Source organism: Tachypleus tridentatus, chromosome 3, assembly GCF_004210375.1.
Source record: "Tachypleus tridentatus isolate NWPU-2018 chromosome 3, ASM421037v1, whole genome shotgun sequence".
Classification (NCBI taxonomy): domain Eukaryota; kingdom Metazoa; phylum Arthropoda; class Merostomata; order Xiphosura; family Limulidae; genus Tachypleus; species Tachypleus tridentatus.
Genome location: NC_134827.1, coordinates 97,544,704 through 97,616,792, shown reverse-complemented (window position 1 = coordinate 97,616,792; position 72,089 = coordinate 97,544,704). Strand labels below are relative to the sequence as shown.

Here is a 72,089-nt window from a genome sequence, read left to right as displayed (position 1 = left end):
GGCTTTAAAAAGTTTTACTGTTATCTTTGCCTTTGGGACAGCAGGGACACCGCAGCGCATTACAACAGAAAGCACTGGCCACAACGGACCAAGTTCTCTGTGAGGAGGCACAATGTCAAGTGTGAGCCACGAGTGTCCCTCCAGAAGGTGTTGTTTCCACCATTGCACATAAAATTGGGTCTCATGAAACAATTTGTCACAGCTCTTGATAAGGAGTCTGCAGCCTTCAAGAACCTTCGTGACTTTTTCCCTAAGCTGTCTGAGGCAAAGGTCAAAGCTGGTGTCTTCGTTGGACCACAAATAAAGATCCTGGAGTGCACAGAATTCCTCAAGAAGCTCAGTAGGAAGGAAAAAACTTGGGGCAGGTTTGTCGCAGTGGTTCGGAGCTTCTTGAGCAATCACAAGGCAGAAAATTATGTGGAACTGCTTGAGGCTCTGGTGAGAACTACGGCAGAATTGGCTGCAGAATATCCCTGAAAGCCTAAATACTCAGAGGAGCAAGGCAAGCGTTCAACCATGATATACTAGACTTTGGACGCCGCTACCAAGGATCGGATAACGAAAACATGATGGGAGGCTATATTTGGAGGCTGATACTTGAAAGTGATTTACATTACAATCGTAAATCTCGAGAAACTACTCACTTCTAAACATTTTTGTATAACTTTAGCATAAATACATGTATATCTTGATTCATATGTTGTTTTATTCAGACCTTAAGTAAATGAAAATGTGCAAATTTGCCTGTTTTTACATAGAAAATAGGTTAATATCAAAATTTCATTACCCAGGTCACAAAAGCAAAGTTTGAAGCGAATAATGGCCATTTTCTGTACTTTTACAACAAAAGCAATTAAGAAATAATACATACTATCTGGGAACAAAATTTGTGTTACATTCAGAAAATCAGTTGTCAACAACTCTAAAACTGCATGAATAACAAACGGATTCAATAAAATACTGGTATTGGACATTTACGTGTTTCTTTCTGATGACAAATGTAAAACTGGATCTATCAAAAATATATTCGATAACAAAATAATGTCTGATGTTTAATTAATTTCATTTAATTAATTGATAAATAAAAATGTATTCAATAAAATATTACTGTTTAAATATGTATTTTAATGGTGTTGTTTTGAATTAAGCACAAAGCTACGCAATGGGCTATCTGTGCTCTGCCCACTAAGAAACTCGGTTATTAGCGTTGTTAGTCCGAAGACATACCGCAGAGCCACTGGGGGGTTATTTTAATGACAAATGTAAGTTGCACTCGTAATGAAAAACGAACTATAGCACCTTGATACAATAATTAGGAAGTTATTGTTAGATATTTTCGAAACTTGGAATTATTCACTATGTCAAAATGAATATAACTAAGATGAACACATATTTTATGTTTCATAACTTAGTAATTCTCCTACAAATAACATTCGTATTTTACTGCAAAATCGTTTTATTGGTTAATCACCATGTTATGTATATATAAATGTTTTCTCTTTTTTTAGCTTCAAAGATCTGATCTTCTGCAGATGATGTTGGATGCTCGAATGGCTAAAGAAGACATTGAAAATGTCACTGCTAAACACTTGACAGCTGGTGTAGACGAGCCAACAAAAGATGTTTCTAATGATGAGAAAGGTGAACATAAAAATAACACATTTCAAAGATTAAAAACAAACTACATTCTTAAATTACCTACAATAATGACGAAGACACGAGTGTCTGTGAAACAGTTTTCACTCAAAAACTACATTTAATGTTATAGTCTAGTAACGTCAGTTTATCGGATTGTTACATCGATGTAAAATTACATGTGAATTTCAGGTTGTTGACTGAATATATATATATATATGAATTTAACGTATATTTAATTATATAAAAGTGCAATTAGGAACCTGGTAACAGTTTTGTAGGTCAGAGGTTTACTTCACCCTCGTTTTACGAGAAATTGGTCAAGCATAATATCTACTGTTTCATAAGATAATTATTATTCTACAGAACATCACTTGGAACTGTGACGTTGTAATTTGATTCTGATACCCTTCTGTTCTCTACCTTTTAACAAACTGTAGATATTTACAAAACATTTGAAACTTCGATTTATTTGTAAATATCATATGTTTACATCTTTACTTATTCCACTGATCGTGAACCAAAACTCTCTTGATTTTTTTTTTTTGTTTACTTTGTCTCGGAAGTGGTTATTCAGCAACTAAAAGTCCATCCAGACCAGGTCATGTTACTATATTTTACCTGTATTTCGTTGTATACACGTTTGTCCATTTATTTGATTAGACAAGAAGAAACAGATGAAGTTTAGTACAGATGTGGAAATTAAAGCAAATTGTATCACTTTCTTATTGGCTGGGTAAGTCTCTTGCTCACCTATTATGGTAAGTACAACATTTATGTAAATTTACTGTACTTACACTATATAGTATGTGTATGGTTAACTGTATTATAAAAGAAGCAAGTGACGTGTTTTTTTAGCACTGTATGTAAAAAATATCTTTCAAATATTCATATTTGTCTAATGATGACATATCCCAGTCAACAACACTGGTAAACTTGAGTAACAATGAAAGTCTTTATAACATTCTGTAAAATTGACGGAATGAAGTTCATACACCAACTGTGAAAGTAGTAGCAAGCAAAGGGAGCTTCATTGTGGAGTGTTTTCGTTTTGGTTTCTTTTGAATTTCGCGCAAAGCTACATGAGCGCCATCTGCGCTCGCCGTCCCTAATTTAGAAGTGTAAGACTCGAGGGATGGCAGCTAGTCATCATCACCCATCGCCAACGCTTGGGCTACTCTTTTACCAACGAATAGTGAGATTAACTGTCACTATATAACGCTCCTGCGGCTGAAAGGACTAGCATGTTTTGTGTTACGGGGATTCGAAGTCGCGACCTTGTGATTACGAGTCAAGTGCCATAACCACCAGTCCATGCCGGACCATGTTGTGGAGTGATGACTGTTACTATGATAACTACTTCCTTGTACTCTCATCGGATTGGCTGTTGAAACCAGTTTGTTCGTTTGTTTTTACTTTTGTTTTTCTATGTGCGGAAGGATGAGGAATTGTAGTGATATTTAAGTCTTAACAAAATTCTCCGTTTGTATCTGTTCAATAAGGTTATATGTGCTTCTGTGTTTTCTCATAGCAAAGCTACATCGAACTATCTGCTGAGCCCAACGAGAAGAATCGAACCTTTAATTTTAGCGTTGTAAATCCGTAGGCTTACCGCTGTACTGGCAGTGAGCATGAGGTTACGATTCTGTAAAATTATTATTATTTGAATATTCAAAATGTTTATGCCGCGTTTCTACTTATTACACATAAATAATAGATACAAAATATGTTTCTCAGTTTTCTTTAATTCAACAGCTATGAAACAACAAGTACAGCTCTCGCTTTCACAACCCATATACTGGTCAACCGACAAGATGTCCAGGAAAAGATTCGTGAAGAAATAAACGATGTCATAGGACAAGATGTAAGACCTGAATTTTATTTGTATCTAACATATAAAGTAGAATTCTGGACTAAAATCTTCAATAATTTCAGTTTTAAAACCTTTTCAATAGATTGTTATTCTCAAGTGTTTGAAAAAGTTTGTAGCCAATTTATTGTAAATACATTTTTAACGTGATTTCCAACCGATATATTATTTATTTCATTTCTTTCTTAATACTGTTTTTTTAGGGTGTCTTAGATTACAACACAGTGAACAAACTGCAATATTTAGACCAAGTTTTCTCAGAATCTCTGCGACTGTATCCGCCAATTATCACGTGAGTTTGTTCTTCATTTAGTTCAAAATGGCGCCCTTTACCAAAACCAACATCTTTGTAAAATACCACACAAAACACTCGCTTCCAAACATGTGAAGCTGTGTTTATAAATAATCTAAGTTATTTTGTACTGAAACTGGTGTACTCATTTTAATTCACGTAAATAACTTACTACAAAAATATGCTAGTTTTTTTTTTTATATTCATGTCAGTACTTTAGTACAAAGAAGGATATTTAAGATACAATGTTTAAACAATATTGTCTCATTTAATTTTCATGAAATTAACGTTTTCTCAAAGATGAGGCAAAAATTACGGACAAAATATTTTACCAATTTCCAAAATTTTCAGAAGTGAATTAAAGATGTCATAATTATTTATCGATACCTTTACCAGTGAAAACATGTGAGGATTTCCTCGATTCAATTTGAAAGAGATGCTATTCTATTGGATAGTGATAATTATCTTCCACTACCTCCTGACGATGCTAAACGAGCAATGAGACAACGAAAACATGTCTTTTTTATTTTTATAGGTTTATCAACAGAGTTTCTGACGAGGATTACCAGCTAGGTGATTTTAAAATCCCCAAAGACACTACCATACAGGTCCCTGTTTGGTATTTCCATCACGATCCAGAGATCTGGTCTGAGCCATACGAGTTTAAACCTGAGAGGTAAACACTAAATAGCTAATACATACCTATAACTTTGTGTTACTTTTACAGATTTATTAATATTTTTCTTCGAAAACATTTCTTTATTTTGGAGAAAGAATTATGAACATGTATAATTTGAAACTCAATTGTCATAATGTCATGATATACAGGTTTCTCCCTGAAAATAAGAAGGATATCCACCCTATGGCCTATCAAGCGTTTGGATCTGGACCGCGAAACTGTGTTGGTATGAGAATGGGGCAACTACATGCCAAACTAGCTTTGGCTAGAATCTTACGCGGCTACAAAGTAGTTCCTTCTGAGAAAACGGAAATTGTAAGTTTCTCATTTTAGAATATAGAGAGGTGAAAACAAAACAAGTTTATTCACAAACATAGTTATATGAAAATTATAATTTTGTTACAAATAATGCAATAAGTACATAAAGATAAATCACAAAGTAAATACTAAAATAAGTATAAAAATAAAATATTACTTCTGATCAAATTTAAACTGTGTAGCAGAGATTTTTTACTTATTTCTTGTGTTTCAGGGACAAATACAATATAAGATCAAGTTTCTAACCATTGGTCCAGTACATGGCATTCATGTGAAAGTCGTTCCTGTTTAGTGATGGCCTCTAGTGGAAAGAACTATTCATATAAAATAAGAGTTCTTTAATTACCTTCGTAAATATATCAGCTGAATCATTAATATTATTTACTCTATTTTTGTGGACTTTAGTTTTGAATCAAAATGTGTTACTCAGTTTCTGTATTGATGGGTGGAGGTGTATTTATATAATTAAAATAAAGTGATTGATGTTACGTACGGTTCTTGTTATAATTAATCTTTGTGGATTTGTAATACACTGGAAACATAAGTTTGTAAAAGTTTGTAATGCGATTATTTACTATTTCTTATTGATGCGTATGAAAGGTTGATTTTAAAAGTTTCAGAAAGGATTCAGTGAATAAGTTGGTTTTTTTTACACAATTTTTTTTCTGTGGATGTTGAAGGTTCATTAAGATTGTGAGGAATTATACATTTATGTAAATTCTTTACAAAACTAGCAGGAAATGTCGTTTATAAATAACAGTTAAAGTGTAGAAGTTTTCCTTTTTGTTTGTTAATGATTAATAATGATATCTGTTTAAACTCTAGGTGACATTCTCTTTAGTGAATATTTTTTTCTGTTTTACAAGAATCGTGAAAGGTTTGCTTACTCTGTTACTACAGTGAAATCTCTGTAAAAGATGTCAGTATACGGTCAGCACTGTGGTTAAAGAATTCTAAGCCTATATTTAGAGAATCTCTATATGCTAAATATTTACTTCTGAATTAAAATATATATCTACTACTTCAGTAAATTATAAATATGGAGATTAGAGTGTTGACTGCAGCTAGATGCTTCAGTCACAATTACTCCAAACAACCTGGACTACCGGCTGACACTCCAGATAGGAAGATACGACGGCCTAATGCCTCCAAACGAACCTGACTACCGGATGACCCCCATATAGAAAGATACGACAACCTGGAATCGACAGCGCTGTCCTTTTCCTCACCTTAAAGCTATGTTGATGAGATCTGTTTCTATTACATTTTAGCTGCTTTTGATTTTAAATTTTAAAAGTACCTAGCACTAGTCTATTTGAAGTTTGAACAAAGCGTTGATATCTTTCACAAGAGATTACATCAAAAGCAGACCATTTCTTACAAAACAGATGGTCCTCCACTGGTACAGCGGTAAGTCTACGAATTTACAACGCTAAAATCAGGGGTTCGATTCCACTCGGTGGACTCAGCAGATAGTCTAATGTAGCTTTGCTATAAGACAAAATACACAAAACAGATGTGTGAATGTTTCAAATAAACAAAATGCTCAAAACAGCTGAAACAGACCAGAATAACAACTCGTACATCTTTGTAATATCATACGTTACCTTCACATACACACAATCCTGACAGGGTTTTTTTTAGGAATAAGTTTAATATTACTAAGGAAATATTATCCCACAGGGGTGCTCGAAGACTAAACAATCCTACATTAACCTCGCACTTGGTAGAAATTAAGGATTTTGACTACATGATTATTATCAATTTGGGTTAAAAACATTGGTGAGTTTAACATGGAACCGGTCAGTACGAGTCTCGCAGGAGTGGCAGCTGCCAAAGCGAAGGCGCTATCTTCTCTGTTACTACCAAGGTATTTAATTTAAAAACTACTCCATGCATGTAGACAGTAACATGAACATGGAACAGTATGCAAACGATTTGGCAAAGACTATAGACCGTTGTTAATAACTAATTTTAGGCCTAAGACAGGTGGACTTGCAGATTTCGGTGTTTAGGATTATAATTATTTTGTATTATTCTAAAAGTTACGTATTTAAAGAAATACTGTGGCTATAAAGATGCTCATTTGACCACAAATGTTTTGTGGTTTCTGCTAGTAAATATTTAATAATCAAAACCAAATCTCAAACAAAGGTAAGCGATTAAAATAGTTAAGTGTTATTATAATTGTTTGTTTGTTTTTTTAATTTCGCGCAAAGCTACTCGAGGGCTATCTGCGCTTGCCGTCCCTAATCTAACAGTATAAGACTAGAGAGAAAGCAGCTAGTCATCACCACCCACCGCCAACTCTTGAGCTACTCTTTTACCAACAAATAGTGGGATTGACGGTGACTTTATACAGCCATACGATCATGTTTAGTATGACGGGGATTCGAACCAGTGATCCTCAGATAAGGAGTCCAGCGCCCTAGCCACCTGACTATACCATGCTCTAGATTGAATGTTTTCATTATTTAAAAAACAAATAATATTTTAAAAAACGTTACGTTTGTAACTGCAATTGATCTACTCAGTCATACAATTGGGAAATCCTTATTTACAAAAGGGCGGGATTTACGAGCTTATGACAGTTTAAAGAAAACGTAACATTTGAACAATTTTCAGGTAAAATGGGTTCTACTGAGTTTAAGAATTGGAGGACAAAATCACAAGATCGTAAAAAATGGGTGTAAAACTAATAACCAGAGTCAGAACCACCAAGAATAAGGCACATACATTCACACAGAGCTTCAAGTTCTTAGGTGCCTAAATTTGTAGATTTCTTACGATGGTGGAAGGACAGAGGAAGGTGAAAAACACAGGCAGCCTTTGAAAATACACGTTTAATTGTTGTTCACAAAAATAGTAAACTATTAATCGAATGAATATACTGGTTATTAATTATATATTTTAATATGAAAAATGTTCATTTTCAGTACTATAAAGGTTGCAAATTGAATTATGTATCACAGTTGTACATAAAATGTTCATATTACGTATTTTAACACTTTATTATGGGTTACATGGATATTGAAATTATGAAATAAATCAAAACGGTAATGCATGAATAATATAGTTTTGTACATTTATGTAATTGAAATGAAACATTTTTCGTTAACAGACTGGGACACGTAAGCATATAGGTCATACTATGAAGACATTCTGTAGATTTTGTGGTGATACTTTTGTGGGGACACTTGTAAGAATGAAAACTTTACGTTAAGACTTTGAGTGATATCTATAATGCCAAAGTTTGAAATTTTGAACAAAAATGAACTATTTATGAACGAAAATACAGTTAACGAGAACTTAAATTTAATTATCTAGTATTTGAATGTTGACAATGCTTAATTTAAATTTATACAGAGATTTACTGATAAATGGCCTTGATTTTTAGTGTGCTTACCTGAGCTTTACAATATCCTTTATCCAATTCGGAAACTGGTGGATGTCATATGGCATCAGATATTCTCAACTCCAGGAAGATCCTTAATCCAAGGAGTTACAAAAGTGATAGAGAGTAGACAAAGGAATCCTGCGGTAAAACATTTTCTGTTTCTCATCATATCTGTAATAACTATTACTTTTACTAAAGCCCTTCGCTAGTACAGCGCTATGTCTTCGGATTTACAATACTAAAATCAAGGGTTCAATTCCCCTCGGTGGTTCACCAGACAGCCCGATGTGGCTTTGCTCTGATAAAACACACACACACTTTTACTGACTTTTCGGAAAGAAACAATTTCAAATTATCACGTGAAATAGCCATAAAGGATTATAAATCAGAAGTGGTGTTTCAAGTAATTTCTTTCAAAGAACGGTATTTCTCATCAGAAATCATTCTGCTCTGCGTGTGTTGAAACTGGACTTTTATAAAGAAGATCTGTCAATTTATGTAATAATGTTTACTCGCCAAGCACAAGGTCATATGGCCAAGCGTGTTAAGGCATGCGATTCGTAATCTGAGGGTCGCGGGTTCTCATCCCGATCGCGCCACAAATGCTCGCATTTTCAGCCGTAGGGGCGTTATCATGTGTGGTCGATCCCACTATTCGTTGGTAGAGTAGCCCAAGAGTGGGTGGTGGGTGGTGATGACTAGCTGCCTTCCCTATAGCCTTACACTGCTAAATTAGGGACGGCTAGCACAGATAGCCCTCCAGTAGCTTTGTGCGAAATTCCAAAACAAACAAAAGAAGGTCATATTTGGTCAAAATATATTTGAATGCCTTTTAATCTAAAGTATTCTTGAGAATATCAGTTATCAAACAACGCTGAAAACTGGATGAATAACAAAATGATTCGATAAAATACTATTGGTGGACATTTACGTGTTTCTATTTAAAGATAAATGTAAAATAGGATGAAAACAAATATATTTGATGAAATACTACTTTTTGATACATAAGTATTTTTAGTTAGTTAACAGATAAATGTAAGTTATACTCTTATTGAAAACTAGAGTATATATTAATTAGGAAGGTATTTTTAGATATTTTCAAAACTTAGAATTATTCACTATGTTAACACGAATATAACTGAGATGAACACATATTTTATGTTTCATAACTTAGTTATTCTCCTACAAATAACATTCGTATTTTACTGCAAAATCGTTTTATTGGTTAATCACCATGTTATGTATATATAAATATTTTCTCTTTTTTTAGCTTCAAAGATCTGATCTTCTGCAGATGATGTTGGATGCTAGAATGGCTGAAGAAGACATTGAAAATGTCACTGTTAAACACCTGACATCTGGTGAAGACGAGCCAACAAATGATGTTTCTAATGATGAGAAAGGTGAACATAAAAATAACACATCTCAAAGATTAAAAACAAACTACATTCTTAGAGTATCTACAATAATGACCAAGACACGAGTGTCTGTGAAACAGTTTTCATTCATCAACTAAATTTAATATTATAGTCTAGTAACGTCAGTTTATCGAATTGTTACATCGATGTAAAGTTACATGTGAATTTCAAATTGTTGACTGAATAAATATATGAATTTAACGTATATTTAAATATCTATAATTGCAATTAGGAACCTGGTAACAGTTTTTAGATTTATTCGACCCTCGTTGTACGAGAAATTGGTCAAGCATAATATTTACTGTTTCATGTGATAATTATTATTCTATAGAACATCACTTGGAACTGTGACGTAGTAATTTGATTCTGATACCCTTCTGTTCTCTACCTTTTAACAAACTGTTGTACATATTTACTAAACATTTGAAACTTCGATTCATTTGTAAGGTAAACATGTTCACATCTTTACTTATTCCACTGATCGTGAACCAGTATTCTTTCAAATTTTGTTTTGTTTACTTTGTCTTAGCAACGGTTATCCAATAGCTACAAGTCTATCAAAACCAGGTCATGTTAAACTGTATTTTACTGTTCTTAACGAAGCATATACCTATATTTTAATCAAGGTAACTGATCTGATGTGCAAAAAAAGATACAGAACTGGTCAAATCTTTATTTGGTTACGTTGTATTCACGTTTGTGTATTTATTTGACCAGAAACTTCGAAGGAAGGGAAGAAACAGATGAAAATTATTACAGATGGGGAAATTAAAACAAATTGTATCACTTTCTTATTAGCTGGATAAATCTCTTGTCCACGTGCTGTAAGAAGTACAATATTTATGTAAAATTACTGTACTTACACTATATAGTATATGTGTGGTTAACTGTATTATAAAAGAAGCAGTTGAAGTGATGTATTTTGTCTCTGTATGTGAACAATTTCTTTCAACTATTCTTGTATTGAATATTTGTTTAATGATGGCAAACCACAGTTAACAATATTAACATTCTCACATATTGACGCGATGAAGTTCACAGATGAACTGTGAAAATAAGTATTAATTAAAGGGAACTTTATTATGGATTGATTTCTGTTACTCAAGTGTCTTAGTTATTTCATTGTGCTCTCATATGATTGGCTGTTGGAAAGTGAAAACCAGTTTGTTTGGTTTCCCTACTTTCTGTTTGTATGTGTGGAAGGATGAGGAAACATATTGATATTTAAGTTTTAACAAAATTATCTGTTTTTATGTCTTCTTTAAGGTTATGATGCTACAGTGACTACATGTCATATATTTATACGATACTTTTGTTTGATGATATAAGAATATAAGATGTATCACAAAGTAAACAGTAAAATAAGTAAAAAGTAATAATTATTTCCGATCAGATTTAAACTGTGTAGCACAGAAATTTTTTACTTATTTTTTCGTAATTACGATCAATCCAACTATTCGTTGGTACAAGAGTAGCCCAAGAGTTGGCAATTATACCTTTGTATGTGTTCTTTAAGGTTATGATTCTACAGTGACTACATGTCATATTTATACGATCCTTTTGTTTGATTAATAACTGTATGAAATTAAACTCATTCAATTTACATACTAGTGTTTACCAGTCTTCTGTTGGTATTTTTCATATTGTATAAAACGTACACAAACTGTACTTACTCGTTTCGAGAACATTTTTGTAGTAAATAAAATTATTACATTAAATGTTTTATTAAAACATAGAAAGATGTCATAAAGGTATTAGATATTATTATTGTTGGAATATTCAAAATGTTCATGCTGCTTTTCTACTTATTACATAATTATCATAGATACAGAAACAGTATGTCAGTCTTGTTTATTTGAACAGTTATGAAACAACAAGTTCAGCCCTCGGTTTCACAACCCATATACTGGTCAACCGACAAGATGTCCAGTATCTGTATCTAAAATATAAACTAGAATTCTAAACTAAAATCTTCAATCATTTCTGTTTTAAAACCTTTTCAATAGATTGTTACTCTCAGGTGTTTGAGACAGTTTATACTAAATTTATCGTGAATATATTTTAATAGATTTCTAATCAAAACATTAAATATTTATTTTCATTCTTAATATTGTATTTTAGGGTGTCTTAAATTACACCACAGTAAACAAACTTCGATATTTAAACCAAGTTTTCTCGGAATATCTGCGATTGTACCCTCCAGTTGTAGGGTACGTTTGTTCTTCTTTCAATTGAAAATGGCGCCCTTTACCAAAACCAATATCTTAGGTGTAAATTATAATCAATAATCAACACCAAAACGCTCAAGCTATATTCATAAATAATCTAATTTATTTTGTACAAAAACTGGTGTATTAATGTTAATTCAAATGAATCACTTACTACAAAAATATGCTAGTTTTGTATACTCAAGTCAGAACTGTCCTATAAATAAAGATACTTAAGACACGAATTTAAAAAAACGTCCCACTTTATTCTCATTAAATTAACAGACAAAACATTCCAACAATTTGTGAAACCTTTACAACTGAATTAATGATGTCAGGATTATTTATCGACACCTATATCAGTGAAAATATGTGAGGATTTTCTCAGATCCTTTTGGAAGAAATACTATTCTATTGAATAGTGGTAGTAATCTTCCACTACTCCTAACGATGCTAAACGAGTAATGAGACAAGAAATACATGTATGTTTATTTGTTTAGATTTGTTAACAGAGTTTCTGACGAGGACTACCAGCTAGGTGATTTAAAAAATCCCCAAATAAACTGTCATACAGGTCCCTATTTGGCACCTCCATCACGATCCAGGGATCTGGTCTGAGCCATACGAGTTTAAGCATGAGAGGTAAACACTAAATACGTAATACATACCTATAACTTTGTGTTATTTTTACAGGTTTATTGATATTTTTCTTCGAAAATATTTACTTTTAGTTGGAGAGAGAACTAGGAATTTCCTGATTTGAAACTTAGTTGTTATAATGTCATGATATACAGGTTTCTTCCTGAAAATAAGAAGGATATTCACCCCATGGCCTATCAAGCGTTTCGATCTGGACCAAGAAACTGTATTGGCATGAGAATGGGGCAGCTACAAGCAAAACTAGCCTTGTGCAGAATCTTACGCGCTTACATGCTAGTTCCTTCTGAGAAGACAGAAATTGTAAGTTTCAAGTTTTGAATATTATGGAGTAAGAAACACAAGTTTGTTTACACTCACAGTTATCTCAAAATTATAATTTTCTTTCAGATGATAAGATAAGAATATAAGATAGATCACAAAGTAAACAGTAAAATAAGTAAAAAGTAATAATTATTTCCGATCACATTTGAACTGTGTGAAATAGAATTGTTTTACTTATTTATTAGTAACTGAAGTCTTTTCTTCTCTTTCAGGGAGATATCCAGCATAATGTTAAGTTCGTTACAGTTGTGCCAGGACGTGGCATTCACCTGAAAGTAGTTCCTGTCTAGTAGTGTCCTCTAGTGGAATGAAATATTCGTATAATTAATAGTTCTTTAATTAATTCAGGAAATGTATCAGTATAAATTTAACACATTAACATTATTAAATCTATTTTTGTTGATTATAGTTTTGACTATAGGTGTGCTTGTTAGTTTCTGTGTTATTAAACAAAGGTGTAATTATAGAACTATAATAAACTGAAGGGTCTTGACAAACTGCTCTTGTTATCCCTTAATCCTCGTAGATCTATAGTACACTAGAAACATGGATTTGAAAAAGTCAACATTGTAATGTGATTATTTACTCTTTTGTAGTGCTGCTTATGAAAAAACGGGTAGATTTTAAATATTTCAGAAAGGTATTCAGTGAATAAGTTGGTTTGTTTACACAATTTTTCTAAGGATGTTGAAGGTTCATTAAGATCACAAGGTATTATACATTTATGTAAATACTCTGCAAAAATAGCAGAGAATTGTGTTTAGAAAGAACAATTAAAGTTGCTATTGCTTTGTTGATGTTTAACAATGACATCCGTTTAAACTCTAGGTAGCATTCTCTATAGCAAATATTTTTCTGTTTTACGAGAATCGTCACTCTGTTACAACAGTGAAATCTAAGCCTACATTCAGAGAACCTCTTTATTCTAAATATTTAATTATGGATTAAAACATACATCTATTATAGAATGTCCCATCTGATCAACTCCTAAGGAATGTTAGAAGTTCGGTTTGTTTTGAGGGCTGTCTATGCTAATCGATTCTAAACTTGCAGTGATATATTATAAAGAAGAGAACTGATCAATACCAGTCACCACCAACTGTTGGCCTATACTTTTCACCAACGAAAGGTGGGATTACTGGAATTCTCTCAAAGTGGAATAATTTTAAAACAAGTGGTATAAACAGATTTATTGGATTAACAGTTAGTATCTTAAACAACTTGTAGCTGGAGTATTACATAAGTTAGTTGTATCAATTATGCATAATAAAGTTCCTATACAAATATAGAATTACTGTGTGAGTAAATAACATATAAAAACAATACTGTTGTGACGATTGTTTAACACTAAGTCATCTCATTAAAATTACTTTTATATATTTATCATCTTTTGTCACATGAAAAAACATTTTACTGTTGAAAGTTTACCGGCTACAGTTTTCACATAGTACAGGAAAGAGTGAAAACCTGACGTCAGCACACAGCGAATTTTATAGGAAGATGAATCAAAACAAATATTTGGAAAAGGTCTATAGTCCAAAGGTTTGACTAAAAATGAAACGTATACCCACTATTGAAGGTCCCATCCACTCAATCCTTAAGGATTGTAAAATGTTCGTTTTGAACTTTGCACAAAACTATAAGATGCCTATCTCCAAGCTGTTCCTAGTGTAACAGTGATAAGTTAGACTGAAGATAACTTGTTCACATCGCGATACACCTTCGCATTATAACACTGCTATGGTTGAAAATACGAGCATGTTAAAAAGAAATATAACAGTTATTAAAGACGTATCTTAACACCGAGACAAGTGTATTGGTATTCTTTCCTGTAAAAACATTAAATCATGGACACCTTCAAAATCAAAATACTTTAGTGAATTAACTATATACCTATTTCTTGTTAAAATGGTTAATGACATCATACAATACTACAATAACTTTATACACGTGGACGGTAAAGATAAGTAAAGGCGTAAGAGCGAACTATGCTATTCATCTATAATTTAATATTGTTTTATAAAAAATAAACTACCTATTTTATCCTGGTTAAATACACAAAATATTCAATATTTTGATTATTAGAAATAACTTGAATGTTCGTACAACAGACATGTTAGGTGTTTATATCTGAAGATTTTCAAAAGTTGGACTAAACTAGATTTAAAAATCTTAGCTTTAAGAAATATTGTGTTTGATTCCTTTATAGATAGGCCTAGCAACTTTTGCGTCGTGAACTTGAATGATGTTGCTATTTTGTTAATTACATCGTTAAAATATAACAGTTGATAGGAGAAGCCCAAAAGCTGGCTGTGGTTGTGGTGACCAGCAGTTCTTCCCAGAAATCTATCTCTTCAAAAATAAAGATGGCTACAAAAATTAATTCTTGAAAAGCTGAACGCAAATTTCGAGAACAACAAAATAGTCCTCGAGAATCAACTCCAAAGTAGAATATTACATCTGATATTGAAAGTTCAAGTCATCCTGAAATTAATATCCCAGGAGGTATTTTGAACGTTTTTACTTTAAACAGAATCATACTTTTGTATATTGATAGATCGTATTATAAATACTATATACAATGAAAAATAACATTCTAACAATTATTTATTTGTTTATTAAGGAGTTTTATAGTATCAATTGTGCACTGTTTCACAAAAGCAAATATAGACTTCAATTTATAATGATTATTTAATATAAAGACAAGTGATATTTTTCTTTTTCCAATAATGCTCAGTTATGTATTTAACAGAAAAAGGATGAATCTTAAACGATAAAGAGAAGTTAATTTTTATTTTAATTTGGTTTTCCGATTGCAAATGATGGATATTCTGTATTTCAGACAATTCTCAAACAATATTTAAAGAAATTGATCCATTATGATGTAATTCTAATTAGTTCATGTTGTTTTAATCATCAGTAGGTTAAAATCATATTTTCCAAATCCTATTTACATTAACAATTTGAGACAGTATGTTATAATTAATATTTTTTGTTAGAATACATCAAGTAAATAAACATAAGTAACAATGAACTCCAATGTTATGTTCCTCCACTCATATATACTTAATATATTTTGCATACGTTCCTCTGGACTGATCAATACAGATGTTAAAGATTTAACTAAAACGGTTTTGCTAATAGAACATTTGGATTATATCATTTTTCAAACATTGTCTTTAAAAAAGGTCATAATTGAGAAATTACACATTTTCCTGAAACAAAATGTGATTAATTGATTCTTAGCAAAGTTATTGTTCGGATAATTTATCAGATATAATTTTGTTTAGTTGAAATATAAATAAATAACAAATATATAGTCACAAAATTGAATTAAACAGTTCAAATGATAACAATCGATAATTTCTTTTATTGAATGTAATTTTAATTTTACACACTAGATGGCAAAATATTTAAGATGATCAAATGAAAGTCTTTTATTTCACATGAATAACATATATGTAGTTAGACTTCAATGAACAAAAAAAAAACAATTCTACGAAATCATGAAATACCTTTGTTGGAAGGAGTGGTCTTCTAACCAATCATGCGAGCGATATATATAATATTGTTTGTTTGCTTTTCAATTTCGCGCAAAGCTACTCGATGGCTATCTGCGCTAGCCGTCACTAATTTAGCAGTGTAGAACTAGAGGAAAGGCAGCTGGTCATCATCACCAACCGCCAACTCTTGGGACACTCCTTTACCAACGAATAGTGGGATTCACCGTAACGTTATAGCGCCTCCATGGCTGAAATGGCGAGCATGTTAAGTGCGACCGAGATGCGAACCCGCGACCCTCAGATTACGAGTCGCATGCCTGGCCCCACCCCAAGAGAAAGAGATAAAGTTTTAACATTGGAACAAATTGAGAAACTTAGTTTGTGCAAAACGAAATAATAAATCTAAAAACTTTTAAGAGATTCGAAATGAGAATGCGACCAATACCACTGAAACATGACGAAGAAAAAGGGTAAATGTGATTCGTCGCGATAGAAAAACTACAAAGCTTTTAGTTAAAGATAAAAAAATACAGAAAGTGTCAGCCATCGGTTCTAAACAATCAACCTTTTTCAAACAGATCTGAATAAAGAAGTTTGCACAATTTATTCCAACAATAACAGTTAAAATCAAATAACCATCGCAATATACAATGGTTTACAATCTTCTGTTGAAACAACAGATTAAACGATCAACTCTATTACAAAATTAACGGCACTTTAAAGCAACCATGCCACCAACTATTAAAAACATCCTGTCATAACCAACCGTATTTTCATTTATTTCCAACTAGCCGGAATGACAATCAGATGGCGCTTTAATGTGCCGAACTCGTGAAGTTACTCAGGTCGTGTCCTCAAACACACAAATTAATAAACAAAACTGAGTTTCGTACTTTGAGGTCAGGAGTGCGTTAAAAGAGTAGCTTTAAGCAAAATCCAGTAAAATAAAAAAAATACATCTGTTGATGGGTACGTGAGCGACACCTAACGGTTGAAATAGTTGTATCACACTGATCTTTAATCATGTTTTTAATAACTGTTGGTCTCTATGCAGTATGTGTAACGTTGAAATCATATATTAATTAACTTGTAGATTACACTCTGTAAACGGGATGTTCACAGAAATCAGACGTTTCAATAACATTAACCATAAGAAGGCCAGCTTACAAGATTATCAGTTCTTGTGAATGATAATAAAGTTAATTGAAATAAAGTAACAATATAATATAAATAAACGGTTAAAATGAAATATCTTGTATCTTGTGTTATCAAATGTTACCAGTAAACCTTACTTACATAAGCGTTGGTAATTATTGCAATTCATATTCCTGATTGGATTTACATTCTCTAATTATTTTTTAATTAATTATATATATATATATATATATATCACGCCGAGACCACTGTTACGTCTATTGCATCCCAACTAGTCTGAAACATTCTAGAATTGAACGAAATACCTCGAATTTAGTGGGTGTAGCAGGTGTACTATGATTGAGAAATACGACGTTTTCTTGCTACCTTTCATTCATGACTTATTAAGATTAGCATACGTCGCTCTACGACAAACTTGTCCACAGTATCCTGTCAAAGGTAGAAAACTACCTTGTACGTTTAACTCCTTGAACAACGGTATTCTGTTATGACGTATGACATTAACGCTCTCTGTTTAGTTTTGTGAGCAGTACGTGTACCTTCTCAAACACCTAATGTTTTCTCTTCATGAGATTTAGATGCGATATCATTTAGCCAATAGGCATAAAGAAAACATATTACTCAAAGTTTAGATTCTATGAAAAAACAAATTTTAATAAACACTAGTTTGTTTGTTTGTTTGAATTTCGCGCAAAGCTACACGAGGGCTATGTGCGCTAGCCGTCCCTAATTTTGCAGTGTAAGATTAGAAAGAAGGCAGCTAGTGATCACCACCCAACTCTTGGGTTACTCTTTTACCAACGAATAGTGGGATTGACCGTCCCACTATAACGCTCCACGGCTGAAAGGGCGAGCATGTTTGGTGCGATTGGGATTCGAACACCTTATCCCACCTGGCCATGCCGGGCCTTTTAAAAAGTAGTCAAAATAAGAAACAGTCAGAGATATCCAGAACGGTTCGTCAGTTTATTTTCGTTGATTAATTACAATCCTGTTTAACAATACAAAAACTAATAAACACACTAAATACGATCTATAACCCACGAAAGCAGAGTTAATAACATCAATGCGTTTAACCTCATCTGACAAATGAACGTGATTAAATAAACATAATTTTCGTTTAAATATTCTGCTAGAGGCCACCACTAGACAGGAAATACTTTCACGTGAACTCCATTTATAGGACCAATAGTCAGGAACTTGACTTTATATTGGATATCTCCCTAAAAGACAAGAATATTTAAGAAACAAGTAACACATATGTCCTATGTTGTCTAAATATGACTTGAAAAGGAGTTTTTAATACTATTTTATTTTATATTTACCTTGCCATTTCTCTGTAAGTAACGTTTTACATTATTTTAGGAAAATTACAATATTAGAATGTATTATCTTTGTTCAATGCTTTTATTTCAGAATATTTCAAATTGAAACGTACGATTCCAGTCTTCTCAGAAGGAACTAGTTTGTAAGCGCGTAAGATTCTGGCCAAAGCTAGTTTAGCTTCCAATTGCGCCATTCTCATTCCAACACAGTTTCGTGGTCCAGATCCAAACGGTTGATAGGCCATGGAATGGATATCCTTCTTATTTTCGGGTAGAAACCTGGAAACCATAACATAACACTTAAGTTAGAAAAGTTCACTGTTTTCTTTCTATCAAAATGTAAATATTTCCCAAGACAATTGCTAATGAAACTGTAAAAATAGCAAAAGTTCTTGGCATGTATTACGTATTTATTGTTTACCTCTCAGGCTTAAACTCGTATGGTTCAGACCAGATCTCTGGATCGTGATGGAGGTGCCAAACAGGGACCTGTATGGCAGTATCTTTGGGGATTTTAAAATCACCTAGCTGGTAATCCTCATCAGTAACTCTATTGGTGAACCTGAAATAAAGATATGTATTATTTTAATATCATCACAGAAAATGATCACAGTCACAATAAAGAAATGACATCTGTTCCGATCTAACTCGGTTGTAATTTATTTACTCGACTGGTACAATATTTACTTTCTAATTTTGAGACAGAAGTTGCCAGAAAAACTATGGTATTGAGTTTTTTTGTTAGATCGTAAACTAGCAGGTTGTTTTGGGAAACAAGCTATTTTTTTCAGCTTAAAAAGAGAGTACACAAATTTCAATACAGAATAATTTAGATTAATTATAAAAACAGCTGCCGTTATGTGTCAGTAACTGATTTATGTGATAAAATTCTGCTTTTGGAAGATAGCGCCACTATAAATTAAATGAACAACAAACTCACGTGATTAGTGGAGGGTACATTCGCAGAGATTCTGAGAAAACTCGGTCTAAATATTGGAGTTTGTTTACTGTGTTGTAATCTAAGACACCCTGAAAACAATATTAAGATAAAAATCGAATAATTAACGCCTTGTTTGGAATTCATATTAAACATTTTAAACATAAAGAAACCTTCTGATGACAAAGGAATTGATTTTACAATAATGTTGCTAAATGTCTTGTGAATAACATTTTGCTGAAAGTACGTTAAATTGAAAATTTGAAGTGTGTTGTGTAGTTGAGTGTTCTAACTTATATTTCAGATACAAATAAAACACAAATCTTACATCTTGGCCTAAGATATCGTTTATTTCTTCACGAATTATTTCCTGGACATCTTGTCGGTTTACTAGTATATTAGTTGTGAAACCGAGGGCTGTACTTGTTGTTTCATAGCTATTCAAATAAGTTAAATTTAGTTTCGATTTTGTAGATATGATTATTGGAAAACATATATAAACACAGTATTGAAATACTGAGTATTACTGCAATGATAATAAATCTATAAAATCTTGGTAGGTTTTGCTTATATTCTTTATGAAAATGTTATGTTTATATCACAGCTTCAGTTCTTTTTTAAAATATTATCAAAACAAATAATAAGGTTTTTGTCTATAGTAACGATAATACCAATACATGACTTACCCGGCCAATAGAAATAAGAAGCAATTTGCTTTAATTTCCACATCTGTAATAAATTTCATCTGCTTCTTGCCATTTTTAGAGCTTTCTAATCAAATACAACCAGAAGGAAAAAAAAAACTACAAACATTTGACCAAACAAATAATTGAATTTGATATAAAATCCTTAAGAACAGTAAGATACATTAGTATGAAACGGTTTGAGTGGGCTTGTGGTAGCTCAAAGGTCACTGGTGAAATGAGCAAAACAAAAGGATGAAATAAGCTTTATATGACTAACAGTGAATAGACTCAAACTGTTAACACGTGCTCTTTAAATCTGAATCCACGTTTGAATTGTTCAACAAAAATTACTATAGTTGGTTATATGGTAGAGAAAAGAACGGTACAACAGTGATATTACGAAATCCACAATGAAGCATGGTTTAGGATCAGGACATGTTTATGTCTGCGTCTTAACGAATAATGAAGGTGATCTGCACAGAAGTGATGGCACCTTGACTGCATGCAGACTCTGTTACATCATACATTTCCTTGTGGTTTAGTATTCATTGCACGAGGATTCATTTTTTCACAAACCCATGCATACATAAGATGTTTTATAACAAGAAAACGAGGTATACTCATGACAATGTATGAGTGAAAGAAGCGAATAATGTATAACAGTATGCTAATAAACGTTCAGTATAATAATAGTTGAAACAGTATTTATATTAAGTAATAATTTGAATAGTAATTATTATTGTAAGAACTTATTTAAATTGAGGAATTGCAAGATTTGTGTATATCAAAATTTATTTTGTATTTTAAAGACAATTTCTATACTAAATAAATTGTAATGTTGAAGTTGTTTTTCATCAATGAAAGTATATTAGGCCTAAGGTCACCTTTTCACCATTGAAAGCACCTTTTATTGGCTCGTCTTCACCAGCCGTCAGGTGTTTAGCAGTGGCATTTTCAATGTCTTCTTCAGCCATTTGAGCATCCAACATCATCTGAAGAAGATCAGCTCTTCGAAGCTAAAAAATAAGAGAAAATACCAAACTTATATACAATGATTAACCAATAAAATAATTTACAGTAAAATTTCGATGTTGTTCAGAAGAGTACAACTGACTTTTGAAACAAAATCAAACCATACTGGTGTTTGGGAAGTTACAAAAATAGTCGAATTCATCTTTAGATATCCTGCTTTAATAAGATGTCATAAAGTGTGTAAATCCTTAAGGTCATTATTTTATCGAATTAAAAGGAAGAAGAAGCATTAACGGTTTAGAAAACCTGTTTTAGTTTTGAGTTGCCTGGTGATTAGCATCTTGTGCTGCGGATCGAAGGTTCCAACTGGTGCTGCTTAACACCAGACAATGTTCTTCTGATGACGGTTTGAGTGTTTGTTTTGAATTTCGCGCAAAGCTACACGAGGGCTATCTGACTTTAATTTCGTTATTTAAGACTAGAAGCAGCTAGACATCACCACCCACCGCCAACTCTTGGGCTACTCTTTTACCAATGAATAGTGAGATTAACCATCACATTATAACACCCCCACGGTTGAAAAGGCGACTCTCAGATTATAAGTCAAAAGCTATGACCGCATGATTATGCTGATTATTATGTGATAACGGATGCTGCTAATTATAGACAGCTATACCTGAATTTTAACCCATTTAAGCCATTTAATCTATGTGCACATAACCTGCCATCAGGTTAAAACTTCCAATTGCGATTCTCAGAGCTACTTTATAAAGCTCAATCTTATCACTTGCAACGAATGTGGCTTCAGATATTGATGTAAACAACACCTTTTTTAAAGACATTACTCCAGAGATAAAATTATTAGTGGCTATTTCACGGGATAATTTGGAACGGACTTTCTGAAAACTGAGTGACGACAAGAGTTATTACCGATATGATGAAACACTGAAGAAATATTACCTCTGGATTTCTTCGTCTTTCCTTTATCACTTTCGTAATTCCTTCGACTATAGATCTTCCTGGGGTTGAGAATATCTGATGCCATATGAAGTCCACCAGTTTTCGTATTGTACCAACGATGCTAAGAAACTCAGGAAAACATACTGAAAACCAAAGCCGTTTATCAATAAACCACCATAAGCGTTTAAATAAAATGATAATCCACATTAAACTTTTAACATCGAGTCAGGTGTAGTTTTCTAATTTCAAACTTTAGTTAGTTGTATTTTCAAAGAAAACGTCTGGTAGAGACTTACATTGCTCTACTTTGAAATAATATAACTCTATACACATTTACATATCAATACTTCGTTCCATCTTGAAATTCAACTCAAGAAAATGATCCATGCAACAAGAATTTTTATTATTTTCTAATATGTGTCTTTTTTAACATGCATCATTTTCTTTCATCTGGGACCGATGCACCAATGTGTGGCCTGAGTGACAGTAAAGTCAAGTAGCCCACGTTTTATTGTTGTAACGTCATTACGACAGTGAGTAACAACACCATTTCAGACGTGTATTTTTATGGGTTTACCCCGAACTTTGGACAGTGTCATTGACAATGGTGACACTGTCCAATTTACTTGTGTTTTTATATTAAAACGGCCCATTGACCTTTTCAATTATTTTTAGATCTTTTATCCAAATTTTGGACATTGTGTTGTTTTAACTTTATCAATTTATTTTTTAGGCTTTTTAACAGTTTAACTTTAACATTTATACCGATTGTTTGGCGCACATATGGCAAAATTCTTAGTATTTCTGGTTAAGATCAGAACTAGATGTTAGACGTTAACGTGTGAAATGGAACATTTAGTCAGAGTAACTATATTTTATCCACTTATTTGGAATACGTCTCTAGACTTGTTAGTAGAATCAGACCGAACGCAAGAATAAATTATGTTTACTTTTATTGAATGTACAAAGTCAAATACATTTATAATGTTCGAAATACAAAATAATATTACCCAGTAATCACTAAATACAAAGTAAGAAGTAAACTGTAAATTTATTAGCAAAAAAATGTGATACCTGACGCACCGAGGCCCGACATGGCCAAGTGATTAGGGTGCTCGACTCGTAATCTGATGGTCTCGGTTTCGAATCCCTATCACACCGAACATGCTCATCCTTTCAGCTGTGGGGGCGTTATAATGTGACGGTCAATCTCTCATTATTCGTTGTTAAAAAAGTTGCCCAACAGTTGGATGAGCGCGGTGATGACTACCGTTCTTCCCTCTAATCTTACATTGTTAAATTAGATCTGGCTAACGCAGATAGCAATAGGGTAACTTTGCGCGAAATTCAAAAACAAACAAACAGTCTTAAAACTCTTTAGTGAACGTACGTCATATAAATCAAATTTACTGGCCAGTACAACGTCATGATTGTATGTTACATAGTGAAGTCACACACAGAAGATGTTATGCAATGAAGCCACATTTAAAACATGTCTTTCCCTACGATCTGTACATAAATACTAGAGAATTTTGTTTTTTCAAAATTTCCAACACTTAAAAATAGACTAAAAATGGAAAGAAATCGAAATGTGTCTTTTAACATCAAACAGAATTCAATTCAAACATACTTGATAAAAAGATGAGAAACTGCGAGGTCTGGATGTTGAAAAAAGCTCTGGAATTGATCAGAAATGGATCTTTTGGATTACGCTGGACATTTGTCTGGGCTCCAAAAGCAGTTTGACCAATGACATCAGTTGTAAGTCCTTGGTACATCTCGTATATATCGAAATCCTCTTCTGTCTGGGCTTTTGGGGCTATTTTTTCCATTAGGATATCAACAGCTTTCTGCATGATTGGTGTCACCTCGAATGGAAATTAGTTTACTACAGGTTTGTATTATAATACAAAAAATCTGCAGATAGGTGCTTTGGATTATCATTAGTATACTAGTTATTGAAAAATGTCAGTGATAAAATTCATATATATATAAAATCAAAATTGGAGTACTTTGATTACGTGTTAACTTACAGCATGAATTTGATTTTTCTAGGACAAAGTAATAGTAAACTTAAATTATGTAACATAACATCAAAAAAGGCAGCAAAGGCCCATTTGATCCAATAAATTGAACTAAACATTGAAAAACTCAATAATATCACTTAGATTCAAATAGTCATCAAACTTTCCCTCAAAGTAACTTATTATAAAAGATCTGAAGGCAACCTGTTCTAAATTAAAGGTCTTAGATGACCCACACTCTACTAAAATCTATACTTGTGCCATCTAATCTTACCAGTTCCACCATTAAATACGATGAACAATGAGGTATTAGCACCATAAATTCCATTAACAATCTTGAACACTCCAGTTAGATCCCTTCTCTTTTATCTGGTTGTTTAAAAAAGAAACCAATTTTAGAAAGCTTAACCTCGTATGACAACTTTTCTGTCACAGATACTGTTCAAGTATCCTTTCTCTGTCCTCTGATCATATTCCGTCATTTCAATGTCCTTTCTATGGTAAGGAGCCCAAAACTAAACACAGCCAAATACGGTTTAATAAATCTCTATACAATGACACTATAACTTCTTTAAACTTTCTGTTTAATATTTCTCTAGATACAAATTATATTCCTATTTGTTCTGCCACTAGCAACAACACATAGCTTGAATGACTTTATAAAAAGCCACAACTCCAGTGTATTTTTCTTCCATAATACTTATTAGATTATTCCCATTAAAGTTTTACTTCGAGTGCAAATTGTGATTGTTGTTTAACTTCGCACAAAGCTACTTTAGGGCTACCTGCGCTAGCCGTCCATAATTTAAAAGTATAAGACTAGAGGGAAGGCAGCTAGTCATCACCACCTACCGCCAACTCTTGGGCTACTCTTTTACCGACGAATAGTAGGATTGACCGACATATTGTGATATCCCACATGTTTGTTTCTTTGTTTTTGAATTTCGCGCAAAGATACACGAGGGCTATCTGTGCTAGCCATTTTTAATTTAGCAGCGTAAGACTAGAGGGAAGGCAGCTAGTCATCACCACCCATCGCCATCTCTTGGGCTACTCTTTTACCAACGAATAATGGGATTGACCGTAACATTATAACGCCCCCACGGCTGAAAGAGCAAGTATGTTTGGTGCGACGGGGATTCCAACCCGGGACCCTCAGATTACGTGTCAAGCGCCTTAACTCACCTGGCCATGCCGGGTCTTATCCCATATGCTTACACGTGAAGTGGATCTGAGTTTGTGGCAAAACTTATAAATCATCCCTGTAGTCCTTTCTTATTATTACCTTTGAAAATTACACGTAATGTGGCATAGATTCTAATGTTAATAAAGGTTTGTTATAACATGTTTGATATTTTACGTATTATTAGACACTGGTACAAACATCATAAAACGTATGTGTATAAATCATTATAATTATAATGACTGTTTATAGTTATTATTTTAACAATATTTGTACTGGTATACAGATGAATTAATAATAATTACTGTAGTAGCTAAATTGTATGTGCGTATTTTTTTATGGCAAAGCCACATTGGGCTATCTGCTGGGTCCACCAAAAGGAATTGAACTCCTGATTTTAGTGTTGTAAATGCAAATATTTACCACTGTACCAGTGGAGGACTTAACCTGTATGTAAGTATTATTACTAATTTAAATGTGGTTTAACAATGTTGACCCTCAGAGGCTCAGTGGTATGTCTGCGGATTTAAAACCGGGTTTCGATACCTATGGTGGGCAGAGCAAAGATAGCCCGTTGTGTAGCTTTGTGCTTAATTCAAAACAACAACATTATTTAATCTTTATTACGTAATAATAACATTTAATTACTTTTAATTAACTGTCATTTAATTTAAAGTCAAGTTGAAGAGAGAAAATAATAAAATGATTTATAAAAGCTTCATGATTTTTAGTTTATTTTGAGATAAGTAATTAAAACAAAACGTTTGTAAAAATCTGAAACTTGAGAATTAAAACAGTAGAATTTTCTTCTTTCTTCAACTATCTATAGATGTAGTAGATTAATAGACAGTACAGACAAAACAGATGAATGTACTGAAAGACAGTAACATATTTATACACAGGAGAGAGAGAAGAAAATACAGAAATGGAAAAATAAGCGAATAGACAGATGAATTTACTGAAAGACAAAAACATATTTATACATAGGAGAGAGAGAAGAAAATACAGAAATGGAAAAAAATACAGAAATGGAAAAAAATAAACGAATAGACAGATGAATGTACTGAAAGACAGAAACATATTTAAACAGAGGAGAGAGAGAAGAAAATACAGAAATGGAAGAAATAAACGAATAGACAGATGAATGTACTGAAAGACAGAAACGTGTTTAAACAGAGGAGAGAGAGAAGAAAATGAAGAAATGGAAAAAAATAAACGAACAGACAGTACAGGTAGATATATTAATATACAGAAAGACAGAGATACATATATTTTATATTTTCTACAAGAGCGGCACCTGAGGGTTTGGTGATGAAAAGACATTGTGTGATCTCTGCAGCAGCTTTTAAATGTGTAAAATATGATAACGTAGATTTATGTGAGAAGTGTCTGACGATAGTTACTGTTATCAGACTACATTGAAACAATGTTTAAGTTGTAGAATAAATACAATACTTACCTGTTTCATTTTGCTGGAACTGAAGGTTGGAGTGAGGAGACTACGAACTTCCTTCCAGTGTTTTCCACGAATGAAAATCAGGTGTGATTTAGACTCTTTCAATGGCTGCGAACCTCCAGGGATTAACATCTATGATGATAAGAAAGATGTCTATGCATTGGATGAGATAAAAATACCTTAGTTTAGGGTAAACCTCTGTGCCAAGATAAAAAAAAAAAACATTATGAAATGTTGCTGATAGGTACACTACCGACAATATTTGTAATTCAATTATAATATTTAAAAAAGTAACAATTAGGCTAAAAGATCAATTTATAAACAGTCTGATGGGGCTATCTCGAGGGCTATCTGTGCTAGCCGTCCCTAATTTAGCAGTGTAAGACTAGAGGGAAAGCAGCTAGTCATCACCACCCACCGCCAACTCTTGGGCTACTCTTTTACTAGCGAATAGTTGGATTGACCGTCACAATATAACACCCCTACGGCTGAAAGGGCGAGCATGTTTGATGTGACGGGGATTCGAACTCGGGACCCTCAGATGAGGAGTCGAATGCCTTAACACACTTGGCCATACCGGGCCATTAATAATCAGTAATTACTAGATTAAAATTATTGTTTTTTGAGCAAAGCTTCACAGTGGACTATCTGTATCCTATCAACCGCGAGTATCAAAACTTATTTTTATCGTTATAAGCCCTCAGACATAACGCTTAGCCCTTAGGCTTAACGGAATGGTTAAAGGTGTATTGGTGAGAAAAAAATCATAGCTTCTACATATTTCCACTTTTACTCTTTATATCAGATCTACGACTGTAGTAACTATTTTAAACAGGTTTGTGTCCCACACCTATTACTATTGTACTGCGTATTTATGTTGTTATCATTACATTAGTATCACATTCACATGCAAAATACTTGTACGAAAATTGAGAAAACAGTACGCATGACAATACCTTACAGCAGGTATATTCTAAACTAGTTATGGATGAGAAATGTCACTTATTTTAGTGTTATGATTTAATTATTCACATATTCTGTCCTTATTTTAGATTACCTACTTTAAAGCATTCTGGTTGTTTGAAATATTCCGTGTGTGACATTGTTTGGTTAATTAAACTTGTGATTTTCAAATTATTTTGTAGGTGGCGCTTTCTTACCGGTCGACCTGTAATCTTTTGAAAATCCTTAATTTGAATTTGTCGCAAAAGGTCCAAATCCGCTACAATAATTATAGGTAATCGTCCGAAGTAGAATCTAGGAAATAAATATTAAAATATTCAGTAACAGATACGTGAAAGAAAAACGTTTATTAAATTGTTTTATACTGCGAATTTCACTATTTTAACAAAAATGTAAAAAATGTCTTATGTGACAGAATGGAAAAAAAGTGTAAAATACATTTGTGAAAGACATGATTTAATAGTGAAGGGTTAAAGGAAAATCTGGTAATAATATAGAAATGTATATTAATACGTTATATATTATCTTTATCTATCTAGAATAATGTTATAGAGATAAATATAAAACTGTCTTTAATATTTGTCTTTGATGTCAACCAGCAACAACAGAGTGAAGTGAGGGAAGAGTTTCTACCTTCGTTTTGTAGGTGACGCCGCCTATTAGATGTATCAAAAAATCACGTTAACAAATAAACTATTTGGTCATTTTCTGAAAGCTGTAAAACAACTTACCCACAAATCTTCCCATACTTTTTTATCCATTCTTCATGACATTTAATAGCACCCTTTAATAGAGAGAAAAATATACACATTAATTATCTATGTTGAAAATAAAGTAAAAATTTAACCAAAGCTGTAATCCATCTGAAATAGTTACGATGAAGTTGATCAACTTTTGAGGATTACTAACCAATAAACTGAGAATTATTTAGCCTATACTACAGATAAAATGTTGACAGCTTATTGACCACTTATGTAAAGTTTCATTATTAAAATATTTACTGTACGTATTTAACAATGAATCTTGGAGTTAAACAAAGTTAATCAAACCATCTTAAGTATAAATGTTGAGTACATAACAACAACAATAGTGAGTAGTTTTGTAAGATTGTAATACATAGTGTTATTAAAGTAAAGATGTATTGCTTTTCATGGTCTTGTTGTAGCATCAATTACTGCAGAGATGTTTCATTTGATCTGCTGCTACAGCAGTTGATGGTGAATTATTTTTACTGTTAACTGCAGCAGTTGTTTGTTCAGTGCTTGAGTTTTACTATTTCAATAAATTTCTGGAAATGTTTGCATTGATATGGATTGGTAGTGTTTTTTATTTACAAATAAAATTTAAACTATTTATATATAATGTTTCTATCGAAATTAATCTTATTTTATCTTATTTTTTGTAGCCCACATTTTACATTTTTACAATATTTTACTTGGTTTAAAAAAGTTGAAATCCCAATATCCTTATTCTGTAAACTTAGACCTTGAGAGGAAAAATTTATATGTCGTAAAAATGGTTTAGTTATTGTATTTCATATTTAAACAAAACTGAAACCAAACATGTTGATGTGATAGCTCAAAACTCCAATTCGTTGATTTTTTAAAAATTTTGAACTTCCAAGAAACTTAATTTAAACTTATAATAATAGATTTTCTCAAATTTTGTTTGAAATATTAGAATTCAAATAATTTTTTTTCGAAACCTTGGTTTGAAATTCTCTCAAGTTTCCAAAGAAAAGTTTGGTTGTGGTCCTGGAATGCCAAGGTCTTGAAAGAAAGACAACTTCTTCTGTCGCCACCTGTGGTAGAACAAGACGAAACTGTTACGTCACTCTTACTAGTTTAGACTGTATGTTTATAGGGTTACGTACGTAGGGTTCTGAACAAATCTGATGGCCGTGTCATGAGACGTTCTATCTACAATCTACACCCAATCTTCCATTACCTAAATCATGATGCCATCTGTACGTTCCCTAATCCTAATACCGATTCTTCATGGTTTGTTAAAGTTACGAAATCCTTCCTCATGAACCTAGATTTACATCGTTAGAGTCTCCGAAAAAAACTCTTTGAAGTTGAAATAAAACCAAAATAAAAGAAACAAATATTTTTATTTCTTACTTTTGAAGTTTATATGTCACGTCCTGCTGTGTTATAGCCTATAGAGAGCATAATTATTCTCGTGATTCATGGTATGTACACATTTCACTGACGTCACGACAGTACGAATAGCAAAGTTAAGGGGGCCTTGGAAATGTTGATAAACTTTCGCATGAGGAATGCTTGTACATAGTCAGCTCATCTGTTGCCACAAACATAACGTGATGATCCCGAACCGGATAAGTTAAATTAAAACAAGATAAATGTATGGAAACCTACAATTCAATGCACCTAAATGTCTCTTTTAAATTGTACGGCAAATTCAACTAGAAATGTATAATTTCAGTTAAAATAAAAGCTTGGTTACAATATGATCTTCATGACCTTTCTGAGATGTTCCAAAGAGCTATTACCAATAGAAGTGACTTTAGTTATTGAGACAGAATTTAGCAACTACGTTGGTTTCAAACATCTGAAGAATTGTACGGTGTATCTAATTTACAAAACATATGCACGTTGTAATAGTAGCTAACGTTAACAGATTTACTGTCAGTAAATAGTAGGTCCTTAATGTACCCATCCTATGTCATTTTACAAATATACGTATATTATTTGAAATAATCCACTGAAAGGATAAATCTTAAGCATAGACCTTTCTATAATTTTTTTTTATTTGAGGACCATAAGAGATAAATAAGTAGGGTAGAAAAATTGACACTTTCATTTTAACTAAAGTTACAATAACGTGTCAGTAATGAATTCATAAAAACTCTGTGAGGATAAAATAATACGTCATGTTTAAATATGATAAGTTAGAGCCTTTCAAGTTTAACATTCAAAATATGTTTTAATATTTCTAAGTTTAAATAGAAAATTAAAGATCGATACATTTAGATTTCATTTTTCTATTTCAAGTTTCAGAATTAAAACCCTTCAAGTTTCACATTCTAAATACGTTTTTACATTTGTTACAAAATCTATGTAATACAAACAAGGAAAACTCTGATTCTTCATAGATCTATCTGTTTCACTCAACTCACTACGTAGTAATTTCTACTTAATCACTAATTACGTTAATGTTTTTCCTCTTGTTCATCAATTTGGTTTCGTTTTTTTTGACAAACAGTTTCTATCTACTTGTCTGTGAAACCACCTACCTGAACCAAGTCACCACCAATAACAACAGAACAGTAACGACCAACAACATCATCTTTACTGGTTATTATTTGGTGTAGTTTCCTCACTATATTTTTTATAATATATGATGCGACACCTGGCGGTTAGAGTGTTTTTGTAATTTTGTGGTTGGATGTTTTGTTTGTCTTTCTTTACAAACGTGCATGTGTTGATATCATATACACATACAGTCGTGAATGTATCGAGCGTATTTAATACACAGGTATTCAAAGTACCTCTAGCTATTAATTATCGTTTCTTTTATTCATTGTAAATTTGCTTGTTTTGTTATGTATTACATTTTACCTATCACTATAAGCCATTTACATTACCCACCTTTATCTTTACTTTTTTATAATTTATTCATTTATCATCCGACTTTAACTTGAAACACTTTCACGTGAAGTATCTTTGTTTTCTCATTCTACAACTTAGACTTAATTCAGTTGTACTACTTTATAACAGGCCGTACCTGGGTCATGTTGTTAATTTTGTAAGCTTAATTTTATGAATGAAGACGTAACTTTCACAATATTACTATACTTGTAGATTGAAAGAATTGTTGAGTTTATGATTCATTGAGTTCAGTGTTGGTCAGTGATTTACAGAGACAGCTGCTACATCTAGAATACAGCAAACGTTATTGAAAAATAAATTAATTCATTATTATTACGTGTACCGTAATTCACAATAGTTTCATTAACCCAGTAGAACACACCCAATGTTATATTAGTGGTGTCAGAAGTGTAAACATTTTGTGAAGATAAGTTTCACTTTAGACTACAGTTCAATATAACAATTAGTGCATCGATATGAAACAATGGAGAGAATAAGGAGAAATACCTGGAGCACCAAAATAATATAAAAACAGATGTTTAAAAGAACAAAATATTCGTACATAGAAACTTAGTACGTAACAAAAGTAAACAGACAAGACAAGAGAGAAAGGTCGCAGGTTATGTGAATGAGAAAAAATATCAAGAGAAAAATTAAACAAAGAGAGAATCTAAAAGAGAGAGAGAAAACCAAGAAAGAGGGATTTGGGTTTAAAAGAGAACGTAGTTCTTAAATAATAATTAAAAATAATGAATATAATTAAAGATCAGTAAAACTATTGTAGATGTGTGGAAGGATTATAATGATATGAATAATTATTGCTGTATTAAAATAGCCTAACAGTTGGCGGTGTGTGGTGATGACTAGCTGTATTCCTCCAAGTCTTAAACTGCTAAATTAGGGACGGCTAACGCAAATAACACTCATTTAGCTTTGCGCAAAATTGAAAAACCGGACAAACAAACAATATTTGGGCAGGGTCCCAGAAAGTGTTCTCTTTCAAGATCAAATGACACCAAAATAAAAGAAACAAATATTTTTATTTCTTACATTTGAAGTTCATATGTAACGTCATGCTGTGTTTTCACCTACAGAGAGCATAATTATTCTCGTGGTTCATGGTACGTGCATGTTTTACTGACTTCACGACAGTACGAATAGCAAAGTTAAGTAGCCCTTGGAAATGTTGATAAACATCCGCATGAGCAATGCTTGTACAGTGATGTTGAGAAAACCCGCTTGTAGAAAAATATATATGCAAAAACGGCTCGTTTTTACATATATAATGCTAGTACAGAGCCATCTGTTGTCACAAACATAACGTGATGACCCCCAACCAGATAAAACGAATTAAAACGAGGTAAATGTATGGAAACCTAAAATTCAATGTGTTTAACTCTTTTAAATTGCACGGTAAAATCGACTAGAAATGTGTAATTTCGGTTGAAATAAAAGTTGGGTTAAACATGATCTTCATGACCTTTCTGGTTAGTTCCAACGAGCTATAACCAATAGAAGTGACTTTAGTTATTCACACAGAACTGAGCAACTAAGTTGGTTTCAAATAACTTAATAATTCTTCAGTACATCTATCTTACAATATCTTTAGAATTTGTAAGAGCAGCTGACGTCGTCATATTTAAAGTCATGAAATGTTAGGTCCTTAATTTACCCATCCTATGTCATATTACAAATATACCTATATTGTTTAAAATAATCCATTGAAAGAATAAATTTTAAGTTAAGACCTTTCTAGAATTTTTTATTTAAGGATCATAAGAGACAAATAACTTGGGTAGAAAAATTAAGACTTTAATATTAACTGGAGTCATAACAAAGTGTAAATAATTGAGGTCTCACTGTATACATGACTTGTGACCAATTATCTTGTTCAAAGTTGGTGACGTCACAAAAAATTGACAACACAATTATGAGCACTTTTAAAACGACTTTTAATTATAATGTTACAGAAGTAAAGGCTTTTAAGTAAACCAGTTTTAATCAATTGTATTTATTTCGAAACGCACGTCAATGTGTATAGCTGGAAACAGTTCTTATCTATACAAATTAAAATATATTCTCGGATACGAAGATAACCTCATGAAACTAGATGTACTTCCTCATGGTTACTTAGGAACAGCGTTCCTTTTAAGATTAAATAACACCAAAATCAAGAGTAAGAAATATGTTTATGTCTTACTTTGAAGTTATTAACCTATTTCATGCTGGTTTTTTTTAGCTTACAGAATGCATAATTCTTCTCTGACGTCACAAAAGTATGAATAATAATGCTGATGTGCTTTATAAATTTTGTTTCCACACAGCCACCTGTTGCCACAAACAGAACGTGATGATCCCCAATGAGGTAAGTCGAATTAGAACAAAGTAAATGTAGGGAAACTTACAATTCAATATGCTTAAAAGTCTCTTTAAAATTGTACCACAAAATACACTAGAAATGTATAATTCAGTTGAAATAAAAGTTGAGTTAAAATGTGAATTTTCTGGTTAGTTCCAACGTGTTATTACCTAAACTAAGACTTTACTTATTCAGACACTATTAAGCAGCAATATATCTATTATTCAGTATATCTACATTACAAAACATTTAGAACTTGTAAGAACAATGTGTCCATGCCATAGCATTTTTTACCTGATGGCTATAAGAGACAAAAGACTAGAGTAAAAAAATTAAAAGATTCATATTAACTGAAGTCACAAGGATTATAAAAATAAGATTGAAGAAAGCATACTGGCAAAATTGAATATTTACAATAGATTAAATGTAGAAAGACATAATCATGCAAAGAAAGATAATAGCAACGACACATTTAACGAGCAATACATTTAAATCAGGAAATAAAACTTCTGGAGAATAAAGATAAAATCAGACACATTTATTTTTTGCAGCTACTTAAGAATTAACCTAAAATATCGGTTATTTTGAAATATTCCATAGGAGAACCTATTTAATAAACGTGTGTTACCACTACTGCTCTACTGCCGATAATGGGAAGAGAACATAAGAGACATATCAGACACTTGAAATGTTCATATTATTAAAAAACGAACAAGTTATTCATAATGTTCTTCCTTTAAAGAAGGATCGATTTTAATAATATTAAACACTTTCCAAGTTGAGAACCCTAACGTATGAAGTATTATTAGCTGTCTTATCCAATAGGTTTGAAGTCACAAACTTCAAAGAATTATTCAAAGAAATGTCCACGAACAAAGCGAGGAGGAAATAGTCCTAATCCAAGGTGTCTGACATATTTGAAATGCTTGACCAATTATTGTACCTCGTGAAGAAGAGGTCTGATATTTACATATGTAGTATTTATAATAAGTTAAACAATTTACAAAATGAAGTGTTGTAAATAGAATCGAATCAAAATGCATATCTATTTTCCACGTCAAGTATTTAGAGTAGATAAAGTACAAAAGTCTCAGCGTTACAAAGATCACATCAACATTATTCACTTTATTTTAGTTGTATAATAACATTTCTCTTTAACAATACACAAACTAACAACCACACTTTCATTCAATTCCTGATTAATGTCATATTCCCTTTATGAATGGCATCTAGCTACCAGACTAAGAAAATATGTTTGGGATGTCTGAACGTTGAAAATAGTTCTAGTTCCGGCTAGAGAGAGTTCTTTGATTCTGATGGAAGTTTGACTGAATTACAAACACAGTGAAATCTGCTGCCTTTTCTCCATACATCTCGCATGAATCGAAGTTTTCTTCACTTTGGACTATTTTTACTAATTTGTTTCAATAATGAATTTAAGGACTTTTTTCATGATCGGTTTCATTTGAAGTAACAATGACCATGTGGTCATTTTAAAATGTTTCCACAAACAAAGACCAAGTAAGTATATTATATAGATATTTCAGATCAAACAGACGTATACGTATCCAAGTTTATCTGTGTCAATGGCTAAATTGCATAATCCATAAGATTCTTTAAAATACGCTCAAACCAGAGTCACTAACCATGAAACTTTCGCTTTTAGAAATAAGAGCAAATCTTATTTACCAAGACAATATTTTCTTTTCTAAATAATTTAAAGTATAATTTGATAAACTTATGACGATATGATCGGGAAATAGTGAAAATCGTTTATTTATTTCTTTTTCTCATAAACTTGAGAATTGATTATTTTTTATGTTATTCATATTTTTAACAAATCATTGTTATTATTATTTCTTGTAATTTCATTAATTGAGAAAAAAATTAAACACGATTTTTGTATTATTTCAGGTTTAGTTTCAAAAACAGGTGTTCAAAACTTATAAATGTTAATCTTAGTACATTGCACTTATTCCAAAATATGTAAACTCAGTGTAAGTGTGTTAAACATAAAAATAACAACAAAAATTCAAGACTTCATTGTGTTTCGTTTATGACCAAGTAGAATTTCGAATCGTCCTTAAACTTATCCTCAGAATAATAAACTACATCGTGTTTTCAGCTAAAATAAGTAAATCAAATCCCACTATTCGTTGGTAAAAGAGTAGCCTAAGAATTGACGGTGGGTGGTGATGACTACTTGCCATCCCTCTCGCCTTACACTGCTAAATTAGGGACGGCTAGCGCAGATATCCCTCGTGTAGGCTGTCACGCCAAACATTCTCGCCCTCCCAGCCGTGGTGGCGTTAGAATGTGACGGTTAATCCCACTATTCGTTGGTAAAAGAATAGCTTAAGAGTTGGCGGTTGGTGGTGCTGACTAGCTGCCTTCCCTCTAGCCTTACAATGCTAAATTAGGGACGGCTAGCATAGATAGCCGTCGAGTAACTTTGTGCGAAATTCAAAAAACAAAAACAAAACAAACCCTCGTGTAGGTTTGCGCGAAATTCAAAAACAAATAAATTATCATAGAAGTTCGTTTTCACCACACTATTCTCGTTAGTATTTTTTTACTTTGCTAATTTTTCGTACTTATTTGTTGTATTGAGAGCAGACAGCACAATTACGGGATTTTCCCTCCCTTATCCTCTCGAAATTTCAGGGAAGATAAATAATATTTTTCTTTTTTATTCTTTTGCTTTAACCACCCACCACGAGTATTGAAATCCGGTTTCTAGCGTTGTAAGTTCGCAGACATACAGCTGTGCCCTTGGGGGCGGTTATAGCAAAAGAATAAAGAAGGTATACTTCTGTGTCATTTGGAGACATCCACGCTTCTTGTGCTACGTACAACGCTAAAATGAGGGGTTCGATTCCCCTCGGTGGGCTCAGCAGATAACCCGTTGTGGCTTTCCTATAAGAAAACACACATAAACACACAATCTTGTGCTAGGCTGCTAAGCTCTCGAATCACTGACGGAGTTTTGTCACCTTATCGCTTCAAATCACTTTTCGCAGCCACAATTATGTCCAAAACTTTCAGTTTAAATTAATAAAAACCGGATTGGGCAAGTTTTTTTAAACACAAAATTGTTCCCCACTGGCTGGTGAGAAACCTGTTAAAGTAAATTCGTTCTGATAGAAACACTATAAATTCTTTATTTACATATCTTAAGAAAACATTCACACAAATTGTGGTGCAGTATAATAGCTCAGTTTGAGCACTACAGAAATAGTTGATGCAGTTAATATTAAAAACAAACTACGTTTCACAGTCAACTGCTATAATGACAAATCCAAAGAAGGAACTCTGGTACAAGTTACTGTTGTAACAATAGAGAAAAATAAACTCTGCTCAACATACTTCTGCAGTAAGTTCATCAGCATTTCCAAGGCTCATTAGCATTGCTATTCGTACTGTTTTGACGTCAGAGAAGAATTATGCACTCTCTAAGGTAAAAAAAAAAAACCCACAAAAACAGCATGAAATGGCTTAATAATTTCAAACTAAGGCATATACATATTTGTTACTTTTAATTTTGGTGTTATTTAACCTGAGAGACCATCAGAAAGTACATCTCGTTTAATGAGGTTTTCTAAAAGTACTTATAGGCGTGTTGTCAATTTTTGTGACCTCACCAATTTTGAATAAGATAATTGGTCACAAGTCATGTATACAGTGAGATCGGAATCATTTACATTTTGTTATGACTCAAGTTAATATGAAATATTTACTTTTTCTACCCTAGTTATTTGTCTCTTATGATCCTTAAATAAAAAATTCTAGAAAGTTCTTTGCTTAAAATTTATTCTTTCAATGAATTATTTTAAACAATATAGGTATATTTGTAATATGACATAGGATGGGTAAATTAAGGACCTAAATTTCATGACTTTAAATATGACGACGTCAGCTGCTCTTACAAGTTCTAAAGATGTTGTAAGATAGATGTACTGAAGAATTATTAAGTTATTTGAAACCAACGTAGTTGCTCAGTTCTGTGTGAATAACTAAAGTCACTTCTATTGGTTATAGCTCGTTGGAACTAACCAGAAAGGTCATGAAGATCATATTTTAACCCAACTTTTATTTCAACTGAAATTACACATTACTAGTTGATTTTGCCGTTCAACTTACAAGAGTTAGGTACATTGAATTGTAAGGTTTCATACATTTACCTCGTTTTAATTCGTCCTATCTGGTTGGGGGTCATCACGTTATGTTTGTGACAACAGATGGCTGTATTCAAGCATTATATATGTAAAAACGAGCCGTTTTTGCATATATATTTCTCTACAAGCGGGTTTTCTCGACATCACTGTACAAGCATTGCTCATGCGGATGTTTATCAACATTTCCAAGGGCACTTAACTTTGCTATTCGTACTATCGTGAAGTCAGTAAAACATGCACGTACCATGAACCACGAGAATAATTATGCTCTCTGTAGGCGAAAACACAGCATGACGTTACATATGAACTTCAAATGTAAGAAATAAAAATATTTGTTTCTTTTATTTTGGTGTCATTTGATCTTCGAAGAGAACACTTTCTGGGACCCTTCCCAAATATTGTTTGTTTTTCCGGTTTTTCAATTTTGCGCAAAGCTAAACGAGTGTTATTTGCGTTAGCCGTTCCTAATTTAGAAGTTTAAGACTTGGAAGAATAGAGCTAGTCCTCATCACACACCGCCAACTGTTAGGCTAATTTTTAATATAGCAATATTTATTCATATCATTATAATCCTTCCACACATCAAAATAGTTTTACTGATCTTTAATTATATTCATTATTTTTAATTATTATTTAAGAACTACGTTCTCTTTTAAACCCAAATTCCTCTTTCTTGGTTTTCTCTTTCTCTTTTAGGTTCTCTCTTTTAAAATTTTTCTATTAAAATTTTTTCTCATTCACATAATCTGCGACCTTTCTCTCTTGTCTTGTCTGTTTATTATTGTTACGAACTAAGTTTCTATGTACGAATATTTTGTTCTTTTAAACATCTGTTTTTATATTATTTTGGTGCTCCAGGTCTTTCTCCTTATTCTCTCCATTGTTTCATATCGATGCACTAATTGTTATATTGAACTGTAGTCTAAAGTGAAACTTATCTTCACAAAATGTTTACACTTCTGACACCACTAATACAACATTGGGTGTGTTCTACTGGGTTAATGAAACTATTGTGAATTACGGTACACTAATAATAATGAATTAATTTATTTTTTCAATAACATTTGCTGTATTCTAGGTGTAGCAGCTGTCGCTGTAACTCACTGATTAACACTGAACTCAATGAATCATAAACTCAACAATTCTTTCAATCTACACAGTATAGTAATGTTCTGAAAGTTACGTCTTCATTCATAAAAATAACCTTACAAAATTAACAACATGACCCAGGTTTGTCCTGTTATAAAGTAGTACAACTGAATTAAGTCAAAGTTTTAGAATGAGAAAACAAAGATACTTCAGGTGAAAGTGTATCAAGTTAAAGTCGGATGATAAATGAATAAATTATAGAAAAGTAAAGACAAAGGTGAGTAACGTAATTGGCTTATAGTGATAGGTAAAATGTAATACATAACAAAACAAGCAAATGTACAATGAATAAAAGAAACGATAATTAATACCTAGAGTTAATTTGAATACCTGTGTATTAAATACGCTCGATACATTCACGACTGTATGTGTATATGATATCAACACATGCACGTTTGTAAAGAAAGACAAACGAAACATACAACTTAGAAAATTACAAAAAACACTCTAACCGCCAGGTGTCGCAGTCACACATTATAAAAATATAGTGAAAAAACTACACCAAATAATAACCAGTAAAGATGATGTTGTTTGTTGTTACTGTTCTGTTGTCATTGGTGGTGACGTGGTTCAGGTAGGTGGTTTTACAGACAAGTAGATAGAAACTGTTTTGTTAACAAAACAAATCAACGAGATGACATACAGGAAAAAAATAACCTAATTAGTGTTTAAGTAGTAATTAATACGTAGTGAGTTGAGTGAAACAGATAGATCAATGAAGAATCAGTGTTTTCCTGGTTTGTATTACATATATTTTGCAACAAGTGTAAAAACGTATTTAGAATGTGAAACTTGAAGGGTTTTAATTCTGAAACTTGAAATAGAAAAATGAAATCTAAATGTATCGATCTTTAATTTTCTATTTAAACTTAGAAATATTAAAACATATTTTGAATGTTAAACTTGAAAGGCTCTAACTTATCATATTTAAACATGACGTATTATTTTATCCTCACAGAGTTTTTATGAATTCATTACTGACACGTTATTGTAACTTTAGTTAAAATGAAAGTGTAAATTTTTCTACCCTACTTATTTGTCTCTTATGGTCCTCAAATAAAAAAAATTCTAGAAAAGTCTATGCTTAAGATTTATCCTTTCAGTGGATTATTTCAAATAATATACGTATATTTGTAAAATGACATGGGATGGGTACATTAAAAACCTCATTTACTGACAGTAAATCTGTTAACGTTAGCTACTATTACAACGTGCATATGTTTTGTAAATTAGATACACCGTACAATTCTTCAGATGTTTGAAACCAGCGTAGTTGCTAAATTCTGTCTCAATAACTAAAGTCACTTCTATAGGTAATAGCTCTTTGGAACTAATCAGAAAGGTCATGAAGATCATATTTTAACCCAACTTTTATTTCAACTGAAAGTATACATTTCTAGTTGAATTTGCCGTACAATTTAAAAGAGTTCAACACATTGAATTGAAGGTTTCCATACATTTATCTTGTTTTAATTTAACTTATCCGGTTAGGGATCATCACGTTATGTTTGTGGCAACAGATGAGCTGACTATGTACAAGCATTCCTCATGCGAAAGTTTATCAACATTTCCAAGTTCCCCTTAACTTTGCTATTCGTACTGTCGTGACGTCAGTGAAATGTGTACGTACCATGAATCACGATAATAATTATGTTCTCTATAGGCTATAACACAGCAGGACGGGACATATAAACTTTAAAAGTAAGAAATAAAAATATGTTTCTTTTATTTTGGTTTTATTTCAACCTCAAGGAGTTACTTTCGGAGACTCTGCCGAAGTAAATCTAGGTTCATGAGGAAGGATTTCGTAACTTTAACAAACCATGAAGAATCGGTATTAGGATTAGACTTTGGCATTCCAGGACCAAAACCAAACTTTTTTTTTGGAAACTTGAGAAAATTTCAAACCAAGATTTCGAAAAAATTTTATTTGAATTCCAATATTTCAAACAAAATTCGAGAAAATCTATTTTTATAAGTTTAAATGAAGTTTCTTGGAAGTTCAAAAATTTTTCAAAAATCAACGAATTGGGAGTTTTGAGCTATCACATCAACATGTTTGGTTTCAGTTTTGTTTAAATATGAAATACAACAACTAAACCATTTTTACGACATATAAATTTTTCTTCTCAAGGTCTAAGTTTACAGAATAAGGATATTGGGATTTCAAATTTTTTAAACCAAGTAAAATATTCTAAAAATGTAAAATGAAAGGGAAAAAAATAAGATAAAATAAGATTAATTTCGATAGAAACATTATATATAAATAGTTTAAATTTTATTTGTAAATAAAAAACACTACCAATCCATATCAATGCAAACATTTCCAGAAATTTATTGAAATAGTAAAACAGAAGCACTGAACAAACAACTGCTGCAGTTAACAGTAAAAATAATTCACCATCAACTGCTGTAGCAGCAGATCATATGAAACATCTCTGCACTAATTGATGCTACAATAAGACCATGAAAAGCAATACATCTTTACTTTAATAACACTATGTATTACAATCTTACAAAACTGCTCACTATTGTTATTGTTATGTACTCAACATTTATACTTAAGATGGTTTGATTAACTTTGTTTAACTCTAAGATTCATTGTTAAATATGTACAGTAAATATTTTAATAATGAAACTTTACATAAGTGGTCAATAAGCTGTCAACATTTTATCTGTACTATAGGCTAAATAATTCTCAGTTTATTGGTTAGGGCTCAGTAATTCTCAAAAGTTGATCAACTTTATCGTAACTATTTTCGATGGATTACAGCTTTGGTTAAATTTTTACTTTATTTTCAACATAGATAATTAATGTGTATATTTTTCTCTCTATTAAAGGGTGCTATTAAATGTCATGAAGAATGGATCAAAAAGTATGGAAAGATTTGTGGGTAAGTTGTTTTACATCTTTCAGAAAATGACCAAATAGTTTATTTGTTAACGTGATTTTTGATACATCTAATAGGTGGCGTCACCTACAAAACAAAGGTAGAAACTCTTCCCTCACTTCACTCTGTTGTTGCTGGATTACATCAAACACAAATATTAAAGACAGTTTTATATTTATCTCTAATTCTTCATGGAAAGTACCAAATACAAAACCGGACATGAATTTATTTGTTCTAATTTATTGTTTTACAAACATAATTAAAATAATGAAAGAAAAGTAACGTAAAACTATTTCTTCTAACTGTGCAACTAATAAATCAATCAAATGTAATATAACATTGTTCTAGATAGATAAAGATAATATATAACGTATTAATATACATTTCTATATTATTACCAGATTTCCTTTAACACTTCACTATTAAATCATGTCTTTCACAAATGTATTTTACACTTTATTTTCCATTCTGTCACATTAGACATTTTTTACATTTTTGTTAAAATAGTGAAATTCGCAGTATAAAACAATTTAATAAACGTTTTTCTTTCACGTATCTGTTACTGAATATTTTAATATTTATTTCCTAGATTCTACTTCGGACGATTACCTATAGTTATTGTAGCGGATTTGGACCTTTTGCGACAAATTCAAATTAAGGATTTCAAAAGATTACGGGCCGACCGGTAAGAAAGCGCCACCTACAAAATACTTTGAAAATCACAAGTTTAATTAACCAAACAATGCCACACACGGAATATTTCAAACAACCAGAATGCTTTAAAGTAGGTAATCTAAAATAAGGAAAGAATGTGTGAATAATTAAATCATAACACTAAAATAAGTGACATTTCTCATCCATAAATAGTTTAGAATATACCTGCTGTATGGTATTGTCATGCGTACTGTTTTCTCAATTTTCGTACAAGTATTTTGCATGTGAATGTGATACCAATGTAATGATAAAAACATAAATACGCAGTAGAATAGTAATAGGTGTGGGACACAAACCTGTTTAAAATAGTTACTACAGTCGTACATCTGATATAAAGAGTAAAAGTAAAAATATGTAGAAGCTATGATTTTTTTCTCTCACCAATACATCTTTAACCATTCCGTTAAGCCTGAGGGCTAAGCGTTATGTCTGAGGGCTTATAACGATAAAAATAAGTTTTGATACTCGCGGTTGATAGGATACAGATAGTCCACTGTGAAGCTTTACTCAAAAAACAATAATTTTAATCTAGTAATTACTGATTATTAATGGCCCGGTATGGCCAAGTGTGTTAAGATATTCGACGCCTCATCTGAGGGTCACGAGTTTGAATTCCCGTCACATCAAACATGCTCGCCCTTTTAGCCGTAGGGGTGTTATAATGTGACCACCAATCCCACTATTCGTTAGTAAAAAAGTAGCCCAAGAGTTGGCGGTGGGTGGTGATGACTAGCTGCTTTCCCTCTAGTCTTACACTGCTAAATTAGGGACGGCTAGCACAGATAGCCCTCGAGTAGCTTTGTGCGAAATTCAAAAACAAACATTTTATTGGTACGAATACCTTTAAAAATAATCCATCAGACTGTTTATTAATTGATCTTTTAGCCTAATTGTTACTTGTTTTTAAATATTATAATTGAAATACAAATATTGTCGGTAGTGTATCTTTCAGCAACATTTCATAATGGTTTTTTTTTTATCTTGGCACAGAGGTTTACCCTAAACTAAGGTATTTTTATCTCAGCCAATGCTTAGACATCTTTCTTATCATCATAGATGTTAATCCCTGGAGGTTCGCAGTGATTTAAAGAGTTTAAATCACACCTGATTTTCATTCGTGAAAAACACTGGAAGGAAGTTCGTAGTCTCCTAACTCCAACCTTTAGTTCCAGTAAGATGAAACAGGTAAGTATTGTATTTATTCTACAACTTAAACATTGTTTCAATGTAGTCTGATAACAGTAACTATCGTCAGACACTTCTCACATAAATCTACGTTATCATCTTTTATACATTTAAAAGCTGCTGCAGAGATCACACAATGTCTTTTCATCACCAAAACCTCAGGTGCCGCTCTTGTAGAAAATATAAAATATATGTATCTCTGTCTTTCTGTATATTAATATATCTACCTGTACTGTCTGTTCGTTTATTTTTTCCATTTCTGCATTTTCTTCACTCTCTCCTCTGTTTAAACATGTTTCTGTCTTTCAGTACATTCATCTCAGTACATTCATCTGTCTATTTGTTTATTTTCTCCATTTCTGTATTTTCTTCTCTCTCTCCTCTGTATAAATCTGTTTCTGTTTTTCAGTACATTCATCTGTTTATTCGTTTATTTTTTCCATTTCTGTATTTTCTTCTCTCTCTCTCTGTTTAAATATGTTTCTGTCTTTCAGTACAATAATCTGTTTATTCGTTTATTTTTTTTCCATTTCTGTATTTTCTTCTCTCTCTCCTCTGTATAAATATGTTTCTGTCTTTCAGTACATTCATCTCTTTATTCGTTTATTTTTTCCATTTCTGTATTTTCTTCTCTCTCTCCTCTGTATAAATATGTTTCTGTCTTTCAGTACATTCATCTGTTTATTCGCTTATTTTTTTTCATTTCTGTATTTTCTTCTCTCTCTCCTCTGTATAAATCTGTTTCTGTCTTTCAGTACATTCATCTCTCTATTCGTTTATTTTTTCCATTTCTGTATTTTTTCTCTCTCTCCTCTGTATAAATATGTTTCTGTCTTTCAGTACATTCATCTGTCTATTCGTTTATTTTTTACATTTCTGTATTTTCTTCTCTCTCTCCTCTGTATAAATATGTTTCTGTCTTTCAGTACATTCATCTGTTTTTTCGCTTATTTTTCTCCATTTCTGTATTTTCTTCTCTCTCTCCTCTGTAAAAATATGTTTTTGTCTTTCAGTACATTCATGTGTTTATTCGTTTATTTTTTCCATTTCTGTATTTTCTTCTCTCTCTCCTCTGTGTAAATATGTTTCTGTCTTTCAGTACATTCATCTGTCTTGTCTGTACTGTCTATTTATCTACTACATCTATAGATAGTTGAAGAAAGAAGAAAATTCTACTGTTTTAATTCTCAAATTTCAGATTTTTACAAACGTTTTGTTTCAATTACTTATCTGATAAAGAACTAAAAATCATGAAGTTTTTATAAATCATTTTATTATTTTCTCTCTTCAACTTGACTTTAAATTAAATGACAGTTAATTAAAAGTAATTAAATGTTATTATTACGTAATAAAGATTAAATAACGTTGTTGTTTTGAATTAGGCACAAAGCTACACAACGGGCTATCTTTGCTCTGCCCACCATAGGTATCGAAACCCGCTTTTAAATCCGCAGACATACCACTGAGCCACTGAGGGTCAACATTGTTAAACAACATTTAAATTAGTAATAATACTTACATACAGGTTAAGTCCTCCACTGGTACAGTGGTAAATACTTGTATTTAAAACACTAAAATCAGGAGTTCAATTCCTTTTGGTGGACCCAGCAGATAGCCCAATGTGGCTTTGCCATAAGAAAATACGCACATACAATTTAGCTACTACAGTAATTATTATTAATTCTCCTGTATACCAGTACAAATATTGTTAAAATAATAACTATAAACAGTCATTATAATTATAATTTTTTATACACATACGTTTTATGATGTTTGTACCAGTGCCTAATAATACGTAAATTATCAAACATGTTATAACAAACCTTTATTAACATTAGAATCTATGCCACATTACGTGTAATTTTCAAGGGTAATAATAAGAAAGAACTACAGGGATGATTTATAAGTTTTGCCACAAACTCAGATCCACTTCACGTGTAAGCATATGGGATAAGACCCGGCATGGCCAGGTGAGTTAAGGCGCTCGACTCGTAATCTGAGGGTCCCGGGTTGGAATCCCCGTCGCACCAAACATACTTGCTCTTTCAGCCGTGGGAGCGTTATAATGTTACGGTCAATCCCATTATTCGTTGGTAAAAGAGTAGCCCAAGAGTTGGCGATGGGTGGTGATGACTAGCTGCCTTCTTTCTAGTCTTACGCTGCTAAATTAAAAATGGCTAGGACAGATAGCCCTCGTGTTGCTTTGCGCGAAATTCAAAATCAAAGAAACAAACATGTGGGATATCACAATTTGTCGGTCAATCCCACTATTCGTCGGTAAAACAATAGCCCAAGAGTTGGCGGTAGGTGGTGATAACTAGCTGCCTACCCTCTAGTCATACACTTCTAAATTATTGACGGCTAGCGCAGATAGCCCTAAAGTAGCTTTGTGCGAAGTTAAAAAACAATCACAATTTGCACTCGAAGTAAAACTTTAATGGGAATAATCTAATAAGTATTATGGAAGAAAAATACACTGGAGTTGAGGCTTTTTATAAAGTCATTCAAGCTATGTGTTGTTGCTAGTGGCAGAACAAATAGGAATTTAATTTGTATCTATAGAAATATTAAACAGAAAGTTTAAAGAAGTTATAGTGTCATTGTATAGAGATTTATTAAACCGTATTTGGCTGTGTTTAGTTTTGGGCTCCTTACCATAGAAAGGACATTGAAATGACGGAATATGATCAGAGGACAGAGAAAGGATACTAGGACAGTATCTGTGACAGAAAAGTTGTCATACGAGGTTAAGCTTTCTAAAATTGGTTTCTTTTTAAACAACCAGATAAAAGAGAAGGGATCTAACTGGAATGTTCAAGATTGTTAAGGGAATTTATGGTGTTAATACCTCATTGTTCATCGTATTTAATGGTGGAACTGGTAAGATTAGATGGCACAAGTATAGATTTTAGTTGAGTGTGGGTCATCTAAGACCTTTAATTTAGAACAGGTTGCCTTCAGATCTTTTATAATAAGTTACTTTGAGGGAAAGTTTGATGACTATTTGAATCTAAGTGATATTATTGAGTTTTTCAATGTTTAGTTTAATTTAATGGATCAAATGGGCCATTGCTGCCTTTTTTGATGTTATGTTACATAATTTAAGTTTACTATTACTTTGTCCAACTAAAAATCAAATTCAAGCTGTAAGTTAACACGTAATCAACGTACTCCAATTTTGATTTTATATATATATGAATTTTATCACTGACATTTTTCAATAACTAGTATACTAATGACAATCCAAAGCACCTACCTGCAGATTTTTTGTATTATAATACAAACCTGTAGTAAACTAATTTCCATTCGAGGTGACACCAATCATGCAAAAAGCTGTTGATATCCTAATGGAAAAAATAGCCCCAAAAGCTCAGACAGAAGAGGATTTTGATATATACGAGATGTACCAAGGACTTACAACTGATGTCATTGGTCAAACTGCTTTTGGAGCCCAGACAAATGTCCAGCGTAATCCAAAAGATCCATTTCTGATCAATTCCAGAGCTATTTTCAACATCCAGACCTCGCAGTTTCTCATCTTTTTATCAAGTATGTTTGAATTGAATTCTCTTTGATGTTAAAAGGCACATTTCGATTTCTTTCCATTTTTAGTCTATTTTTAAGTGTTGGAAATTTTGAAAAAACAAAATTCTCTAGTATTTATGTACAGATCGTAGGGAAAGACATATTTTAAATGTGGCTTCATTGCATAACATCTTCAGTGTGTGATTTCACTATGTAAGACAAAATCAGGACGATGTACTGGCCAGTAAATTTGACTTATATGACGCACGTTCACTAAAATGTTTCAAGACTGTTTGTTTGTTTTTTGAATTTCGCGCAAAGTTACCCTAGGGCTATCTGCGTTAGCCAGATCTAATTTAACAATGTAAGATCAGAGGGAAGACAGGTGGTCATCACCGCGCTCATCGAAGTGTTGGGCAACTTTTTTAACAACGAATAATGGGAGATTGACCGTCACATTATAACGCCCCCACAGCTGAAAGGATGAGCATGTCGGTGTGATATGGATTCGAACCCTCGACCATCAGATTAGGAGTCGAGCGCCCTAATCACTTGGCCATGTCGGGCCTCGGTGCGTCAGGTATCACATTTTTTTCCTAATAAATTTACAGTTTTCTTCTTACTTTGTATTTAGTGATTACTGGGTAATATTATTTTGTATTTCGAACATTATAAATGTATTTGACTTTGTACATTCAATAAAAGTAAACATAATTTATTCTTGCGTTCGGTCTCATTCTACTAACAAGTCTAGAGACGTATTCCAAATAAGTGGATAAAATATAGTTACTCTGACTAAATGTTCCGTTTCACAGGTTAACGTCTAACATCTAGTTCTGATCTTAACTAGAAATACTTAGAATTTTGCCATATGTGCGCCAAACAATCGGTATAAATGTTAAAGTTAAACTGTTAAAAATGCTAAAAAATAAATTGATAAAGTTAAAACAACACAATGTCCAAAATTTGGATAAAAGATCTAAAAGGAATTGAAAAGGTCAATGGGAAGTTATAATATAAAAACACAAGTAAATTGGACAGTGTCACCATTGTCAATGACACTGTCCAAAGTTCGGGGTAAACCCATAAATATACACATCTGAAATGGTGTTGTTACTCACTGTCGTAATGACGTTACAACAATAAAACGTGGGCTACTTGACTTTACTGTCACTCAGGCCACACATTGGTGCATCGGTCCCAGATGAAAGAAAATGATGCATGTTAAAAAAGACACATATTAGAAAATAATAGAAATTCTTGTTGCATGGATCATTTTCTTGAGTTGAATTTCAAGATGGAACGAAGTATTGATATGTAAATGTGTATAGAGTTATATTATTTCAAAGTAGAGCAATGTAAGTCTCCACCAGACGTTTTCTATTTGAAAATACAACTAACTAAAGTTTGAAATAAGAAAACTACACCTGACTCGATGTTAAAAGTTTAATGTGGATTATCATTTTATTTAAACGCTTATGGTGGTTTATTGATAAACGGCTTTGGTTTTCAGTATGTTTTCCTGAGTTTCTTAGCATCGTTGGTACAATACGAAAACTGGTGGACTTCATATGGCATCAGATATTCTCAACCCCAGGAAGATCTATAGTCGAAGGAATTACGAAAGTGATAAAGGAAAGACGAAGAAATCCAGAGGTAATATTTCTTCAGTGTTTCATCATATCGGTAATAACTCTTGTCGTCACTCAGTTTTCAGAAAGTCCGTTCCAAATTATCCCGTGAAATAGCCACTAATAATTTTATCTCTGGAGTAATGTCTTTAAAAAAGGTGTTGTTTACATCAATATCTGAAGCCACATTCGTTGCAAGTGATAAGATTGGAGTTTTATAAAGTAACTCTGAGAATCGCAATTGGAAGTTTTAACCTGATGGCAGGTTATGTGCACATAGATTAAATGGCTTAAATGGGTTAAAATTCAGGTATAGCTGTCTATAATTAGCAGCATCCGTTATCACATAATAATCAGCATAATCATGCGGTCATAGCTTTTGACTTCTAATCTGAGAGTCGCCCTTTCAACCGTGGGGGTGTTATAATGTGATGGTCAATCTCACTATTCATTGATAAAAGAGTAGCCCAAGAGTTGGCGGTGGGTGGTGATGACTAGCTGTTTCTAGTCTTAAATAACGAAATTAAAGGCAGATAGCCCTCGTGTAGCTTTGCGCGAAATTCAAAACAAACACGCAAACCGTCATCAGAAGAACATTGTCTGGTGTTAAGCAGCATCAGTTGGAACTTTCGATCCGCAGCCCAAGATGCTAATCACCAGGCAACTCAAAACTAAAACAGGTTTTCTAAACCGTTAATGCTTCTTCTTCCTTTTAATTCGATAAAATAATGACCTTAAGGATTTACACACTTTATGACATCTTATTAAAGCAGGATATCTAAAGATGAATTCGACTATTTTTGTAACTTCCCAAACACCAATATGGTTTGATTTTGTTTGAAAAGTCAGTTGTACTCCTCTGAACAACATCGAAATTTTACTGTAAATTATTTTATTGGTTAATCATTATATGTAAGTTTGGTATTTTCTCCTATTTTTTAGCTTCGAAGAGCTGATCTTCTTCAGATGATGTTGGATGCTCAAATGGCTGAAGAAGACATTGAAAATGCCACTGCTAAACACCTGACAGCTGGTGAAGACGAGCCAATAAAAGGTGCTTTCAATGGTGAAAAAGGTGACCTTAGGTCTAATATACTTTCATTAATGAAAAACAACTTCAACATTACAATTTATTTAGTATAGAAATTGTCTTTAAAATACAAAATAAATTTTGATATACACAAATCTTGCAATTCCTCAATTTAAATAAGTTCTTACAATAATAATTACTATTCAAATTATTACTTAATATAAATACTGTTTCAACTATTATTATACTGAACGTTTATTAGCATACCTTTATACATTATTCGCTTCTTTCACTCATACATTGTCATGAGTATACCTCGTTTTCTTGTTATAAAACATCTTATGTATGCATGGGTTTGTGAAAAAATGAATCCTCGTGCAATGAATACTAAACCACAAGGAAATGTATGATGTAACAGAGTCTGCATGCAGTCAAGGTGCCATCACTTCTGTGCAGATCACCTTCATTATTGGTTAAGAAGCAGACATAAACTTGCCCTGATCCTAAACCATGCTCATTGTAGATTTCGTAATATCACTGTTGTACCGTTCTTTTCTCTACCATATAACCAACTATGGTAATTTTTGTTGAACAATTCAAACGTGGATTCAGATTTAAAGAGCACGTGTTAACAGTTTGAATCTATTCACTGTTAGTCCTATAAAGCTTATTTCATCCTTTTGTTTTGCTCATTTCACCAGTGACCTTTGAGCTACCACAAGCCCACTCAAACCGTTTCATACAAATATATCTTACTGTTCTTAAGGATTTTATATCAAATTCAATTATTTGTTTGGTCAAATGTTTGTAGGTTTTTTACCTTCTGGTTGTATTTGATTAGAAAGCTCTAAAAATGGCAAGAAGCAGATGAAATTTATTACAGATGTGGAAATTAAAGCAAATTGCTTCTTATTTCTATTGGCCGGGTAAGTCATGTATTGGTATTATCGTTACTATAGACAAAACCTTATTATTTGTTTTGATAATATTTTAAAAGTGAACTGAAGCTGTGATATAAACATAACATTTTCATAGAGAATATAAGTAAAACCTACCAAGATTTTATAGATTTATTATCATTGCAGTAATACTCAGTATTTCAATGCTGTGTTTATATATGTTTTCCAATAATCATATCTACAAAATCGAAACTAAATTTAACTTATTTGAATAGCTATGAAACAACAAGTACAGCCCTCGGTTTCACAACTAATATACTAGTAAACCGACAAGATGTCCAGGAAATAATTCGTGAAGAAATAAACGATATCTTAGGCCAACATGTAAGATTTGTGTTTTATTTGTATCTGAAATATAAGTTAGAACACTCAACTACACAACACACTTCAAATTTTCAATTATACGTATCTTCAGCAGAATGTTATTCACAAGACATTTAGCAACATTATTGTAAAATCAATTCCTTTGTCATCAGAAGGTTTCTTTATGTTTAAAATGTTTAATATGAATTCCAAAGAAGGCGTTAATTATTCGATTTTTATCTTAATACTGTTTTCAGGGTGTCTTAGATTACAACACAGTAAACAAACTCCAATATTTAGACCGAGTTTTCTCAGAATCTCTGCGAATGTACCCTCCACTAATCACGTGAGTTTGTTGTTCATTTAATTTATAGTGGCGCTATCTTCCAAAAGCAGAATTTTATCACATAAATCAGTTACTGCCACATAACAGCAGCTGTTTTCATAATTAATCTAAATTATTCTGTATTGAAATTAGTGTACTCTCTTTTTAAGCTGAAAAAATAGCTTGTTTCCCAAAACAACCTGCTAGTTTACGATCTAACAAAAAAAAATTCAATACCATAGTTTTTCTGGCAACTTCTGTCTCAAAATAAGAAAGTAAATATTGTACCAGTCCAGTAAATAAATTACAACCGAGTTAGATCGGAACAGATGTCATTCCTTTATTGTGACTGTGATCTTCTTCTGTGATGATGTTAAAATAACACATATCTTTATTTCAGGTTCACCAATAGAGTTACTGATGAGGATTACCAGCTAGGTGATTTTAAAATCCCGAAAGACACTGCCATACAGGTCCCTGTTTGGCACATCCATCACGATCCAGAGATCTGGTCTGAGTCATACGAGTTTAAGCCTGAGAGGTAAACACTAAATACGTAATACATGGCAAGAACTTTTGTTATTATCACAGTTTCATTAGCAATTGTCTTGGGAAATATTTACATTTAGTTAGGAAGAAAACAGTGAACTTTTCTAACTTAAGTGTTTTATTGTGGTTTTTAGGTTTCTACCCGAAAATAAGAAGGATATCCATTCCATGGCCTATCAACCGTTTGGATCTGGACCACGAAACTGTGTTGGAATGAAAATGGCGCAATTGGAAGCTAAACTAGCTTTGGCCAGAATCTTACGCGCTTACAAACTAGTTCCTTCTGAGAAGACTGGAATCTACGTTTCAATTTGAAATATTCTGAAATAAAAGCATTGAACAAAGATAATACATTCTAATATTGTAATTTTCCTAAAATAATGTAAAACGTTAGTTATAGAGAAATGGCAAGGTAAATATAAAATAAACTAGTATTAAAAACTCCTTTTCAAGTTATATTTAGACAACATAGGACATATGTGTTACTTGTTTCTTAAATATTCTTGCTTTCAGGAAGATATCCAATATAAAGTCAAGTTCCTGACTATTGGTCCTATAAATGGAGTTCAGGTGAAAGTAGTTCCTGCCTAGTGAAGGCCTCTAGCGGAATATTTAAACGAAAATTATGTTTATTTAATCACGTTCATTTGTCAGATGAGGTTGAACACATTGATGTTATTAACTCTGCTTTCGTGGGTTATAGATCGTATTTAGTGTGTTTATTAGTTTTTGTATTGTTAAACAGGATTGTAATTATTCAACTAAAATAAACTGACGAACCGTTCTGGATATCTCTGACTGTTTCTTATTTTGACTACTTTTAAAAGGCCCGGCACAGCTAGATGGGTTGAGGTGTTCGAATCCCAGTCGCACCAAAATGCTTGCCCTTTCAGCCGTGGAGCGTTATAGTGGGACGGTCAATCCCACTATTCGTTGGTAAAAGAGTAGCCCAAGAGTTGGGTGGTGATCACTAGCTGCCTTCCCCCTAATCTTACACTGCAAAATTAGGGACGGCTAGCGCACATAGCCCTGGTGTAGCTTTGCGCGAAATTCAAACAAACAAACAAACTAGTGTTTATTAAAATTTGTTTTTTTATAGAATCTAAATGTTTTCTTTATGCCTATTGGCTAAATGATACCGCATCTAAATCTCATGAAGAGAAAACATTAGGTGTTTGAGAAGGTACACGTACTGCTCACAAAACTAAACAGAGAGCGTTAATGTCATACGTCATAACAGAATACCGTTGTTCAAGGAGTTAAACGTACAAGGTAGTTTTCTACCTTTGACAGGATACTGTGGACAAGTTTGTCGTAGAGCTACGTATGCTAATCTTAATAAGTCATGAATGAAAGGTAGCAAGAAAACGTTGTATTTCTCAACCATAATACACCTGCTACACCCACTAACAATAAACCAAAATACACCTGCTACACCCACTAAATTCGAGGTATTTCGTTCAATTCTAGAATGTTTGAGACTAGTTGGGATGCAATAGACATAACAGTGGTCTAGGCGTGATATATATATATAATTAATTAATAAAATAATTAGAGAATGTAAATCCAATCAGGAATATGAATTGCAATAATTACCAACGCTTATGTAAGTAAGGTTTACTGGTAAGATTTGATAACACAAGATACAAGATATTTCATTTTAACCGTTTATTTATATTATATTGTTACTTTATTTGAATTAACTTTACTATCATTCACAAGAACTGATAATCTTGTAAGCTGGCCTTCTTATGGTTAATGTTATTCAAACGTCTGATTTCTGTGAACATCCCGTTTACAGAGTGTAGTCTACAAGTTAATTAATATATGATTTCAACGTTACACATACTGCATAGAGACCAACAGTTGTTAAAACATGATTAAAGGTCAGTGTGATACAACTATTTCAACCGTTAGGTGTCGCTCACCTACCCATCAACAGATGTGTTTTTTTTTATTTTACTGGATTTTGCTTAAAGCTACTCTTTTTAACGCACTCCTGACCTCAAAGTACGAAACTCAGTTTTATTTATTAATTTGTGTGTTTGAGGTCAAGACCTGGGTAACTTCACGAGTTCGGCACATTAAAGCGCCATCTGATTGTCATTTCGGTAGTTGGAAATAAATGGAAAAACGGTTTGTTTTGACAGGTTGTTTTTAATTGTTTGTAGCATGGTTGCTTTAAAGTGCAGTTAATTTTGTAATAGAGTTGTTCGTTTAATCTGTTGTTCCAATAGAAGATTGTAAACCATTGTTTATTGCGATGGTTATTTGATTTTAACTGTTATTGTTGAAATAATAAGTTGTGCAAACTTCTTTGTTTAGATCTGTTTGTAAAAGGTTGATTGTTTAGAACCGATGGCTGACACTTTCTGTATTTATTTATCTTTAACTAAAAGCTTTGTAGTTTTTCTATCGCGACGAATCACATTTACCCTTTTCTTCGTCATGTTTCAGTGGTATTGGTCGCATTCTCATTTCGAATCTCTTAAAGGTTTTTAGATTTATTATTTCCTTTTGCACAAACTAAGTTTCTCAATTTGTTCCAATGTTAAAACTTTATCTCTTTCTCTTGGGGTGGGGCCAGGCATGCGACTCGTAAACTGAGGGTCACGGGTTCGCATCTCGGTCGCATTAAACATGCTCGCCATTTCAGCCATGGAGGCGCTATAACATTACGGTCAATCCCACTATTCGTTGGTAAAGGAGTGTCCCAAGAGTTGGCGTTTGGTGGTGATGACCAGCTGCCTTCCCTCTAGTTCTACACTGCTAAATTAGTGACGGCTAGCGCAGATAGCCATCGAGTAGCTTTGCGCAAAATTCAGAAACAAACAAACAATATTTAATATATCGCTCGCATGATTGGTGAGAAGACCACACCTTCCAACAAAGGTATTTCATGATTTCGTAGAATTGTTTTTTTTTGTTCATTGAAGTCTAACTACAAATATGTTATTCATGTAAAATAAAAGACTTTCATTTGATCATCTTAAATATTTTGCCATCTAGTGTGTAAAATTAAAATTACATTCAATAAAAGAAATTATCGATTGTTGTCATTTGAACTGTTTAATTCAATTTTGTGACTATATATTTGTTATTTATTTATATGTCAACTAAACAAAATTATATCTGATAAAATATCAGAACAATAACTTTGCTAAGAATCAATTAATCACATTTTGTTTCAGAAAAATGTGTAATTTCTCAATTATGACCTTTTTAAAGACAATGATTGAAAAATGATATAATCCAAATGTTCTATTAGTAAAACCGTTTTAGTTAAATCTTTTAACATCTGTATTGATCAGTCCAGAGGAACGTATGCAAAATATATTAAGTATATATGAGTGGAGGAACATAACATTGGAGTTCATTGTTATTTATGTTTATTTACTTGATGTATTCTAACAAAATAATATTAATTATAAAATACTGTCTCAAATTGTTAATGTAAATAGGATTTGGAAAATATGATTTTAACCTACTGATGATGAAAACAACATGAACTAATTAGAATTAAATGATAATGGATCAATTTCTTTAAATATTGTTTGAGAATTGTCTGAAATACAGAATATCCATCATTTGCAATACGAAATCCAAATTAAAATAAAAATTAACTTTTCTTTATCGTCTAAGATTCATCCTTTTCTCTGTTAAATACATAACTGAGAATTATTGGAAAAAGAAAAATATCACTTGTCTTTATATTAAATAATCATTATAAATTGAAGTCTATATTTGCTTTTGTGAAACAGCGCACAATTGATACTATAGAACTCCTTAATAAACAAATAAATAATTGTTAGAATGTTATTTTTCATTGTATATAGTATTTATAATACGATCTATCAATATACAAAAGTATGATTCTGTTTAAAGTAAAAACGTTCAAAATACCTCCAGGCATATTAATTTCAGGATGACTTGAACTTTCAATATCAGATGTAATATTCTACTTTGGAGTTGATTCTCGAGGACTATTTAGTTGTTCTCAAAATTCGCGTTCAGCTTTTGAAGAATTATTTTTGATAGCCATCTTTATTTTTGAAGAGATAAATTTGTAGGAAGAACTGCTAGTCACCACAACCACAGCCAGCTTTTGGGCTTCTCCTATCAACTGTTATATTTTAACGATGTAATTAACAAAATAGCACCATCATTGAAGTTCACGACGCACAAATTGCTAGGCCTATCTATAAAGGAATCAAACACAATATTTCTTAAAGCTAAGATTTTTAAATCTAGTTTAGTCCAACTTTTGAAAATCTTCAGATATAAACACCTACCATGTCTGTTGTACGAACACTCCAGTTATTTCTAATAATCAAAATATTGAATATTTTCTGTATTTAACCAGGGAAAAATAGGTAGTTTATTTTTATAAAACAATATTAAATTATACATGAATAGCATAGTTCGCTCTTACGCCTTTACTTATCTTTACCGTCCACGTGTATAAAGTTATTGTAGTATTGTATGATGTCATTAACCTATTTAACAAGAAATAGTTATATAGTAAATTCACTAGAGTATTTTGTGTTTGAAGGTGTCCATGAATTAATGTTTTTAGAGGAAAGAATACCAATACACTTGTCTCGGTGTTAAGATACGTCTTTAATAATTGTTATATTTCCTTTTAACATGCTCGTATTTTCAACCATAGCAGTGTTATAATGCGAAGGTGTATCGCGATGTGAACAAGTTACCTTCAGTCTAACTTATCACTGTTACACTAGGAACAGCTTGGAGATAGGCATCTTATAGTTTTGTGCAAAGTTCAAAACAAACATTTTACAATCCTTAAGGATTGAGTGGATGGGCGTTCAATAGTGGGTATACGTTTCATTTTTAGCCAAACCTTTGGACTATAGACCTTTTCCAAATATTTGTTTTGATTTATCTTCCTATAATATTCGCTGTGTGCTGATGTCAGCTTTTCACTCTTTCCTGTACTATGTGAAAACTGTAGCCGGTAAACTTTCAACAGTAAAATGTTTTTCATGTGACAAAAGATGGTAAATATTTAAAAGTAATTTTAATGAGATGACTTAGTGTTAAACAATCGTCACAACAGTATTGTTTTTATATGTTACTTACTCACACAGTAATTCTATATTTGTTTAGGAACTTTATTATGCATAATTGATACAACTAACTTATGTAATACTCCAACTACAAGTTGTTTGAGATACTAACTGTTAATCCAATAAATCTGTTTATACCACTTGTTTTAAAATTATCCCACTTTGAGAGAATTCCAGTAATCCCACCTTTCGTTGGTGAAAAGTATAGGCCAACAGTTGGTGGTATTGATCAGTTGTCTTCTTTATAATATATCACTGTAAGTTTAGAATCGATTAGCATAGACAGCCCTCAAAACAAACCGAACTTCTAACATTCCTTAGGAGTTGATCAGATGGGACATTCTATAATAGATGTATGTTTTAATCCATAATTAAATATTTAGAATATGGAGGTTCTCTAAATGTAGGCTTTGATTTCACTGTTGTACCAGAGTGACGATTCTCGTAAAACAGAAAAAATATATGGTATAGAAAATGCTACTAGAGTTTAAACGGATGTCATTGTTAAACATCAACAAACCAATCGCAACTTTAATTGTTCTCTCTAAACACAATTATCTGCTATTTTTTGAAGAGTATTTACATAAATGTATAATACCTTGTGATCTTAATGAACCTTCAACATCCTTAGAAAAATTGTGTAAACAAACCAACTTATTCACTGAATATCTTTTTGAAATATTTAAAATCTACCCGTTTTTCATAAGCAGCACTACAAAAGAGTAAATAATCACATTACAATGTTGACTTTTTCAAATCCATGTTTCTAGTGTACTATAGATCTACGAAGATTAAGGGATAACAAGAGCAGTTTGTCAAGACCCTTCAGTTTATTATAGTTCTATAATTACACCTTTGTTTAATAACACAGAAACTAACAAGCACACCTTCAGTCAAAACTATAATCAAGAAAAATAGATTTAATAATGTTAATGTGTTAAATTTAAACTGATACATTTCCTGAATTAATTAAAGAACTATTAATTATATGAATATTTCATTCCACTAGAGGACACCACTAGACAGGAACGACTTTCAGGTGAATGCCCGTCCTGGCACGACTGTAACGAACTTAATATTATGCTGGATATCTCCCTCAAAGAGAAGAAAAGACTTCAATTACTAATAAATAAGTAAAACAATTCTATGCCACACAGTTAAAATGTGATCGGAAATAATTATTACTTTTTACTTATTTTACTGTTTACTTTGTGATCTATCTTATATTCTTATCTCATCATTTGAAAGAAAATTATAATTTTGAGATAACTGTGAGGGAAAACAAACTTGTGTTTCTTACTCCATAATATTCAAAACTTGAAACTTACAATTTCTGTCTTCTCAGAAGGAACTAGCATGTAAGCGCGTAAGATTCTGGACAAGGCTAGTTTGGCTTCCACCTGCCCCATTCTCATGCCAATACAGTTTCTTGGTCCAGATCCAAACGCTTGATAGGCCATGGGGTGAATATCCTTCTTATTTTCAGTAAGAAACCTGTATATCATGACATTATAACAACTGAGTTTCAAATTAGATAAGTTCCTAATTCTCTCTGCAACTAAAAGTAAATATTTTTAAAGAAAAGTATTAATAAATCTGTAAAAATAACACAAAGTTATAAGTATGCATCAGCTATTTATTGTTTACTTCTCAGGCTTAAACTCGTATGGCTCAGACCAGATCTCTGGATCGTGATGGAGGTGCCAAATAGGGACTTGTATGACAGTGTCTTTGGGGATTTTTAAATCATCTAGCTGGTAGTCCTCGTCAGAAACTCTGTTAAGAAATCTAAACAAATAAAAATACATGTATTTCTTGTCTCATTACTCGTTTAGCATCGTTAAGAGTAGTGGAAGATTATTACCACTATTCAATAGAATAGCATTTCTTCCAAAACGATCTGAGGAAATCCCACATGTTTTCACTGATATAGGTGTCGATAAATAATCCTGACATCATTAATTCAGTTGTAAAGGTTTCACAAATTGTTGGAATGTTTTGCCTGTTAATTTAATGAGAGTAAAGTGGGACGTTTTTTTAAATTCGTGTCTTAAGTATCTTTATTTATAGGACAGTTCTTACTTGAGTATACAAAACTAGCATATTTTTGTAGTAAGTGATTGATTTGAATTAACATTAATACACCAGTTTTTGTACAAAATAAATTAGATTATTTATGAATATAGCTTGAGCGTTTTGGTGTTGACTATTGATTATAATTTATATTTAAGATATTGGTTTTGGTAAAGGGCGCCATTTTGAATTGAAAGAAGAACAAACTTACCCCACAACTGGAGGGTACAATCGCAGATATTCCGAGAAAACTTGGTCTAAATATCAAAGTTTGTTTACTGTGGTGTAATCTAAGACACCCTAAAATACAATATTAAGAATGAAAATAAATATTTAATGTTTTGATTAGAAATCTATTACAAATATATTTACGATAAATTTAGTATAAACTGTCTTAAACACCTGAGAGTAACAATCTATTGAAAACGTTTTAAAACAGAAATGATTGAAGATTTTAGTTTAGAATTCTAGTTTATATTTTAGATACAGATCCTGGACATCTTGTCGGTTGACCAGTATATGGGTTGTGAAACCGAGGGCTGAACTTGTTGTTTCATAACTGTTCAAATAAACAAGACTGACATACTGTTTCTGTATCTATGATAATTATGTAATAAGTAGAAAAGCAGCATGAACATTTTGAATATTTCAACAATAATAATATCTAATACCTTTATGACATCTTTCTATGTTTTAATAAAACATTTAATGTAATAATTTTATTTAAAACAAAAATGTTCTCGAAACGAGTAAGTACAGTTTGTGTACGTTTTATACAATATGAAAAATACCAACAGAAGACTGGTAAACACTAGTATGTAAATTGAATGAGTTTAATTTCATACAGTTATTAATCAAACAAAAGGATCGTATATATATGACATGTAGTCACTGTAGAATCATAACCTTAAAGAAGACATACAAACAGATAATTTGTTAAAATTTAAATATCAGTATGTTTCCTCATACTTCCACACATACAGACAGAAAGTAGGGAAAACAAACAAACTGGTTTTCACTTTCCAACAGCCAATCATATGAGAGTACAAGGAAGTAACTTAGGTACTTAAGCAAGAGAAATCAATCCATAATAAAGTTCCCTTTAATTAATACTTATTTTCACAGTTCATCTGTGAACTGCGTTCACAGTTCATCGCGTCAATATGTGAGAATGTTAATATTGTTAACTGTGGTATGCCATCATTAAACAAATATTCTATACATGAATAGTTGAAAGAAATTGTTCACATACAGAAACAAAAGACATCACTTCAACTGCTTCCTTTATAATACAGTTAACCATACATATACTATATAGTGTAAGTACAGTAATTTTATATAAATATTGTACTTCTTACAGCACGTGGACAAGAGATTTATCCAGCTAATAAGAAAGTGATACAATTTGTTTTAATTTCTGTAATAATCTTCATCTGTTTCTTCCCTTCCTTCGAAGTTTCTGGTCAAATAAATACACAAACGTGTATACAACGTAACCAAATAGAGATTTGACTAGTTCTGTATCTTATTTTACACATCAGATCAGTTACCTTGATTAAAATATAGGTATATACTTCGTTTAGAACAGTAAAATACAGTTTAATATGACCTGGTTTGGATGGAGTTGTAGCTGCTGGATAACCGCTGCTAAAACGAAGTAAAAAAAATGAAACAATTTTGGTTCACGATCAGTGGAATAAGTAAAGATGTGAACATGTTTACCTCACAAATAAATCGAAGTTTCAAATGTTTAGTAAATATGTACAGTTTGTTAAAAGGTAGAGAGCAGAAGGGTATCAGAATCAAATTACAACGTCACAGTTCCAAGTGATGTTCTATAGAATAATAATTATCACATGAAACAGTAGATATTATGATTGACCAATTTCTCGTACAACGAGGGTCAAGTAAACCTCTGACCGACAAAACTGTTACCAGGTTCCTAATTGGAATTTTAGATGATTAAATATACGTTAAATTCATATATATATATATTTAGTCAACAACCTGAAATTCACATGTAACTTTACATCGATGTAACAATTCGATAAACTGACGTTACTAGACTATAACATTAAATTTAGTTGATGAATGAAAACTGTTTCACAGACACTCGTGTCTTGGTCATTATTGTAGATAATTTAAGAATGTAGTTTGTTTTTATTCTTTTTTATGTTCACCTTTCTCATCATTAGAAACAAAACCAACATCTTTGTTATACACCACACAAAACACTCGCTCCAAACATGTGAAGTTGTGTTTATAAATAATCTAAGTTATTTTGTACTGAAACTGGTGTACTCATTTTAATTCACGTAAATAACTTACTACAAAAATATGCTAGTTTTTTTTTATATTCATGTCAGTACTTTAGTACAAATGAGGACACTTAAGATACAATGTTTAAAAAATATTGTCTCATTTAATTTTTATGAAATTAACGTTTTCTCAAAGATGAGGCAAAAATTACGGACAAAATATTTTAACAATTTCCAAAATTTTCAGAAGTGAATTAAAGATGTCATAATTATTTATCGATACCTTTACCAGTGAAAACATGTGAGGATTTCCTCGATTCAATTTGAAAGAGATGCTATTCTATTGGATAGTGATAATTATCTTCCACTACCTCCTGACGATGCTAAACGAGCAATGAGACAAGGAGTACATGTCTTTTTATTTTTTATAGGTTTATCAACAGAGTTTCTGACGAGAATTACCAGCTAGGTGATTTTAAAATCCCCAAAGACACTACCATACAGGTCCCTGTTTGGTATTTCCATCACGATCCAGAGATCTGGTCTGAGCCATACGAGTTTAAACCTGAGAGGTAAACATTAAATAGCTAATACATACCTACAACTTTGTGTTACTTTTCCAGATTTATTAATGTTTTTCTTCGGAAACATTTCTTTTAATTTGGAGAAAGAATTATGAACATGTATAATTTGAAACTCAATTCTTATAATGTCATGATAAACAGGTTTCTCCCTGAAAATAAGAAGGATATCCACCCTATGGCCTATCAAGCGTTTGGATCTGGACCGCGAAACTGTGTTGGCATGAGAATGGGGCATCTACATGCCAAACTAGCTTTGGCTAGAATCTTACGCGGCTACAAAGTAGTTCCTTCTGAAAAAACGGAAATTGTAAGTTTCTCATTTTAGAATATAGAGAAGTGAAAACAAAACAAGTTTATTCACAAACATAGTTATATGAAAATTATAATTTTCTTACAAATAATGCATTAAGTACATAAAGATAAATCACACAGTAAATATTAAAATAAGTATAAAAATACAATATTACTTATGATCAGATTTAAACTGTGTAGTAGAGATATTTTTACTTATTTCTTGCGTTTCAGGGACAAATACAATATGAGATCAAGTTTCTAACCATTGGTCCAGTACATGGCATTCATGTGAAAGTCGTTCCTGTGTAGTGATGGCCTCTAGTGGAAAGAAATATTCATATAAAATAAGAGTTCTTTAATTACCTTCGTAAATATATCAGCTGAATCATTAATCTTATTTACTCTATTTTTGTGGACTTTAGTTTTGAATGAAAATGTGTTACTTGGTTTCTGTATTGATGGGTGGAGGTGTATTTATACAATTAAAATAAAGTGATTGATGTTACGTACGGTTCTTGTTATAATTAATGTTCGTGGATTTGTTATACACTGGAAACATAAGTTTGATGCGTATGAAAGGTTCATTTTAAAAGTTTCAGAAATGATTCAGCGAATAAGTTGGTTTTTTTTCACGATTTTTTTTTTCTGTGGATGTTGAAGGTTCATTAAGATTGCGAGGAATTATACATTTATGTAAATTCTCTGCAAAAACTAGCAGGAGATTTTGTTTATAAATAACAGTTAAAGTGTAGAAGTTTTCCTTTCTGTTTGTTAATGATTGATAATGATATCTGTTTAAACTCTAGGTGACATTCTCTTTAGTGAATATTTTTTTTCTGTTTTACAAGAATCGTGAAAGGTTTCCTTACTCTGTTACTACAGTGAAATATCTGTAAAATAAAGATGTCAGTATACGGTCAGCACTGTGGTTAAAGAATTCCAAGCCTATATTTAGAGAATCTCTATAGCTAAATATTTACTTCGGAATTAAAATATACATCTACTACTTCAGTAAATTATAAATATGGAGATTAGAGTGTTGACTGCAGCTAGATGCTTCAGTCACAATTACTCCAAACAACCTGGACTACCGGCCGACACTCCAGATAGGAAGATACGACGGCCTAATGCCTCCAAACGAACCTGACTACCGGATGACCCCCATATAGAAAGATACGACAACCTGGAATCGACAGCGCTGTCCTTTTCCTCGCCTTAAAGCTGTGTTCTTTTTAAATGATGAGATATGTTTCTATTACATTTTAGCTGCTTTTAATTTTAAATTTTAAAAGTACCTAGCACTAGTCTATTTGAAGTTTGAACAAAGCGTTGATATCTTTCAAAAGAGATTACATCAAAAGCAGACCAGTTCTTACAAAACAGATGGTCCTCCACTGGTACAGCGGTAAGTTTACGAATTTACAACGCTAAAATCAGGTGGTTCGATTCCACTCGGTGGACTCAGCAGATAGTCCAATGTAGCTTTGCTATAAGACAAAATACACAAAACAGATGTGTGAATGTTTTAAATAAACAAAATGCTCAAAACAGCTGAAACAGACCAGAATAACAACTAGTACATCTTTGTAATATCATACGTTACCTTCACACACAACAATTCTGACACACAATTTCTAAGGAAATATTAACCCACAGGGGTGCTCGAAGACTAAACAATCCTACTTTAACCTCGCACTTGGTAGAAATTAAGGATTTTGACTACATGATTATTGACAATTTGGGTTAAAAACATTGGTGAGTTTAACATGTCAGTACGAGTCTTGCAGGAGTGGCAGCTGCCAAAGCGAAGGCGCTATCTTCTCTGTTACTACCAAGGTATTTATTTTAAAAACTACTCCATGCATGTAAACAGTAACATGAACATGGAACAGTATGTAAACGATTTGGCAAAGACTATAGACCGTTGTTAATAATTAATTTTAGGCCTAAGACAGGTGGACCTGCAGATTTCGGTGTTTAGGATTATAATTATTTTGTATTTTTCTAAAAGTTAGGTATTTAAAGAAATTCTGTGGCAATAAAGATGCTCATTTGGCCACTAATGTTTTGTGGTTTCTGCTAGTAAATATTTAATAAAACCAAATCTGAAACCTAGGTAAGCGATTAAAATAGTTAAGTGTTATTATAATTGTTTGTTTGTTTTTTAATTTCGCGCAAAGCTACTCGAGGGCTATCTGCGCTTGCCGTCCCTAATCTAACAGTATAAGACTAGAGAGAAAGCAGCTAGTCATCACCACCCACCGCCAACTCTTGAGCTACTCTTTTACCAACAAATAGTGGGATTGACCGTGACTTTATAAAGCCATACGGGTGAAAGGACGATCATGTTTAGTATGACGGGAATTCGAACCAGTGATCCTCAGATAAGGGGTCCAGCGCCCTAGCCACCTAACTATACCGTGCCCTAGATTGAATGTTTTCATTATTTAAAAAACAAATAATATTTTAAAAAACGTTACATTTGTAACTGCAATTGATCTACTCAGTCATACAATTGGGAAATCCTTATTTACAAAAGGGCGGGATTTACGAGCTTATGACAGTTTAAAGAAAACGTAACATTTGAACAATTTTCAGGTAAAATGGGTTCTACTGAGTTTAAGAATTGGAGGACAAAATCACAATATCGTGAAAAATGGGTGTAAAACTAATAACCAGAGCCAGTACCACCAAGAATAAGGCACATACATTCACACAGAGCTTCAAGTTCTTAGGTGCCTAAATTTGTAGATTTCTTACGATGGTGGAAGGACAGAGGTAGGTGAAAAACACAGGCAGACTTTGAAAATACACGTTTAATTGTTGTTCACAAAAATAGTAAACTATTAATCGAATGAATATATTGGTTATAAATTATCTATTTTAATATGAAAAATATTCCCCTTCAGTACTATAAAGGTTGCAAATTGAATTATGTATCACAGTTGTACATAAAATGTTCATATTACGTATTTTAACACTTCATTAAGGGTTACATGGATATTGAAATTATGAAATAAATCAAAATGGTAATGCATGAATAATATAGTTTTGTACATTTATGTAATTGAAATGAAACATTTTTCGTTAACAGACTGGGACACGTAAGCATATAGGTCATACTATGAAGACATTCTGTAGATTTTGTGGTGATACTTTTGTGGGGACACTTGTAAGAATGAAATCTTTACGTTAAGACTTTGAGTGATATCTATAATGCCAAAGTTTGAAATTTGAACAAAAATGAACTATTTATGAACGAAGATACAGTTAACGAGAACATAAATTTAATTATCTAGTATTTGAATGTTGACAATGCTTAATTTTACTTTATACAGAGATTTACTGATAAATGGCCTTGATTTTTAGTGTGCTTACCTGAGCTTTACAATATCCTTTATCCAATTCGGAAACTGGTGGATCTCATATGGCATCAGATATTCTCAACTCCAGGAAGATCCTTAATCCAAGGAGTTACAAAGTGATAGAGAGTAGACAAAGGAATCTGCGGTAAAACATTTTCTGTTTCTCATCATATCTGTAATAACTATTACTTTTACTAAAGCCCTTCGCTAGTACAGCGCTATGTCTTCGGATTTACAATGCTAAAATCAAGGGTTCGATTCCCCTCGGTGTGTTCAGCAGACAGCCCGATGTGGCTTTTCTCTGACAAAACACACACACACTTTTACTGACTTTTCGGAAAGAAACAATTTCAAATTATCACGTGAAATGGCCATAAAGGATTATAAATCAGAAGTGGTGTTTGAAGTAATTCCTTTCAAAGAACGGTATTTCTCATCAGAAATCATTCTGCACTTCGTGTGTTGAAACTGGACTTTTATAAAGTAGATCTGTCAATTTATGTAATAATGTTTACTCGCCAAGCACAAGGTCATATCCCCGGCATGGCCAAGCGTGTTAAGGCGTGATACTCGTAACCTGATGGTCGCGGGTTCGCATCCCGGTCGCGCCACACATGCTTGCCTTTTCAGCCGTGGGGGCGTTATCATGTGACGGTCGTTCCCACTATTCGTTGGTAAAAGAGTAGCCCAAGAGTTGGTGGTGGGTGGTGATGACTAGCTGTCTTCCCTGTAGCCTTACACTGATAAATTAGGGACGGCTAGCACAGATAGCCCTCGATAGCTTTGTACGAAATTCCAAAACAAACAAAAGAAGGTCATATTTGGTCAAAATATATTTGAATGCCATTTAATCTAAAGTATTCCTGAGAATATCAGTTATCAAACAACGCTGAAAACTGGATGAATAACAGAATGATTGGATAAAATACTATTGGTGGACATTTACGTGTTTCTATTTAAAGATAAATGTAAAATTGGATGTATACAAATATATTTGATGAAATACTACTTCTTGATACTTAAGTATTTTTAGTTAGTTAACAGATAAATGTAAGTTATACTCTTATTGAAAAGTGGAGTATATATCAATTAGGAAGGTATTTTTAGATATTTTCAAAACTTAGAATTATTCACTATGTTAACACGAATATAACTGAGATGAACACATATTTTAAGTTTCATAACTTAGTTATACTCCTACAAATAACATTCGTATTTTACTGCAAAATCGTTTTATTGGTTAATCACCACGTTATGTATATATAAATATTTTCTCTTTTTTTAGCTTCAAAGATCTGATCTTCTGCAGATGATGTTGGATGATAGAATGGCTAAAGAAGACATTGAAAATGTCACTGTTAAACACTTGACAGCTGGTGAAGACGAGCCAACAAATGATGTTTCTAATGATGAGAAAGGTGAACATAAAAATAACACATTTCAAAGATTAAAAACAAACTACATTCTTAAAGTATCTACAATAATGACCAAGACACGAGTGTCTGTGAAACAGTTTTCATTCATCAACTAAATTTAATGTTATAGTCTAGTAACGTCAGTTTATCGAATTGTTACATCGATGTAAAGTTACATGTGAATTTCAGGTTGTTGACTAAATAAATATATGAATTTAACGTATATTGAAATATCTAGAATTGCAATTAGCAACCTGGAAACAGTTTTTAGATTTATTCGACCCTCGTTGAACGAAAATTGGTCAAGCATAATATTTACTGTTTCATGTGATAATTATTATTCTATAGAACATCACTTGGAACAGAGACGTTGTAATTTAATTCTGATACCCTTCTGCTCTTTACCTTTTAACAAACTGTACATATTTACTAAACATTTGAAACTTCTATTTATTTGTGAGGTAAACATGTTCACATATTTACTTATTCCAGTGATCGTGAACCAATATTCTTTCAAATTTTGTTTTGTTTACTTGGTCTTAGCAACGGTTATCCAATAGCTTCAAGTCCATCAAAACCAGGTGATGTTAAACTGTATTTTACTGTTCTCAACGAAGCCTATACCTATATTTTAATCAAGGTAACTGATCTGATGTGCAAAAAAGATACAAATCCGGTCAAATCTCTATTTGGTTACATTGTTCACGTTTGTGTATTTATTTGACCAGAAACTTCGAAGGAAGGGAAGAAACAGATGAAGATTATTACAGATGGAGAAATTAAAACAAATTATATCACTTTCTTATTAGCTGGATAAATCTCTTATCCACGTGCTGTAAGAAGTACAATATTTATGTAAAATTACTGTACTTACACTATATAGTATATGAGTGGTTAACTGTATTATAAAGGAAGCAGTTGAAGTGATGTATTTTGTCTCTGTATGTGAACAATTTCTTTCAACTATTCTTGTATAGAATATTTGTTTAATGATGGCATACCACAGTTAACAATATTAAAATTCTCACATATTGACGCGATGAAGTTCACAGATGAACTGTGAAAATAAGTATTAATTAAAGGGAACTTTATTATGGATTGATTTCTGTTACTCAAGTGTCTTAGTTATTTCATTGTGCTCTTATATGATTGTCTGATGGAAAGTGAAAACTAGTTCGTTTGTTTTTTCTACTTACTGTCTGTATGTGTGGAAGGATGAGGAAACATATTGATATTTAAGTTTTAAAAAAATTATCTGTTTGTATGTCTTCTTTAAGGTTATGATTCTACGGTGACTACATGTCATATATATACGATCCTTTTGTTTGATTAATAACTGTATGAAATTAAACTCATTCAATTTACATATTAGTGTTTACCAGTCTTCTGTTGGTATTTTTCATATTGTATAAAACGTACACAAACTGTACTTACTCGTTTCGAGAACATTTTTGTAGTAAATAAAATTATTACATTAAATGTTTTATTAAAACATAGAAAGATGTCATAAAGGTATTAGATATTATTATTGTTGGAATATTCAAAATGTTCATGCTGCTTTTCTACTTATTACATAATTATCATAGATACAGAAACAGTATGTCAGTCTTGTTTATTTGAACAGTTATGAAACAACAAGTTCAGCCCTCGGTTTCACAACCCATATACTGGTCAACCGACAAGATGTCCAGGATCTGTATCTAAAATATAAAATAGAATTCTAAACCAAAATCTTCAATCATTTCTGTTTTAAAACGTTTTCAATAGATTGTTACTCTCAGGTGTTTCAGACAGTTTATACTAAATTTATCGTGAATATATTTTTAATAGATTTCTAATCAAAACATTAAATATTTATTTTCATTCTTAATATTGTATTTTAGGGTGTCTTAGATTACAAAACAGTAAACAAACTTCGATGTTTAGACCAAGTTTTCTCGGAATATCTGCGATTGTACCCTCCAGTTGTGGGGTACGTTTGTTCTTCTTTCAATTCAAAATGGCGCCCTTTACCAAAACCAATATTTTAGGTGTAAATTATAATCAATAGTCAACACCAAAACGTTCGAGCTAAAATTAATAAATAATCTAATTTATTTTGTACAAAAACTGGTGTATTAATGTTAATTCAAATCAATCACTTACTACAAAATATGCTAGTTTTGTATACTCAAGTCAGAACTGTCCTATAAATAAAGATACTTAAGACACGAATTTAAAAAAACGTCCCACTTTATTCTCAGTAAATTAGCAGACAAAACATTCCAACAATTTGTGAATCCTTTACAACTGAATTAATGATGTCAGGATTATTTATCGACACCTATATCAGTGAAAACAGGTGAGGATTTTCTCAGATCTTTTGAAGAAATGCTATTCTATTGAATAGTGGTAATAATCTTCCACTATTCCTAACGATGCTAAACGAGTAATGAGACAAGAAATACACGTATTTTTTGTTTGTTTAGATTTGTTAACAGAGTTTCTGACGAGGATTACCAGCTAGGTGATTTAAAAATACCCAAATACACTGTCATACAGGTCCCTATTTGGCATCTCCATCACGATCCAGAGATCTGGTCTGAGCCATACGAGTTTAAGCCTGAGAGGTAAACACTAAATAGCTGATGCATACCTATAAATTTGTGTTAGTTTTACAGATTTTTCAATATTTTTCTTCAAAAATATTTACTTTTAGATGAAGAGAGAATTAGGAAGTTATCTAATTTGAAACTCAGTTGTTATAATGTCATGATATACAGGTTTCTTCCTGAAAATAAGAAGGATATTCACCCCATGGCCTATCAAGCGTTTGGATCTGGACCAAGAAACTGATTTTGTTAATCTCATCGTTAAAATATAACAGTTGATAGGAGAAGCCCAAAAGCTGGCTGTGGTTGTGGTGACTAGCAGTTCTTCCTACAAATCTATCTCTTCAAAAATAAAGATGGCTATCAAAAATAATTCTTCAAAAGCTGAACGTGAATTTCGAGAACAACTAAATAGTCCTCGAGAATCAACTCCAAAGTAGAATATTACATCTGATATTGAAAGTTCAAGTCATCCTGAAATTAACATGCCTGGAGGTATTTTGAACGTTTTTACTTTAAACAGAATCATACTTTTGTATATTGATAGATCGTATTATAAATACAACATACAATGAAAAAATAACATTCTAACAATTATTTATTTGTTTATTAAGGAGTTCTGTAGTATCAATTGTGCGCTGTTTCACAAAAGCAAATATGTACTTCAATTTATAATGATTATTTAATATAAAGACAAGTGATATTTTTCTTTTTCCACTAATGCTCAGTTATGTATTTAACAGAGAAAAGGATGAATCTTAGACGATAAAGAAAAGTTAATTTTTATTTTAATTTGGATTTCCGATTGCAAATGATGGATATTCTGTATTTCAGACAATTCTCAAACAATATTTAAAGAAATTGATCCATTATGATGTAATTCTAATTAGTTCATGTTGTTTTCATCATCAGTAGGTTAAAATCATATTTTCCAAATCCTATTTACATTAACAATTTGAGACGGTATGTTATAATTAATATTATTTTGTTAGAATACATCAAGTAAATAAACATAAGTAACAATGAAATCCAATGTTATGTTCCTCCACTCATATATACTTAATATATTTTGCATACGTTCCTCTGGACTGATCAATACAGATGTTAAAAGATTTAACTAAAACGGTTTTACTAATAGAACATTTGGATTATATCATTTTTCAAACATTGTCTTTAAAAAGGTCATAATTGAGAAATTACACATTTTTCTGAAACAAAATGTGATTAATTGATTCTTAGCAAAGTTATTGTTCTGATAATTTATCAGATATAATTTTGTTTTGTTGAAATATAAATAAATAACAAATATATAGTCACAAAATTGAATTAAACAGTTCAAATGACAAGAATCGATAATTTCTTTTATTGAATGTAATTTTAATTTTACACACTAGATGGCAAAATAATTAAGATGATCAAATGAAACTCTTTTATTTTACATGAATAACATATTTGTAGTTAGACTTCAATGAACAAAAAAAAAAACAATACTACGAAATCATGAAATACCTTTGTTGGAAGGAGTGGTTTTGTAACCAATCATGCGAGCGATATATTAAATATTGTTTGTTTGTTTTTGAATTTCGCGCAAAGCTACTCGATGGCTATATTGCGCTAGCCGTCACTAATTTAGCAGTGTAGAACCAGAGGGAAGGCAGCTGGTCATCACCACCAACCGCCAACCTTGGGACACTCCTTTACCAACGAATAGTGGGATTGACCGTAACGTTATAGCGCCTCCATGGCTGAAATGGCGAGCATGTTTAGTGCGACCGAGATGCGAACCCGCGACCCTCAGATTACGAGTCGCATGCCTGGCCCCACCCCAAGAGAAAGAGATAAAGTTTTAACATTGGAACAAATTGAGAAACTTAGTTTGTGCAAAACGAAATAATAAATCTAAAAACTTTTAAGAGATTCGAAATGAGAATGCGACCAATACCATTGAAACATGACGAAGAAAAAGGGTAAATGTGATTCGTCGCGATAGAAAAACTACAAAGCTTTTAGTTAAAGATAAAAAAATACAGAAAGTGTCAGCCATCGGTT

At 32.2% G+C, this 72,089-nt stretch overlaps 4 protein-coding genes and 1 long non-coding RNA gene across 5 annotated transcripts in view; 4 read left to right on the top strand and 1 right to left on the bottom strand.

Annotated features, from left to right (window-relative positions):
• Positions 1–5,286, top strand: part of LOC143247546 (cytochrome P450 3A11-like) — a 14,655-nt gene extending 9,369 nt beyond the window's left edge. Inside the window, exons 7-13 of the mRNA XM_076495818.1 lie at positions 1,509–1,641; positions 2,299–2,371; positions 3,391–3,499; positions 3,709–3,797; positions 4,333–4,473; positions 4,626–4,791; positions 5,009–5,286. Of these exons, the coding sequence (XP_076351933.1) occupies positions 1,509–1,641; positions 2,299–2,371; positions 3,391–3,499; positions 3,709–3,797; positions 4,333–4,473; positions 4,626–4,791; positions 5,009–5,086 (789 nt within the window). The 3' untranslated portion in view covers positions 5,087–5,286. The remainder of the gene's footprint in view (positions 1–1,508; positions 1,642–2,298; positions 2,372–3,390; positions 3,500–3,708; positions 3,798–4,332; positions 4,474–4,625; positions 4,792–5,008) is intronic.
• Positions 5,287–6,943: 1,657 nt separating this feature from the next.
• LOC143247555 (uncharacterized) lies at positions 6,944–12,702 on the top strand. Its single transcript, XR_013026609.1, has 3 exons — positions 6,944–8,334; positions 9,462–9,594; positions 12,611–12,702. It is a non-coding gene; the product is annotated as an uncharacterized LOC143247555 (long non-coding RNA).
• Positions 12,703–18,402: 5,700 nt separating this feature from the next.
• LOC143247547 (cytochrome P450 3A8-like) lies at positions 18,403–31,279 on the bottom strand. Its single transcript, XM_076495819.1, has 14 exons — positions 31,221–31,279; positions 29,667–29,762; positions 28,693–28,745; positions 28,159–28,255; positions 27,002–27,130; positions 23,966–24,203; positions 22,336–22,478; positions 21,296–21,419; positions 20,404–20,488; positions 20,046–20,154; positions 19,721–19,809; positions 19,202–19,342; positions 18,894–19,059; positions 18,403–18,678 (listed from the first exon to the last, which is right to left on the bottom strand). Exons 5-14 carry the CDS (start codon positions 27,128–27,130, stop codon positions 18,601–18,603), a joined length of 1,302 nt encoding a protein of 433 aa, XP_076351934.1. The 5' UTR covers positions 28,159–28,255; positions 28,693–28,745; positions 29,667–29,762; positions 31,221–31,279; the 3' UTR covers positions 18,403–18,600.
• Positions 31,280–43,919: 12,640 nt separating this feature from the next.
• LOC143247549 (cytochrome P450 3A8-like) lies at positions 43,920–53,153 on the top strand. Its single transcript, XM_076495824.1, has 9 exons — positions 43,920–44,048; positions 47,360–47,597; positions 49,087–49,229; positions 50,147–50,279; positions 51,076–51,160; positions 51,409–51,517; positions 51,754–51,842; positions 52,222–52,362; positions 52,505–53,153. The coding sequence occupies exons 1-9, from the start codon at positions 44,040–44,042 to the stop codon at positions 52,683–52,685; spliced, it is 1,128 nt and encodes a 375-aa protein (XP_076351939.1). The 5' UTR covers positions 43,920–44,039; the 3' UTR covers positions 52,686–53,153.
• Positions 53,154–62,053: 8,900 nt separating this feature from the next.
• LOC143247554 (cytochrome P450 3A19-like) lies at positions 62,054–63,120 on the top strand. Its single transcript, XM_076495829.1, has 3 exons — positions 62,054–62,363; positions 62,517–62,682; positions 62,901–63,120. The coding sequence occupies exons 2-3, from the start codon at positions 62,551–62,553 to the stop codon at positions 62,976–62,978; spliced, it is 210 nt and encodes a 69-aa protein (XP_076351944.1). The 5' UTR covers positions 62,054–62,363; positions 62,517–62,550; the 3' UTR covers positions 62,979–63,120.
• The last annotated feature ends 8,969 nt before the right edge of the window (positions 63,121–72,089 follow it).

Coding starts and splice junctions, on each gene's coding strand:
- LOC143247547 (XM_076495819.1), bottom strand. CDS start 27,130: ATGTTAATCCCTGGAGGTTCGCAGCCATTGAAAGAGTCTAAATCACAC. Junction 22,479..23,965: donor GTTTCTCATCTTTTTATCAA/GTATGTTTGAAT, acceptor TTTGGTTTTCAG/TATGTTTTCCTGAGTTTCTT. Junction 19,810..20,045: donor ACGATATCTTAGGCCAAGAT/GTAAGATTTGTG, acceptor TATTGTTTTCAG/GGTGTCTTAGATTACAACAC.
- LOC143247549 (XM_076495824.1), top strand. Junction 47,598..49,086: donor GTTTCTCATCTTTTTATCAA/GTATGTTTGAAT, acceptor TTTGGTTTTCAG/TATGTTTTCCTGAGTTTCTT. Junction 50,280..51,075: donor TGCTTTCAATGGTGAAAAAG/GTGACCTTAGGT, acceptor GTATTTGATTAG/AAAGCTCTAAAAATGGCAAG.
- LOC143247554 (XM_076495829.1), top strand. CDS start 62,551: ATGGCCTATCAAGCGTTTGGATCTGGACCGCGAAACTGTGTTGGCATG. Junction 62,683..62,900: donor CTTCTGAAAAAACGGAAATT/GTAAGTTTCTCA, acceptor CTTGCGTTTCAG/GGACAAATACAATATGAGAT.